Source organism: Sorex araneus, chromosome 6 (genome assembly GCF_027595985.1).
Source record: "Sorex araneus isolate mSorAra2 chromosome 6, mSorAra2.pri, whole genome shotgun sequence".
NCBI lineage: Eukaryota > Metazoa > Chordata > Mammalia > Eulipotyphla > Soricidae > Sorex > Sorex araneus.
The window spans coordinates 160,423,416-160,495,504 of NC_073307.1; the positions used below are offsets into that span (position 1 = coordinate 160,423,416).

The window sequence follows — 72,089 nt, forward strand, 5'->3', positions numbered from 1 at the left end:
TTCTCAGGGGTTACTCCTGGTGCTACACTCAGGAATTTCTCCTGGTGATGCTTAGAGGATCAATGGGATGTCAAGAATTGAACCTGGGTAGGACCTGTGAGAGGTAAACACCCTACCTGTTGTACTATATTCGTACTATCTTTCAGACTCCTGTGTTTGACCTTTAAAAAAGATTTCTGTAAGCGAAAGATCCACTACCTCAACAGCACAAATGACCAACAAGTGAAATAATCACTGAAATCCATGAAAAGATTCAAATAAAGGGGCCAAGGATGTGAGGTGACAGTAAAGTATGCGCCTGATATGTGTAATCTCTCTGTTCAATACTGGGAACAGCCCAAACAAAATCTACTTTCAATTCACACTGAACACAGTAAAAGAACAATAAGCAAAGACCTTAGACTGTCGCCTTGGAAGGGGCAATTATGCATGTGTTCTACTCTCATAGGCCATAAGAAGAGAGGCATCAGATGAGGGTCTTGGAGTTGTTAAACAACTACACAGAGTGCCATTGTCATGAGAGACCAATCTTAAGAGATGAGAGACTAATACAAAACACATGCCATGGGCTGTGTATGAGATAGTATCAACACGAATGAGAAGTTTTATAGTCTTAGGGTTGAGGTTAGGTCAAGAGTGCCCGAAATATGGAAACAACCCAAATGTCCAAGAACAAATGACTATATAAGGAAACTAGAGTACAAAGAGCACACAGAATGAAAAACTACTCAGCGATTAGGAAAGATGAAGAATTGTAATTTGCTGGTACATTGGGGCTATCTGAATAGTATCATGATAAGTGAAATCAGTCAGAGGTAGAGGGGCAGACTCAGAATTATCTCTCCTATGTGGAATATATAAAGATACAGTAGGAAATATCACATTCCCAAGGGCATTTGAAACAAAGAGTAAGAGAACGAATCTTCAGCCGAAAGCTTGTCACTTGAGTGGCAGGGAGAGCGTGGGGTGATAAGTCAGGGAAGAGAACACTAGGCCAATGGTGGAGGGAAAGCTTACCTGCCACCGGGAGCAGAAGAGAAGCCATGGACATTGATGGAGAGAAGTGGACACTGGTGATGGGTTTGATGTAAGAATGTTCTGTGTCTGAAATTTACTCATAAACTCCAAACAATAATAGTGAGTTTTTTGTTGAAATATTGAATGTAATCAAAGTAAAGAGAAAGTAAAGTGAAATTTATCATCTACAACGGTGGGGTGCGGGTGTTACAGGGGTCAGGGGGTGCGGGGGAGATTTACTGTGGTTCATGGTGGTGGAATATGTGCACTAGTGAAGGGATGACTGTTCAATCATTGTGTAACTGAGACTTAAGCCTGAAAGCTTTGTAACTTTCCACATGGTGATTCAATAAAAATAAATAAAAAAGAAATAAATTAAAAAAAACCTTTGTAACTTCGTACTTCACAGTGATTTTTAAAAAATTCTTTTTACTTTGTAAGTCTGTAACTGTACATCACGGTCATTCACTAATAAAAAAATAATTTTAAGAGAGGAGTGCTTGTAGAGACCAATGACCTTAAGCAAATCCCTGGGGCCTGCACACAGATGTAGCTAGAACTTTGCAAAGAATGTCATGGATCCCAAGGTCAGCAGCATCTACCTCGGTGTGTGTCACAATGTGTTAGTGCCAAAAGGAGCTCAATATTGTTACCCACTCTTTACAGTCACGACTTCCATTTCCCTCTGTGGTTCTGCACTAACCAACAATGGGCCACCACCCCTCTTTGGCCCATCCCCTGCATCAGCGAAGGAAAATTATGTCGCAATGATGAGAACATACATCTCACTGAATTCAGACAGACCTAGTTATGCTTCTAGCCGTGCATCCTATCTCTACAGTGAACTACCATCTTTCCCCAAATACGCCAGTTAACTAGTCAAACTTATCATCACCAATTCATGAGGTTTTTGAATTAATATACCATAAGGGTGTCACCAGGGCCTTGCACTTCATAAATGCTTGTTACCATACATATTGGTGTTTTCTTGTGTGAGAGAATTAAATCAGGACCTCACATGTGAGGCATATGTTCTTCATGAGTCAGGTCTCATGAGGCACATCCACTGCCCTATCTGTGATATTTTTCATTAGGAGGGCCCATGGGTTATGTTCTTATTGCCTCAGTGCTGCAGACATACCCAGAAGTTTCTCAGAGTTCACCCCTGTCAGGCTCAGGGATGCCCTATGGAGGTGCCCCATAAAAAACCCAGGCCATATGAATTCGAAACTAGCGCCCTATACACTGTACTATCACTACTCACCTCCACTGAATAATGACCAAGAGATATTCTCCCAATTAATGACAAGCCTTCCCCCTTGTGTTGGGAATGAAGACTACCAAGTGTAGCAAGTATTGTGCAACCATCACTATGAAAACAATAACCTAATTTCTAGCTTCCTTCTAACCCCCATGCATTCGTGACTTCATCTCATAGGCAAAATGATGGAAAGATTCCTGTCATATACAATCCAAACAACAAATAATATTCTTGGAACCTTAACCATTGGTCATCTTTCCAGATATCTCTTGGATTAGTATTATTTATCTTATGCTGGTCAACATTAGTTTTTTTGCTCCTACCGCCCCATATTGTCTCTCCTTATGCTATGTGGATTTTTCATCAATTAGGTGGTTCTGTCAGTAATTTGATTCCAAGAGACATTATCCCTTATTCATCTTCTTACCTTCCAGTATCACCTGTGCTCAGGTCACACACGGGACTGGTCCTCTGTGCACTCTCTTCCATATCTTCTCCTATTCACTGTCATCAGCTCTCAAAATTAAAGGTGACTCCTACAGATGGCCCTCCCTTCTTTCTTTTTTAATTCTCTCACAAACAGAAGAAAAAGAAGAAAACTAAATGAACAAACCCAGCAAGGGCAACAAAACGTCTATGGTTCTAAAAACAAAAGTGGATACCTGAAGTTAGGGTAGGGGAAGGAGAGAATCAGATCAAGGTGCAGTTGTTCTCAGTCAAGGTTGAGAAGCAGTCTTTAATGTTAATGTATTGGACCAGAGGCAAGTCTTCCTCTTCAGTTCCATCTGCCTGAGACCTGTATGAGGTCATGTCACACACCAAGTTTTCTTCTAGGGCAGAAGATGAATAGGCGAACGCACTCAATATAAGTTTTCCCAACAACCTCTTTGCTCATTTAAGACATCCGCACTGAGACCCCTGGGGGCTGTGTGTGCATGTGTGTGTTTGTGTGTACAGCCATGGCTGCATTTGTCTCAGGATGTGACCCACAATATTGACCTTTGTGGACATGAAAGCATCATGGATATTTGAGTTTAAAAGGTACAAGGATGAGGGGCCGGAGAGATAGCACAGCGGGTAGGGCGTTTGCCTTGCACGCGGCCGACCAGGGTTCGATCCCCAGCATCCCATATGGTCCCCCAAGTACTGCCAGGAGTAATTCCTGAGTGCAGAGCCAGGAGTAACCCCTGAGCATCGCTGGGTGTGACCCAAAAAGCAAGAAAAAAAGGTACAAGGATGAGTTTGACCCTAAACTAGCTAGGGCTGAATTCCTGTTATTCTGATTTCTTTGGTGAAACGTACTCATCGTGTTTTTATGGACATTAATGATGACTGCTTCCTTCTCTCTCTTCTTTAATGTTCTGATATGAAGGACTCTTTTTTAAATAATTTTATTATGAATCACCGTGAGGTACAGTTACAAACTTATGAACTTTCATGTTTGCATTTTGTTTTCATCCCTCCACCAGTGCCCATACTCCTCCACCAATGTTTCCAATATCCCTCCCCCTACCCCCACCTCAACACCACCACCTCACCGTGCCTCTGCCAAAGTAGACTATAGACCAAACATGATGGCCACTCAATAGCTCTATTGCAAGCTACAACATCCAATAGGAGAGAGAACAAAAGGACTCTTAATCTCTCTGGATCCTCTGTCTCTTTATTTCTTTCTATGTCTTTTCTTTCTTTCTTTCTTTCTTTCTTTCTTTCTTTCTTTCTTTCTTTCTTTCTTTCTTTCTTTCTTTCATCTTTCTTTCTTCCTTCCTTTCTTTCTTTCTTTCATTTGTTCTTTCTCTCTCTCTTTCTCAGTTGAGCTAAAAAAACGTGATTTACATGTATATAAATATGTTATGTATCATGTTGATAATCTCCTCATCAGCCACCATCCAAAACTTAGGGCTGCTTCTCTGGAAGGGAGCATAAAATGAGGCCCCCATAACCATGCCATCAGACTCTGAGTCAGGCTGTTTCCAATCGGGGTGTCCCAAAGGGGGTGTGGGTGAGTGCTCTTCCCTGCCCCAAGGGACCCAGCCCCAGCAGCTGACTTCCACAATCCAACTGACACCATGCTCCAGGCCGATTTCTGCACTCTCAGGCCGAGCTTCACATATGAGTGAACCTATTCCTCATCTGCACGGCAGCGACACATCAGAAGACACTCCCTACTCATTTTCCATAATCACCACACCATACTTAAGGGTTGTGATAAGTAATAAGAAAAGTTCTTGGAGATGGCGCCGACTCCGACCAAACCTCTCACACTCTCCCGAACCCGGCTCACCATCTCTCCTTAGACAGCACATGGCTCAACACGCCAGGTAGGGAACTCTGTTGTGAGCCCTGCTGGAAATAGCTGGTTGTTGTGTAAGATATGAACAAAAGCAACCGCTGTTGGAGAGGATGTGGCGAGAAAGGGACCCTTCTACACTGCTGGTGGGAATGCCGACTGGTTCAGCCCTTCTGGAAAACAATATGGACGACTCTCAAAAAATTAGAAATTGAGCTCCCATTTGACCCAGCAATACCACTGCTGGGAATATATCCCAGAGAGGCAAAAAAGTATAATCGAAATGGCATCTGCACATGTATGTTCATCGCAGCACTGTTTACAATAGCCAGAATCTGGAAAAAACCCAAATGCGCTAGAATGGATGACTGGTTGAGGAAACTTTGGTACATCTATACAATGGAATACTATGCAGCTGTTAGAAAAAAGGAGGTCACAAATTTTTTATTTAAGTGGATCGGCATGAAAAGTTTCATGCTAAGTGAAATGAGTCAGAAAGAGAGAGACAGACATAGAAAGATTGCACTCATCTATGACATATAGAATAACAGAGTGGGAGACTAACACCCAAGAATTGTAGAAACAACTACCAGGAGGTTGACTCCATGGCTAGGAGGCTGGCCTCACATTCTGGGGAAAGGGCAACTCAGAGAAGGGATCACCAACTATAATGTAGTCGAAGGCCATGTGGGAGAAGGGAGTTGCGGGCTGAATGAGGGCTAGAGACTGAGCACAGTGGCCACTCAACACCTTTATTGCAAACCACAATAGCTAATTAGAGGGAGAGAACAGAAGGGAATGCCCTGCCACAGTGACAGGGTGGGGTGGGGGGACATGGGATTGGGGAGGATGGGAGGGATGCTGGGTTTACTGGTGGTGGAGTATGGGCACTGGTGAAGGGATGGGTTCCCGAACTTTGTATGGGGGAAGCATAAGCACAGATGTGTATAAATCCGTAACTGTACCCTCATGGTGATTCATTAATTAAAAATAAATAAATTTATTAAAAAAAAGATATGAATGGTGTGGCCTCGGTGGGGCACCGAAGGAATGCGGCCGGGCTGATTCCCAGCGCCGTCGGCCTTGGAGCCAGCAGCGGTGCATGAAGTGGATCATCCACTACAGGATGCTGCCTGCCGGCCATCAGGTGACCTGGGTCATGGCGTGGGTGTTCGACCTGGCAGAGACCCTATGAGACAGGGTCCTGCTCTGCCAGCCTGCCCAACAACCTCCAGGCACATTCCATGAATCTCAAGGAGATCAACCTGAGCCCGCAGATGTCCCAGGTGCTGCCCAGAGATGCAGGAAGGTGCATGTTTATCTAACTAACGCTGGTGCAGATGTATACAACATGCCAGCTGACCAAAAGCTTATGGTTGTAGACTGGGGACACCCGTAAGGATATTAGAGGCTGCCCCAATAGCCTCCGTCCATCTCAAAGCCTGGTAAGCGACCGACGATATCCCGCTTGCACAGCAGAGCCTGGCAAGCTACCCGTGACGTATTCGATTTGCCAAAAGCAGTAACAGTAATAACAATGTGCTCTTCTTGTTCCTGGAGTGAGCTGACGCCATTGGGCTGCACTAGCATGCAACAGGGACGAATGAAGACGTTACTGGTGCCCTCTAGAACAATCCATGAACGACGGGATGACAGTGATACAGTGATACAGGGATCATATATTTATATACATGGATATATGAAATGTTTATACATATATTATAAATAACAGGTGTATAACGTGTATATGTTATCAATGCCTGTTATAGCTATACTTGTTTACATTGAACATAATTTTTCTACTGCCATTGCTGTTTTATTGCCACAATGTGGAATTGAACAGCTATGATAGAATTTATATGATTGGGGAATTCTTATATTTCACTCTCTGGATCTTTATAGGTCATCCAATAGTGACGCTTGCACTACACCAATGGAGCAAATATCTAACAGATGTAAATGTAATGTAAAATTATAATGCAAAAATAAGCATCAAATTTGCTCGTTGCTTACACCAAAGTTTTTGAGAAGAAATATTTCAACACAACCTATTTTCTTCCTGGGTCAGAAGTATCTTTTTTTATCTCCTTGTCTATTCCTTGTCCTCCTGTCTAACCTCGGACTCTTTGATTGGGGTTTCATAAATTTCCTCCAGATCCTCTTATCATTATGGTCCACTCTCCCAAATCCTAACCAAAGCCGTATTGACTGATAAATAAATGTTTGGAAAATAAATGATTTGCCTTGTCACTATTTTTGTTTTTAGGTAACACTGAGAGTTTCTCAGTGCTTATTCTTGTCTCTGCACTCAGGAATCACTGGTAGAGATCATGTGCGTTGGACAATACCATATGCGGTTCCAAATATCAAATCCAAGTTGGCTGTATGATAGGCAAGTGCTCATTGTACTATCTCACCAGCCCCCAGATATTTCACACTTAATTTTCATAAATTTTGTTGCATATAAAGATACACAGGAATGAATTTCAATCCATAAATATATATGTACAATAAATTTAAACTATTGCTTATATATTTTCATATTAAAAATCTTTATTGCCACAGAGTTTGGAAACTTAACTGTAGCCAGTTAGATATTTCTAACATCTTTCCTTTGTGTTATATCTAAGTTATAGAGGAGGTTAGGGAGAACACATATAATTCAATATGGTGGGAGGAATTCTTTTATATTTGCAAGATCATCTGTCCATGTATGCACCTGAGGAAATGCCCTATGATATCATATGAGTCTACATAACTGCTCTATAGATAATGCTAGGTTGATGCTCTTTGCTCTCATCTTCATGGCTTCTTCAAGGTGAACCATCTTTCCCTGCTACTTCTCTTTTACTTTTTTACTCACAAAAATCATTTATATATTGGGGCTGAAGCGATAACATAGCGGGTAGGGCATTTGCCTTGCACGCGGTCGACCCGGGTTCAAATCCCAGCCTCCCATATGGTCTCCTGAGCACCACCAGGAGTAATTCCTGATTGTAGAGCCAGGAGGAACCCCTATGCATCGCCGGGTGTGACCCCAAAACAAACAAACAAAAAAATCATTCAGATATCCTTGTATCACAACAAAATATAGTAAAGTTCTGTAGATTGTAAGCCAGAGCCCCCTTTTCTGTAGTCACACAGAAGAGCCTTTCGTTAGTTTTATTGTCTCCAAAAGGCTTTATTTTTAAAAGTGGGCCACAAAATCCCTATGTCTTGAAAATCGAAAACATCTATGACTTTTTTTTTCTGGTCATCTCTTTGGAATATTTGACATCTATAACCTCACTGCTCTTCATGTTTTCTTAGTTTTCTGTTCCTGGGAAATATTTTTCTGTTCTAACTTGGAATGGATGACTAATCGTTGCTTTTTCTTTTGCTTTTTTTAAAATTATTTTTATTTCATTCTTTAATTAGTGAATCACCATGTGGGTACAGATACAGATTCACACATGTTAGAACTTTTTTTCCTTCATACAATGTTCACAAACACATCCCTCCACCAGTGCGCATTCTCCATCACCAATACACCCAGTATCCCTCTCCCCCTTCCCATCTCCCCCCACCTCACCCTGCCTCTGTGGCAGGGTACTCCCTTTTGAAATCTCTCTCTCCAATTGGGTGTTGTGGTTTGCAATAGGGGTACTGAGTGGACATTGTGTTCAGTCTCTAGTCTACTTTCAGCGCACATCTCCCTTACCAGGCTGGATCTCCAACCACATTTTACTTGGTGTTCCCTTCTCTATCTGAGGAGCCTTTCCCCCCCGCATGTGAGAGCAGTTTCCAAGCCATGCAGCCAAACTACTGGTACTTATTTCGACTATTCTTGGATATTAGTCTCCTGAGTGCAATCTTTTATGTCTCTCTCTCTGACTCATTTCATTTAGCATGATACTTTCCATGTTGATCCACTTATATGCAAAGTTCATGATTTCATTTTTTCTAACGGCTGCATAGTATTCCATTCTATAGATGTACCAGAGTTTCTTTAACCAGTCATCTGTTCTCAGGCACTTGGTTTTTTTCCAGATTCTGGCTATTGTAAACAGTGTTGCGATGAACATATAAGTGCAATTGTCATTTCGACTATACTTTTTTGCTTCTTTGAGGTATATTCCCAGAAGTGGTATTGCTGGGTCAAATGGGAGCTCAATTTCCAATTTTCTGAGAAGCGTAACTGTTTATGCTTTATAGAGCGATATATATACATATATATATTATATAACAACTACTAGATCCACTCATTTGTCATTGGATACTTGGTATGTTTTCATATCCTGTTATACTAAATGCTGAAATGTACATAGCTTGGCTCTGTCATATCTTTTTCAAATTAGTGATTTTTGTGTTTAAGAGGGAAATGCCAACAAGTTGAATATCTCAGTCTGATAGGAGCTCCATTCCTACGTTTTTCAAAGAACTCTCAACAATGTTTCCACAGAGCATGAATCAGACAACAACCCCACCAAGAGCGGATTCAGGTTCCTTTCTCACCACAACACTGCCAATATTGGCTGTTTCCAAACGATCTGATAATGTGTTATTCTCGCTGACATAAAACTTCATTATCGGGGCTGGAGAGATAGCACAGCGGGTAGGGCGTTTCCCTTGTTACGAGGCCAAGCTGGGTTCGATTCCCAGAATCCCATATGGTTCCCTGAGCATTGCCAGGAGTAATTCCTGAGTGCAAAGCCAGGATACACCCCCGTGCATCGCCAGGGGCGCCCAAAAAGAAAAAGAAAACTCCATTATCATTTTGATTGAAGAGAATCGGACAATAAGTAAGTAACATGGAACACTTGATCATGTACTTATTTGCCATCCTTATGTCCTCTTCATGGAAGTAACTCCTCATGTTCTCTACCAAAGTTTGATTTAAAAAGAATTTTCCCTCCCGCGCCCCGCTTCCCGCCGCCTGGACTCCCCGAGACCCTCCAGCCGCCCCAGCCCGTGTCCTCTGCGCCCCGGCTCCTCCCCGGGCCCCCTAACTGCGGCCCGCCCTCGCAGGTACCTTCCCGGACCCTCGGCCACGCCCTCCCGCGCCCCGCTTCCCGCCGCCTGGACTCCCGGAGACCTTCCAGCCGCCCCAGCCCGCAGGAAGACACTGGGGGCGTGTCCTGTATGTTAGTGGGCGTGGCCTCCTCTCAGAGCGGCCAACGCTAACGCGGCCGCAGTTATTCTTTGTTACCTCGGCTCAATCAGTACTTGTATGTTTTTGAAAATTCACTTTTGCGATCTCTAACACACAAAATAGCCATTAACTTAGTCTGACACTATAAAAGCTCTCAGTTAATAAGGGAAGTTTAGCACGATCAGAAAACCTTCTTTCCACAAGAAGGAAAAAGGAACAAATAACTACAGAGCTCCAACTCTATACTTCCGTAACAATATGAAGAAGCAGCGAAAATCCCCTCCACCAAGAGAGGGAGAAGAAAAATTTCCAGAAACATCAATGGGGGCTACTCACATCTATGACCTCTCAGATAAACAATTTAGAGAGGAGATCTGGAGGAGAGTCGACCTACTCCAAGCAACCATGGAACAGACATCCAATAAACTAAGGGAGGAGATGAATGAAGCGCTGGAACGGTCTACCACGAAAATTCAGGAAGAAATGAGAGCAGAAATGAGAGCAGAAATGAGAGCAGAAATTTCAAATCTTCGAACGGAAATCTCACAAATAAAGGAATCGGTAGATGAAATAAAAATCTCACTAGATGCCCTCAACAGTAGAATGACTACAGCTGAAGAAAGAATCAGCGACCTCGAAGATGAGCTGCAGAAAGCTTATAGACAACAACAAATCATGGCCAAAGACCTCAAAATGGCTATAGAGTGAATCAGAGCCCTGGGGGATGACTTCAAGAGAAACAACATAAGAATCATTGGAGTACCAGAACCACAGGGAAGTAACCCCAATGAAAAAACCACAGTCAAAGACATCATTGCTAAGAAATTCCCAGAGCTGGAGAAGGCAGGCATCCAGATACAAGGAGTCCGAAGAGTACCAGCAAAAAGAGACCCGAATAAAAAGACTCCAAGGCATATCATAGTCAGAATGGCGGATGCTGTAGATAGAGACACAATTCTACAAGCAGCAAGGTCAAAGAGGGAAATTACGTACAAAGGAGCACCCCTCAGATTTACAGCAGACCTGTCAGAGGAAAACCTCCGAGCCCGAAGACAATGGTGGGACATAGTGAAAAGACTCAATGAAATGAATGCCTCACCAAGAATACTTTATCCGGCTAAACTCTCACTCAAACTCGAAGGAACCATACACTACTTCTCAGATAAACAACAGCTCAGGTCCTTCATAGACTCAAAACCAAACTTGAAAGAAGGTCTAAAGGGGCTACTGTAAGACAAGGTGGAGCCACATAAAAACAACAAATACCACAGAAATATGACACAAAATCCTATCACAATAATCTCTCTCAACGTCAACGGCCTAAATGCACCCATCAAGAGACACAGAGTGACAAAATGGATCCAGAAATTAAACCCATCATTCTGCTGCCTGCAAGAAACACACCTGAACAAACAGAGTAAACATAGACTCAAAGTCAAAGGATGGAAAACAATCCTGCAAGCAAACAACCCCCGTAAAAAAGCTGGAGTGGCCATCCTAATATCCGACAACATAGATTTCAGGTTGAAAAAGATTAAAAGGGACAGCGAAGGTCATTTTCTGTTTATCAAGGGATATGTTCAACAGGAAGAAATCACACTCTTAAACATATATGCACCTAATGAGCGACCAGCTAAATATTTAAAACAACTCCTAGCAGACTTCAAAGAGGACATCACTAACAGCACAATAGTAGTCGGAGACTTCAATATGGCCTTATCGCCTCTAGATAGATCGACAAGAACAAAACTCAACAAGGAAACACTGACTCTGAAAGAAGAAATTGAAGAGAGAGGCCTAATAGACCTATACAGGGCCTTACACCCCCAAAAGAAAGAATACACATTCTTTTCCAGTGCACACGGAACATTTTCTAAAATAGACCATGTACTGGGCCCCAGAACATACCTCAATAGAATCAGAAAAATAGAAATTGTATCAACCATCTTTTCAGACCACGATGCGCTGAAGATAGAAGCTAACCACTCACTGACACGGAGAATCAAGTCAAACACTTGGAAATTAAACAATTCAATGTTGAACAATGAGTGGGTCAGGAAGGAAATCAAAGAAGAAATCAAAAAATACTTAGAAACAAATGAGAATGAAGACACGAGCTGGTGGAGAGAAGTGGACACTGCTGATGAGATCGTTGTCAAATGTTGTGTGTCTGAAATTCACTCATAAATACCTTTGTAACTTTTTAATTCACAGTTATTTAAATTTTTTTAACTTTATAAGTCTGTAACTGTACCTCACGGTGACTCAATAATAAAAACATTTTAATAGAGGAGTGGTTGTAGAGACCAATGACCTTAAACAAATCCCGGGGGCCTGCACACAGGGCTTTGCTATAACTTCGGAAAGAATGTCATAGGTCTCAAGGAAACCAGAATATACCTCGGTGTGTGTCATAATCTGTTACTGCCAAAAGGAGCTCAATATTGTTACCCACTCTTTACAGTCACGACTTCCTTTTCCCTCTCTGGTTCTGCACTAACCAACAATGGGCCTCCACCTTTCTTTGGCCCATCCTCTGCACCAGCAAATAAAGATTCTGTCGCAATGATGAGAACATACATCTCACTGAATTCAGACAGATCTAGTTATGCTTCTAGCCTGCATCCTATCTCTATAGTAAACTACCTTCATTCCCCATAACTCCAGTGAATTAGTTTAACTTATCATCAATTCATGAGGTTTTGAATGAATATATCACAAGAGTGTCACCAGGGCCTTGCATTTCATAAATCCTTGATACCATACATATTTGTGTTTTCTTGTGTGAGATAATTAAATCAGGACCTCACACATGTGAGGCATATGTTCTTCATGAGTCATATCTCATGAGATACATCCACTGCCCTGTTAGTGACTTTTTTCTATTAGGAGGGCCCATGGGATAGGTTCTAATTGCTTCAGTGTTGGGACTGGAGCGATAGCACAGCGGGTAGGGCATTTGCCTTGCACGCGGCCGACCCGGGTTCTAATCTCAGCATCCCATATGGTCCCCTGAGCACCGCCAGGGGTAATTCCTGAGTGAAGAGCCAGGAGTAACCCCTGTGCATTGCTGGGTGTGACCCAAAAAACCAAAAAAAATAAAAATAAAAAAATTGCTTCAGTGTTGCAGCCATACCCAGACGTTCCTCAGAGCTCACTCCTGGCAGGCTCAGGGGTGCCCTATGCAGGTGTCCCATAACTAACTCAGGCCGTATTAATTCAGAACTAGCGACCTACTCATGGTACTATCACTATTCACCTCCATTGAATGTTGACCAAGAGATATTCTCCCACTTAATGACAAGCCTTCCCCCTTGCCTTGGGAATGAAGACTACCAAGTGTAGCAAGTATCGTGCAACCATCACTATGAAAACAATGTTCTAATTTCTAGCTTCCTTCTAACCCCCATGCATTCGTGACTTCATCTCATAGGCAAAATGATGGAAAGAATCCTGTCATATAAAATCCAAACAACAAATAATATTTTTGGAATCTTAACTGTTGGTCATCTTTCCGGATCTTTCCTGGATTAGTATTATTTATCTTATGCTGGTCAACATTAGTGTTTTTCTTCATACCACCCTGTATTGTCTCTCCTTAAGGTGTGTGGCTCTTTCATCAATTAGGTGGTCCTGTCACTCACTTGATTCCAAGAGACATTATCCCTTATTTATCTTCTTACCTTCCAGTATCCCCTGTGCTCAGGTCACACACGGGACAGGATCTCTTGCACTCTCTTCCATATCTTCTCCTATTCACTGTCATTAGCTGTCGAAATTAAAGGTCACTCCTTCAGATGGCCCTCACTTCTTTCTTTTTTAATTCTCTCACAAACAGAAGAAAAAGAAGAAAACAAAATGAACAAACCCAGCAAGGGAAACAAAACGTCTATGGTTCTAAAAACAAAAGTGGATACCTGCAGTTATCAGGTAGGGGGAGGAGAGAATCAGATCAAGGTGACATTGTTGTCAGTCAAGGTTTAGAAGCTGACTTTAGTGTAAATGTATTGGACAAGAGGCAAGTCTTCCTCTTCGGTTCTATCTGCCTGAGACCTCTTTGATTTCATGTTAGACACCAAGGTTTCTTCTAAGGCAGAAGGTGAATAGAAGGCTAATTGACTCAATATAAGTTTTCCCAACAACCTCTTTGCTTATCTAAGACCACCGCTCTGATATCCCTGGGGGCTATGTGTGTATGCGTGTGTGTATGTGTGTGTGTGTGTTTGTGTGTGTGTACAGTCATGGCTGCATTTGTCTATGTTACCCACGATATTCAGCATTGTTGACATGATAGCATCATGGATATTTTTAGTTTAAAAATTAAAATGAGTATGACCCGAAACTAGCTAGGGCTGAATTTATGTTATCCTGATTTCTTTGGTGAAATGTACTCATCGTGTTTTTACAAACTATAATGATTACTGCTTCCACCTCTTTCTTCTATGAATGTTCTGATATGAAGGACTCTTTAAAAAAATTTATTAGTGAATCATCATGAGGTACAGTTATAAACTTATAAACTTTCATGTTTGCATTTCGTTTACATCCCTCCACCAGTGCCCATTCTCTTTCACCAATGATCCCAGTATCCCTCCATCTAACCCCACCCCAATCCCCACCACAGCACCCTGCCTCTGCCTTACGTAAACTATAGACCAAACATGATGGCGAATCAATAGCTCTATTGCAAACTACAACATTCAACAGGTGAGAGAACAAAAGGACTCAATCTCTCCGGATCTTCTCTCTCGCTCCCTCTCTCTCTCTCTCTCTCTCTCTTTCTTTCTTTCTTTCTTTCTTTCTTTCTTTCTTTCTTTCTTTCTTTCTTTCTCCCTCATTCTTTCTCGATTGATCTCAAAAACAACATGACTTATATGTATATGCATACATTATATATCATGTTAATAATCTCATCGGCCACCGTCCACAACTCACGGCTGTATCTCGGGAAGGGAGCATAGAATGAGGCCCCCATAACCATGCCATCGGGCTCCAAGCCAGGCAGTTTCCACTCGGGGTGTCCCAAACGGGGGTGGCTGAGTGCCGTTTCCCGCCTCAAGGGACCCAGCACCAGCAGCTGACTTGCACAACCCAACTCACACCATGCTACAGCCCGCTTTCCACACTCTTGGGCCGAGCTTCACATATGGGTGAACCTATTCCTGAACCGCACGGCTGCGACACATCAGAAGACACTCCCTACTCATTTTCCGTAATCACCACACCATACTTCAGGGTTGTGATAAGTAATAAGAAAAGTTCTTGCAGATGGCGCCAACGCCAAACAAAACCCTTGGACTCTCCCGAACACAGCTCACCAATTCGCCTTAGACAGCGCATGGCTCAACACACCAGGGAGGAAACTCTGTTGTGAGCCCTACTGGACATCGCTGGTTGTATTGTAGGATACAGATGGTGTAGAATTGGTGGGGCACGGAGGGTCTGCGGCCAGGCAGACTCCCAGCGCCTTCGGGCATGAAGCCAGTGGCAGAGCACGACTATTAGAGGCCGCCCCAAAAGCCACTGTCCATCTTGGAGAGCCTGGTAAGCGACCGAGGATATCCCACTTGCAGCAGAGCCTGGCAAGCTACCCGTGATGTATTCGATTTGCCAAAAGCAGTAACAGTAATAACAATGTGCCCTTCTTGTTCCTAGAGTGAGCAGACGCCATTGGGCTACACTAGCATGCAACAGGGACGAATGAAGACGTTCCTGGTGCCCTCTCGAACAATCCATGAACAATGGAAAGACGGTGATACAGTGATACAGTGATACAGTGATCATATATGTATATACATGGGTATATTATATGTTTATACATATATAATAAATAACAGGTGTATATCATGTATATTTTATCACATGCATATTGTAGATATTCTTATTTATATAGAACATAAGTGTTTATATTTTATAGAGAGATATTTATATATATAAAACAACTACTTGATCCACTCATTTGCCATTGGATATTTTGGATGTTTCTATATCATGTTATACTAAGTGCTGAAATGTACATAGCTCGGTTATGTACATGTCTTTTCAAATTAGTGTCTTTGTGTTTAAGAAGGAAATGCCAACAAGTGGAATATCTGGGTTTGATAGGAGCTCCATTCCTACATTTTTCAAAGAACTCTCAACACTGTCTCAACAGAGCATGAATCAGACAACAACCCCACCAAGAGTGGATTCGGGTTCCTGACCCACCACAACACTGCCAAAAAATAAATAAATAAAAATAAAAACAATTTTTAAGGACTTATTTATTTATTTTGCTCTTTCGGTCACACTCAGTGATGTTCAGCGGTTATTCCTGGCGCAACACTCAGATATTACTATTTCCAGTGCTCAGGTGACCATATGGGATGCTGGGGACAAAATCCGGGTAAGCCACATCCGAGGCAAATACCCTACTCGCTGTAGTATCACTCAGGCCCTCTGGCCCTCTACCAATGTTTTGATGGGATTATTGATATTAGTTGTTGAGCTCTGTGAGGGCTTTAGATGGCATGAATAATAGTCTTTATCTGATGAACTTACCATGACTCTTTTTTTTAATTGAATCACCATGTGGAAAGTTACAAACTTCCAGGCTTAAGTCTCAGGTACATAATGCCTGAACACCTATACCTTCACCAGTGCACATAATCCACCACCAAGAACTATGGTAAACCTCCACCCCCTCGTCCCCCAGACCCCCACCCCGCCTATGTAGCTGATAAATTTCACTTTACTTTCTCTTTACTTTGATTACATACAAACAAAAAAACTCACAATTATTATTTGGAGTTTCCTCTCTCACCGACTCTTTTTTTTATTTATGAGTCACACCCAGCAGCACTCAGTGTTTGCTCCTGGTTCTGGTCTTAGGAATTTCTCATGGTGGTGCTCAGGAGACCATGTGGGATGCACAGCCTCGACTCCAGGTGTACCGCATGCGAAGCAAGTGCCCGACCTTTTGTACTCTCACTCCAGCCCAACTCTTTCTTAATCCTGCCCCCAGTACTTTTGTTGTTCTCTAGCGTTACTGTCAGACATCACTCTTTCCATTATAGGATTGTTGCTTACCATTAAAATTTAGATCAACTCTGCAGGACAAACATCCTCCTCTAACTTATTTCTGCAATTAAAATGGTACATCCTCCTCTAACTTATTTCTGCAATTAAAATGGTAAAACAAGGTACAGAGACCAGTCACAGGAGACCATTTTGCTTCTTTTGGAGAATAAGTCAATAAGTACTGGAAGATAGGTCAATGGATAGATGAATGAAGGTTGGGTGGATGAATGGATGAATCACTCGACTAATGTTGATGGATCAATGAATCTATAAACAGGTAAGTGGATGGAAACATGGATGAGAATAGAAGGAGAAATATTCAGATATACTTCCCACTCACTCACTCACTCAATTGTACAGTTTCTCAAGCAAATTTCGCGTCCATAATGCTCACAAAACAAAGCATGTTCATATATATAAACATCTGCTCGAAGACATGTCATGACTATATGTTACAGGCCGTATTGAATCCACCAGCTCACAAAACACAATTCGAACACCAACTCACTATTGCGAAGGACTGCACTAGCAATTTCAGATACTGACTTCTATAAATCACCTGAATACATAGGGGAGGAAAAGACAAAACACTGAAAACAAAATTCATAGAATTTTTTTTTTGCTTTTTGGGTCACACCCAGCTATGCTCAGGGGTTACTCCTGGCTTTGCACTCAGGAATTACTCCTGGCAGTGCTTGGGGGACCTAATGGGATGCCGGGGATAGAACCCGGGTCGGCCGCGTGCAAGGCAAACGCCCTACCCGCTGTGCTATCGCTCCAGCCCCTAAAATTCATAGAAATTTAAACACAGGATTCTGAAAGCAAGTGAAATAAGGGTAGATACCTTGGTGACTACATTAATGTAGCACCAGATTGTGAAAAAGCAAGTGAACTAAATGATATATGATTCTAGTAAATTTCGCGGAGGATGAGTCATTGCAATAGGTTCCACATTAAGGCTCCTCACTACAAATAATTAAAGAAAATGAATCATCACTCAGGGGTCTCCCTAGGAAAAAATGTGAAATTTCACTGGGTCTAGCATTGAATAAATGCGGAGAGTCCTACCAAAGATAGGCATTGGCTGATTCTTTGAAGGAGAGAAGGGAAGCTGAAACTTAGGAGTAAATAAGCATATTTGATAAAAATAATAAGGAGAGGTCGGAGTGAGAGTTAGAGTGTACAGTGTTAGCCTTGCAAATAGATGCCCTGGGTTCAATCACCCGCATACCAAATGGTCCCCCAATCACTGTCAGGAAGAGTTTCTGTGTATAGAGCCAGGCATAACCTCTGATCATTGCCTGGTGTAATACAAAGAGCCAAGAAAGCCAGAGAGTTAGAGAGAGAGACAGAGAGAGAGAGAGAATGAAGCGAATGAAAACCAAAGTCATTGCACTGATCATTGAGAATCAGATAACATTTAGCATTTTTAATTCAAGGATGCACCAGTTCAGTCCTTTCCAAATGATTTTAGGGCAGAAGGTTCGGGCTCAGGTTTTTCCAAGCAAGCAGAGGCTGGCCAGGTTCTTCTTCAATGCCACATCCTGCCTGGTCTTAAGCCAAGTTGATTCTATGACTCACCCTTGCTTAAAGGCAGGGTTAAGGAGCTGACTTGGAGAATAAAAGGGGGAGATCTGGGAGCTCTCCTCCAAAGTGAGTCCATCTGCTCTACACATTGGACCTCAGAGCCAACCACTACCACACCACCATGAAGCTGCTGACAGTCCTCATGCTCGCGGCCCTCCCCCTTTTCTGCTATGCAGGTGAGTCCTGACAGTGAAGGTACATTCTTTGGGTCAGGTTCTCTTTGGAGCCAGGGAAGAGCTTTACAAGCTCTCAAAATAAGGATAGGGCAGCCCTAACAGAGCAAACCAAGTGGGGGTGACAAAGAATTCACTATTGAGAGAAAATATGAAAAGACATTACCTCCTGGACTTGATCCACAACTGGATCCACAACAAGAGGCTCTCTTGTTGGAGGGACAAAATCACATATCACAGATGCCTAAAAAGTGGGTTCGGAGCTGGTCTGAATATTCAAACGCTCCATCTTGTCATTTTTATTCAAGAGCTAAGAATAGATAGGTCTCAGGTGGGAATCTTTAAGGAAGGTTATGTCAGAGGGCTTCTTCAAATCCAACTCAGGTCACCTCACAAACAAGCATTTCTTAAATTCATTTTTGACGACGGAAAAACAAATTAGCAATGTTGAAGTAGCTACAGCACTATATCCGAAATCTAAGGCAGCAACAATCCTGGGAATGCTGCCTGATGTTTAGAAAGAATAAAGGGAATATCATGTGACCCTAGAGAATGATCTGCATATGCTCAATTAGTTGCCCAAAGTTCATAGTACTTCTTTTCAAAAAAGACAGTTGAAAATAAAATGAATTCAAAGGAGGGAGAGGAGCATAAGGATGTTTACAACCTTCAAGGAAATACAGATGCTTGAGTGTCCTTTCCAAAGATTCAGAATTCACACCACCCACTAAGAGCTTTCTGAAAGGGTCCCACCACTAAGGTGTCAGTAGAGGAAAACCTTCACCAGAGGCCTATTTGCAGGATGAGTTCTCTGGATTGGAGCCCTGTTTCCCATGCATTGTCCTCAGGTACTGGATGCAAACTCGTCAAGGAGGTGATTGACTGGACAATTGATGGTTCCTTGAGCCCAGAAGCCTACGTAGAGCACCTTGCACCATACGTGGCAGACGACAATGGCGCCACTGCCCAGGCTCTAATGACCATGAAGAAATGTTTTAATAATCAGACAGCAGAAACCCAGGCCAACATTGCTGTCATGATGGTAAACTCACTTACTTCTCCTGCCTTTAGAACCACTGAGAAGGTCAAGCGGGTTGGACATTGTCACTCTCTCAGAAACAGCAGGTGCAGATAAGGACCGAGGGCATAGTTCAATGCACACACAATGCACATAAGCATACACACCACTCAACGACAACAACAGCTAAGTTCAGTAGTGAGTGATTCTCTCTCTTTTAAACCAACAGCCTGAGTTAGAATTAACATTTACATAGGCCATTTACAACAGTCCATGGTAGATGGGAAATGTTGTGAAAAGCCTACAGATGAATTTAAGCAGATCGACCTCCAAGTACAACATGGATTCTCCTTGATCAAAGTGATACTAAATGAAATCACACATCCACAAAGAGATAAAGAGCTCAAAACTCTCTTCGACCTGCATTCAAAGCAATTAAGTGTCTGAGCCAAAAGAGATAGAAAGGTTATTTTCCCCTGTCAGGTGAGGAGACGAACGAGAGCTAATTAACGCTGACGGAGTTTCATTTTTGCCCTTTTTGAAATGGGTCTATACACTACATCCTCTGGTCCTATGACCAAAAGTTCATCTATGACCAAAAGTTCACTTTACGTTTATGACCTAAAGCCCATAACCAAAGCGTTCTATGTCATGTTCTCCTTGTTCTCATTTTAAGGCATCAAGCTAAAACCCATGACCAGTTGGTGATTATGGGCGTTACACTGAAACCTAGCTTGGGTCATAAATGGCTTCCATAGTGCGAAGTACCAATCTTTTGGTACATCCAAGGCCGTGGGAAAGCATAAGACACTTTTTCCTGTTTTTATAGCCAAGTGAATAAACGAAAGTAAGAAGTCTTGTGTGGTCTGAGGGAATTTATCGAAGTGAGTTGAAAGTTTAAGTGATGTTTGTTTTTCTTTTCAGGACACAATATATACCAGTCCACAGTGTAAATTTTTCAAATGAAAAGGACGGCAGAGAATGCTTAGGCAACAACAGTCCAATGAGGCACACCCCAAATCTTACTTCTTTCCTAGCTTTCGATCTGCAAACTGCAAGACACCTGTTGAAACCTCAGATGCATTTTCTTTTCAATAAAATATCAGCAAACTAAACAAAAGTCTAAATCATTTTATTGCTACTTAGAAAAAGATGCTGGAGGGAGCTTATTTCTACCCTTGATGTACTCACACACACACACACACACACACACACACACACACACGCGCGCGCGAAAAATTTGCCTGAGAGAACTCAGGAGTGAGAAACTGAAAATCCTAAAGAGCATTCGTTCCTGATCATCTGTTCCCAGGAAGGTCCCATCTCGGGAAAAGGGCCCCAGCTGCCTGGCGTCCTTGTTTTCACAGCACTGACACTTCTGGCCTCTGTCTCCGATTCTGGTGGGTGGGTCTGCTCAGTTCCCTACTCCTGCACAGCTCCGCCTGCACCCTGGACCCTGCCTGCCTGCTCAGCTCCCTCTATCCTCCAGCCTGTTGTCAGGGATGGGATGTAGAAGAGAAAGTAGTTGGGAAATAATTTCCCAGAGCATTTCCCTGCTTAGCCGTCTATTATAATAGAATCCATATTACTCAGACACAAGAAGTGTCTGAGTAAAAGTGTCTGAGTAAAGCTGCACAAGAAGTGCGAAAGGGGCAATGTTCAAAGACAAGACCGTGGTCTCAAACACTCATAGTTTCCACAAGCTGATGGCACTCAATTGCCTCCTCTCCATCTCACTCAATATTAAGGACCTGAGAACGCCATCAGAAAACACAGAGTGGCAAGCTAGATCTGAGAACATGTAACAAATTTCTGCTGCCTACACGAGACATGAATCAATAGTCCGGTTAAAGACAGGATTGAGGTCCAAATCTGGGAAACGTTCTGACAGGCAAACAGTTGCCTTATTAAACAATTGTGGCCATTATTTCATCAGACAATGTCGACTTCAAATTGTCAAAGGTCATCATGTTTGGTCCTTCGTGTACTTTCAGCACACATGTCCTACCCCCAGCGATCCCTCCAACCAATATTGACCTAGTGATACCTTCGCCATTCCAAATGCCTTCTCTCCCAGCCCATGTGGCAGTCTTCCAAAGCACTGAGATATCCTCCTGGCCATTGTCCGTACAGTCCTTATGTCTTAGTCTCATATTATGTTATTTTATATTCCACCGAGAAGGTCACCCAAAGAACTCCACATTGGGCCCCTTGGCCTAGAATGAAACAAACAGGGTGAGAGACTGTCCCTGTTTGTCATCATGTCGACCAAGACCATCCATGGTAACTCAGAGTTCCAGAAGGTCGATTCTAAACGGTGGACATGGGAGTCTCCCGGTGAACATTTCTACAATAAGATTGACCACCACATCATATTCAATCGAAGGTTTTGCCAGACTGATGTCTCTGCGTCCCAAAATTCCAAAAGGGATTGGAACACCGTCCCTTTTGTGCAATATTGTACATGACAGATCGGGGAGAAAGGACTGCAAAGTTTAAATTTAAGAAGAGAACTCCTAGAATGACCCCCAACTGGGTCCTCTTTGGCACTATTGCTGCCATGTGGGAAAATGCCGTCGGAGACAACATCAACGAGGAATATGATCGACTGGTTCAGCACCTTAAATGATTTCGCGAGAAATGCCGATAGTGGGAAAGCCACAAACAGACGCCTGTCTTTGGAAACGCTTGAGCTCATTCACCAACAGAGTTTGCACGAGCTTCGGGCAAACACAAGCTAACGTCTGAGCTCAAAATCTATGCAGAGAAACAGTAAAACTTCGAAGACCTCGATGAGAGAAGAGCAGCAGTGTTGGACGATGTGGCAGAAACTGGGAAAAGTATTCACAATGCTCACCTGTCTAAAATACCATGAGGAATGCCCTCTGACGTCCTGATGATCTATCATATCTTCCAGAAGGGCAAGTGAGAGGATTATTCATGACTTTTACATGGATCTCTTCGACAGCCAAGTCCACCTGCCTACATACCAAAGTCCACAGGATGCCTATGTCGTTCCCAAGGTCCTCCCTTCTGAAATGCGACACCCCATTTCAGAACACTAGTCGAAGGACAACCACACAAGCAAGCCAAGTTCTGGCAAGGATTCAGCATGATCGACCATACCCACACAGTGAACAAACTCATTGAAGTTTTGCATGAGTTCAAGATGCCACTCTGTCTAACATTCATCCATTTAAAGAAAGCCTTCGGATCTGTTGAGACTGAAGCGGTCATCGAACCCAAGCCCAACTAGACTTTCAAACTCAATACACCAAGATCTGCCACGAGCTGTATTGTGGATTCATCACCAGGATCTCACCATTCGGCCTGGAATGATCATTGACATCAATAGAGGGCTTCGTCAGGGTGATACCATTTTACCAAAACACTTCAGTGCCACCCTTGAGAACATTGTGCGATGCCTGGAATGGGAAGAAATGGGAGTGAAGATAGATGGTCGGCAACTATACCACCTCCGCTTCGCTTTGCTGATGACATCGTTCTCATAATGCCAAACATTAGCCAAGAGGCACAAATGCTGGCCGATTTCAACTGCAAGTGTGGAAAGGTAGGTCTGCAACTGAATCTCAGCAAAACCGTGTTCATAAAAAACAAACTAGTTCCTGAGATTCCATTTGCTCTCAATGGAATGCAGCAGCTATGTGTACCTGGGTCAAGAACACAACACGAGAAACAACTTGGCACCAGCAATGCACAGGAGGAAGAAAGCAGCATGAAACGCCTTTGAGAGCGTCTAAGAAGTGGTTAAGAGAATGAAGATCCTGAGGCTCCGGACACTTCTTTATGACTCCACCGTTTTTCCTGCACTAAAACCTCAGAGACATGGGCCCTACAAAGACAGGATGAGAACGCTAATCGGGTATCCCAAAGGGAATAGAAAGAGCTATGCTTGGAGTATCACGTTTCACTCAAGTGAGAGAACGAATCTGGAGTTCTGACATCTGTCGACAGTCAAGAATCAGGGAAACTGTCAAAAAATCAGATGGGGGGGACACCTGGGCAGGCTCGGGCCGGGGCCGGAGCTCGGGCTCTAGCCAAGATTCGACCCAGGTGGCCATTCCTCTGCACAGCCGCGGGAATGCCGAACAAGAAGGAACCAGAGGCAGCTATAAGACTTGGGATTCCAGCGAGTGCTTGCAACCATGTATCCAGACTGTGAACTAAGCTTTTGCCCCACGCCGGCAAACGGAGGAAATATCCTTCTCCCTTGGTCTCTCCTGAAGGCGTGGTGTCTGACATTTTATGGGTCCTTTGAGCAGGTATGAACTTTGTGGCGCGGAAAAAAAAATGTGTGCTTTAAACTTGAAACGGAGACACCTGGGCAGGCTTGGGCCGGGCCGGAGCTCGGGCTCCGGCTGAGATTCGACCCGGGTGGCCATGCCTTTGCACAGCTGAGGAAATGCCGAACGAGCAGGAACCAGAGGCAGCTATAAGACTTGGGGTTCCAGAGAGTGCTTGCAACCATGTATCCAGACTGTGAACTAAGCTTTTGCTCCATGCTGCTCCAGGAAGGGAAATGATTCAATTTCCAACTTTAATCTCCCTGGATTTAATTACTAAAATACAGAAATTGTAAACCGCGCGGCCGGTTTTTATCTTTTTATCTCTTCATTCTCCTCAGTTGAAAACTCAATATCAAATATTTCCTTGTCAATAGGTCTGTATACTTGGGGGATAAATTCCAACAAAAATAGTGAGTCTGTGTTGAAACACCAACAACAATAGTGAGTTTTGTGTTGAAATATGGAATGTAATCAAGGTAAAGAGAAGAGTGAAATTTATCAGTTACCCAGGCGGGGGTGGGGGTGGGGGTGGGAGGCATACTGAGGTTTTGGGTGGTGGAATATGGGCACTGGTGAAGGGACAGGTTTTTGAACATTGTATAACTGAGACATAAGCCTCAGAACTTTGTAACTTTTCACATGGTGATTCAATAAAATAAATTTTAAAAAAATAAGATGGGCCAGACACTGAGAAGGTCAAGCGGGTTGGACGTTGTCACTCTCTCAGAAACAGCAGATGCAGATAAGGACCGAGAGCATAGTTCAACACACAAACAATGCACACACGCATACACACACGCCAAAGACAACAACAGCTAACTTGAGTAGTGAGTGATTCTCTCTCTTTTAAACCAACAGCATGAGTTAGAATTAACATTCTACATAGCCCATTTACAACAGACCATGGTAGATGGGAAATGTGAAAAGCAAACAGATGAATTTAAGCAGATCCTCCTACAAGTACAACATGGATTGTCCTTGATCAAAGTGATACTAATTGAAATCAGGCATCCAGAAAGATAAACAGCTCAAAACTACTTTTCTACCTGCACTCAAAGCAACTAAGTGTCTGAGCCAAAATAGATAGAGAGGTTATTTTCCCCTGTCAAGTAAGGGGACAAATGGGAGCTACAAACACTGATGGAGTTTTCATCTATGTGCTTTTATGAAAAGGATATATACGCTACATACACTGGTCTTATGACCAAAAGTTCATTTATGACCAAAAGTTCACTTTACGTTTATGACCTGAAGCCCATAACCAAAGCGTTCTACGTCATGTTCTACTTGTTATCATTTTAAGGCATCAAGCTAGAACCCATGACCAGTTGATGATTATGGGCGTTACACTGAAACCTAGCTTGGATCAAAACTGGCTTCCATAGTGCTCAATATCAATCTTTCGGTACAACTAAGGCTGTGGGAAAGCATCAGACCGTTTTTCTTGTTCTGAAAGCCAAGTGAATAAACCAAAGGAAGAAATCTTGTGTGGTCTGAGGAAATTTGTCAAAGTGAGTTGAAAGTCTAAGTGAAGTCTGTTTTTCTTTTCAGGACAAAATATATACCAGTCCTCAGTGTAAATTTTTCAAGTAAAAAGGCTCGCAGAGAATGCTCAGGCAACAACAGTCAAATGGGGAACCCCCAAACTCTTCTTTCTTTCCTGGCTTTGATCTGCAAACTGCAAGACAAGTGATGAAACCTCAGATACATATTTTTTTCAATAAAATATCAGCATACTAGAGAAAAGTCTAAGTCATTTCATTGCTACTTAGAAAAAGAGGCTGGTGGGAGCTTATCTCTCAACCTTGATATACTCACACACTCACACAAACAAAAAAAAAACACGCAAAATATCCCTGAGAGAACTCAGGAGTGAGAGACAGAAAACGCTGAAGAGCATTTGTTCCTGATCATCTGTTCCCAGCAAGTTCCCCTCTCGGAAAAGGGCCCCTGCTCCCTAGCCTCCCTGTTTTCTCAGCACTGACCCTACTGGCCTCTGTCTCCCATTCTGGTGGGTGGGTCTGCTAACCTCTCTACTCCTGCACTCCCACCTGTACCTTGAACCATGCCTACCTGATCAGCTCCCTCTGTTCCCCAGCAATTGTCAGTGATGGGATGCAGAAGAGAATGTGGTTGGGAAATAATTCCCCAGAGCACTTCCCTGCTTAGCCGTGTATTTTAAATAGAATCCGGATTACTCAGACACAAGATATACGAAGCTTCGAAAGAAGTACTAAAGGGGCGACTTTCAAAGAGAAGACCGTGGTCTCAAACACTCAAAGTTTCCACAAGCTGATGGCACTCAATTGCCTCCTCTCCATCTCACTCAATATTTAGGACCTGAAACCACCATCAGGAAACACAGAGTGGCAAGCTAGATCTGAGGACATGTAACAAATTTCTGCTGCCTACACGAGACATGAATCAATAGTCCGGTTAAAGACAGGATTGAGATCCAAGTCTGGCAAACATTCTGACAGGCACACAGTTGCCTTACTAAGCAATTGTGGCCATTCTTACATCAGACAATGTCGACTTCAAATTGTCAAAGGGAAAGGGATCATTGTTAATAAGTGGTTAGTGGATCTATAGCTCATCAGGAATAGACACTCCTATGCAACGATACACTGAATGTTGGACCATCAAAATATTAAAGCAACTACTGATAGACCCGAACAAAGATAATGAGCTGAGGGAGAAAGGTTACTAAACTGAAGACGCTTTGAAACAAAAACAATGCCTGTTGGAATTCCAGAACAAATGAGTGTAAAGAGGAACACTATCTGGACTCTTACATATTTCATTTGACTTTCAGTGCACATGAACTCTTTCTATGAGAACAAGCAGGTTTCATGAATTTGTAGTGAGAATTAGAGCAGCTCTTCTGAAATGTTATGTGCAATGGGATAACCAATCATTTGAAATCATTCGGTTGCCAAACCAAATCTTCCATAATAGTTCATGTGCTATCTACCTACCCAGGGGAAAAGTGCTGTTGGCAATCCAGAAAGATTCCAGAACACCTGTATGTAAACTTTGGGAATCAACGTGTCCTTAAAAAGCTGACTGAGTATTCTGTATGCACACCGAGAACTTATCAAGAAATAAGGAGCAATAAAGCAAAGAATGTGACCCCAGTTTAGAGGATCTCCTCATGGGCCGAGGGTGAGACTCAGGATGGACCATGCACGTTTGGTTCAACCAGGCCTTGAATGTGGTTTTTAATGCCTCAAGGACCCCTACTGCCTGTTGGTCTACCCATGGTGGTCCGAACAGTCCATTTTTGATGTTGGAACTTCTGAGCTCTGCATGGAATTATCCAAGCCAATTATTATGTCTTCAAAAAAGAGAATATTGAGGCAAAAATCAAACATTTTTGACACTTGAGATAATCGGAATGAAAATGAATTTGACACTTGAGATAATTGGAATGAAAATCTCTCAAAGATTCCTGCATGAAATGATTAAAAGTTGATTAGAAATGTCTGAATTTCCATATTCCTCTCGATACTCTCCAAGTCTATAAATTCCATATCGTATCACTGATATATGGTATATAGAAAATCAGGTAGCATCGTTACCTGATAGAGAATTAGGGTAAAGAGAATTAGGTGGTGTGAAAGACATATTGAAATAGACCTGCATGTGTTTTTTCTCCCATGGCAGATTAATTTGTGACAAGTGACTCAGCTTGAAAAGGGAATTTGTAGGAATAAATGCATGCCTATATATTCTCCTATAAAGAAGACAGCCATCTCCAATTATTCTACCTCTTTTCTGCCACTAGCTTTAGAATTTTGGTGGAATATATCCAGATTTGGTCTCGATTCTGAAGTTAGCCATAGGGTTTTCCCAGATTAGTCATGAATTGAACTAATACTCCCTGAGTTTAAGTTCAGGGCTGGAACTCTATATTTCATCATTGTTTTATTGAATCCTCGTGAACTACCGTTAAAATGTTTTCATGATTGAATACCTGTCCAACAATGATTGACTACCCAACCCTCCACAGGGCACATTTTCCAGCACCTATATTCCAAGCATCCCTTTCGCTACCTCCACCCCTCCAAGCCCCTGCCTCTTTGGCAGGCACCTTCCTCCTTACTCTCTCTCTACTTTGGAGCATTATGTTTTGCTATACAGATACTGAGAGGCCATCATGTTTGGTCCTTAGTGTATTTTCGGCACATATGTCCCATACCCAGTGATCCCTCCAACCTATGTTGATCTAGTGGTCCCTTAGCTATTCCAAATGCCTTCTCTCCCAGTTCATGAGGCAGGCTTCCAAAGCAGGGAGATATCCTCCTGGCAATTGTCTGTACAGTCCTTACGTGTTAGTCTCATATTATTTTATTTTATATTTCACAGAGAAGGTCGCTCGAAGAACTTCACATTGGGTCCAAAGGCCTAGAATGAAACAAACAGGGTGAGAGACTATGTGATTTCATCATGTAGACCAAGACCATCTATGGTAACTCACAGTTCCAGAAGGCTGAATGTAAATATTGGATATGGGAGTCTCCCGGGGATAATACCACAATGAAATTGACCACATCCTCTTAAATCAAAGGTTTTGCCTAACTGATATCTCTGTGTCCCAAAATTCCAAACGGGATCGGACCATCGTCTCATTCGTGCAATATTGTACTTGACAGAGTGGGGAGAAAGGACTCCAAAGTTTTATTTTAAGAAGAGAACTCCCACAGTGACCCCCAACTGGGAGCTCTTTGTCACTAATTTGGCCATGTGGGAGGATGCCGTCGGAGACAACATCAACGAGGAATATGATCAGCACCTTACATGATTGCTCCAGAAATGCCGAGAGTAGAAAAGCCAAAAACAGACGCCTGTCTTCGGAAACGATTGAGCTCAATAACCACCTGCTTTTGCGAGACCTCCAGGAAACCACAAGGTAATGTCCGAACTTGCAAAGCTGTGCAGAGAAGCAATAAAGAAAGACATCAAAGACGGAAGGGCAGCAGTGTTAACTGATGCAGCAGAAGCCGGGAATAGTATTCGCAATGCTCAACTGTCTACAAGACCAAGAGGACTGCCCTCAGACGTTCTGATGAATCTATCCCACCTTTCGAAGGGCAATAGAGAGGATTATTCATGAATTCTACTTGGATCTCTTCAACAGTCATGTCCACCAGCCCACATACCAAATTCAAACGTCGTCCCTTCTGAAATCTGACACTCCATATCAGTACACTAGAAGAAGGACAACCATGAGAGTAAGCTGGTTCTGGAAAGGATTCAGCATAATCGACCATATCCACACAGTTACCAAACTCACTAAAGTTTTGCGAGAGTTCAAGATGCAGTTCTGTCTAACATTCATCGATTTAAAGAAGGCCTTTGGATCTCTTGTGTCTGAAGCAGTCATCGAAGCCGAAGCCCAAAAGGACCTTCAAACTCATAACATCAAGATCCGCCACGCGCTGTATTATGTATTCACCACCAGGGTCTCACCATTCTACCAGGAAGTGATCATTGACATAAATAGAGAGCTTCGGAAGGGTAATACCACTTCACCAAACCTCTTCAATGCTACCCTTTGAGAACATGGTGCGATGACTGGAATGAGAAGGAATGGGAGTGAAGATAGATGGTCCTAAAATATACCACCTCACTTCAATTTGCTGATGACATTGTTCTCATAACGCCAAACATAAGCCAAGTGGCACAATTACTGGCCGAATTCAACTGCAGCTGAATCTCAGCAAAAAGATGTTCATGAAAAATGAACAAGTCCCTGAGGTTGTGTTTGCTCTCAATAGGAACAAATATCTTGGAATGCAGCAGCTATGTGTTCCTGGGTTGAGACCTCAACACGAGGAACGACTTGGTGCCAGAACTGCACAAGAGGAAGAGAGCAGCGTGGAACGCCTTCGAGAGCGTCAAAGAAGTGGTTAAGAGGACGAAGAACCTGCGGCTCCAGGCACATCTTTTCGAGTCCAACGTTCTTCCTACACTAACACCTCAGAGCTCGGACCCTACAAAAACAGGGTGAGATCGCTATTCGGGTATACCCAAGGGAATCGAAAGAGTATGCTTGGAATAACACGTTTCATGCAAGTCAGAGAAGGGAACCGGAATTCCGACATCCTTCGACGGTCAAGAATCAAGGACACTGTCTCGTTTGCCAAGGTGTCAAAAATCAGATGGGCCAGACACGTAATGCCATTCAGAGATGACCGCTGGACTTGAACTGTTACCCACTGGATTCCACGAACTTCAAAAGACCGCGTAGCCACCCACCAACAAGGTCAGACTTTGTTGTCAAAATCCTGAATGAACGATTTAATGCTCATCCTGTTCCTAGAGCAAGCAGGTATCATTGATGGCTACATTATCACGTAGCATGCACAAAATGGAGACGTTACTGGCGCCCTCTCGAGCAAATTGAAGGCCAATAGAATGACAAGTGATACAAGTGATATGTTCCACAAATTGAGTGCACTCATTCTGTGTCAGTCCCTCCTTTTCCGACTCCTTTTCACTTAGTATGTCCATCATTTACAAGCAACTCTCATGACTTCAACTTCCTAACAGCTTCATAGGATTCCAATGCATAGATATACCAAGGTTTCTTGAATCAGGGAACTGTTCAGGGCACTTGAGTTGTTTCCAGATTCTGACTATTGTGAACATTGTGAAGAGTGCTGCAATAAACATACAAATGCAGATGTCATTTCTACTGTACTTTTTTGCATCCCCAGGATATTTTACCTGAGGTGGTATTGCCGGGTCATACGGAAGCTCGATATCTAGTTTTTGGAGGAATGTCCATATTGTTTTCCAAAAAGGCTGGACCTTCGCCATTCCCACAAACAATGAATGAGATTCCTTTAATCCCTGCATCTATGCCAACACCGGTTGTTTGTATTCGTTCTGATATGTGCCACTTTCTGTGGTGTAAGATGATATTACATTGTTGTTTTGATTTGAATCTCCCTGATGATTAGGGGTGCAGAGCATTTTTTTCATAAATCTATTGACCGTATGTATTTCTTGTTTGAGAAAGTTTCTGTTCATTTCCTCTTCCCGTTTTTCAATATGGTTGGAGGGATTCTTCCTTGTAAAGATCAACCAGTGTCTTGTATATACTGCATGCTAAGCCCCCATTTGATGACTATTGGGTAAGTAATATTTCTCATTCCGTGGGTTCTCTATATCTTGGTCACTGGACTTTTGCTTGTTTGTTTGTTTACGTGCAGGAGCTTCTTAGTTTAATGTGGTCCTACTAGTTTATCTTTGTTTCCAAGTGGTGTTTCATCCTTGAAGATGCCATGAGTTTCAATACCGTGGTGGGTTCTGCCAACATTCTCCTCCCTGTAACTTGTGTATTCAGGTCTGATACTGAGGTCTTTGATCCACCTTGATCTTACTTTTGTGCTTGTCGTTAGATAGAATTCTGAGTTCATTGCTTTGCATGGAGCTGTCCAGTTTCCCAGCACCACTTGTTAAATAGGTTTCCTTGGTCCCCTTCAGATTCCTTCCTCCTTTATCAAAGATTAAGACTTTCTTGCTCACTCTCACCATTCCTAAACAATCTCATACTAGAAGTAATTGGCATGGCGCTTAGGCAAGAAGAAGATATCAAGGGATTTTAGATAGGAAAGGAAGAAGTCAAGCTATCCCTATTTGAGATGACATGATACTATATTGAATGAGAGTGGTGACAGCAATTCATGCGGCCCCCAGAGAACTGCCAAGGGTAAATCCTGAGTGCAGCAATGGGACTAAACCCTGTGCATTGCCAGGTCTCTCTCTCTCTCTCTATCTCACACACACACACAAACAACACAAACGCAAAACCTCAAGCGGTGAAGAACTTATCCAAAGGAGACTACAAAACACTACTTCAAGAAATGAAAGAAGAAACTAGGAAATGATGGAGACACATCTCCTGAGCCTGGATCAGGAGGATTAACATTGTCAAAATGACAATACTCCCTAAAGCATTATACAGATTCAATAAATTCTCTACAAGGATACCCTTGATATTTTCCAAAGAAACAGGCAAAACACACCTGTAAATTACATAGAGCAATAAAGCCCCTTGAATAGCTAAAGAGATTTTGTGAAAAAGAAGATGGGTTGCATCACCTTCCCCAACTTCAAACTGTACTATAAAGCAGTAGTCATTCAAACAACATGGTATTGGAATAAAAACAGATCCGAAACCAAGGAAAAGAGTTGAATATTCTGACACAGACTCACAAGAATATGATCCTTTAATCTTGATAAAGTGCTGGCACTCTAGAGCTGTGAAACTTCAGTAGATGCTCGCCCTCAGTTTCCACATGAATAGTGGTTAATACCGGATGGTAAATTTTGATGACAGCGCCGAACTTCAAAGGAAATTTGCTAGGATCACTGAATGAAAACTGGAAAATTGAGAGTTGGTGACATGGAAGAGGGTTTCAAGTGCATACATCCCCAGGAGCCCAGGAATGGCCTCTGCTGCCATATAAGCTCAGGAATGGCCATGGACGTGAGAGTCCCAAATAAACCTCAGAAGAGAGCAACAAGCTGTATGGATTCCTGAACACCTGACACCAACCGAGTTCATCCTGGGAAACTCTGAACAGGGCAGGTAAACCCACCACACACTCTAAAAGAGCCCCGGCAGCCAAAAACCTCCAGAACCCAATCAATGCCTTGCTCATGGCTGATATCCACAGTCTCTGAACACGCCCCTCACACATGAGAATGGGGATGTGGAAAAAGCCAAATATGCAGGTTTTTTAACTGAAATCTCCAGGCTTAGTGGAGTCATAATGGGGGGTCAACTTCCACACCATGTTCGTCCTAAAGCATGACAGTCATTTGCAAGAGCTGCCAGCTGCCTCTGGTACCATAGAAGCTCATTGAAAGCCACGATCTAGAGACTCACAAATCAAAGCACCCAATCATTTGCACAAATAAGAAAAGAATTTACAAAGCTGATTTATTCGGTAGAAACTGATAAAACGTTAGCTGAAAGAAGAAAATACCTAAGAGAGAAAAAAGAAAAGATTCCAATAGAGAAGAAATTAGGATGGCAGTCTAGACTTTATGTTTTGAAATTTATTTTCATGGGCTCACAAGAGCAGAATGTTGACGTCTTTTAGAGGTTCAATATTGTTGCATAGTATTCATCACCAAATTGACACGTCCGTCCACCTAACCCCACTGGACCCTTTCACACAGCTCTCTATTCCCCGTGGTCTCCTCCCTTCTTTGTCAGTCTCAACGTTTGTTTCTATTGGACATTGTTCTCTTGTTTCCATAGTTGATATTTCTCAAATGAGTGACAGATCTGCTATTTGCCCTTCTTCTGGCATATTCTGTTCAGCATAATCCTAATAAGATCTGTAACAAAAACAGTACTATTTTTCCAAGTTGGATAGTATTCCATGGTGGACGTGCATGTCTTCTCTATCCAATCATTTCCATTGCAGTCTTGGGTTCTTTGTCGTTCGGGGCTCTTGTAAATAGAAGACTATGAATGGAAGCACAAATTTAAGTGCCTGAGTTATTGTTCTTTGTCATGCTTAATAGATACCTAAGATAGAATTGTTAGACAGAAGGGTGGCGTTTTTTGTGTGGTGGATCTCTACATAGTTTTACACATAGGGTAAAGCAGATTATGTAGTCCCACCAATATGAGTAAAAATCCCTCGGGTTTCCCTGTTCTTAATTTCTGCTCTAAGTTTTGTTATTTCTTTCCTTCTGCGTCGTTTGGGCTCCTTGGTTGGTCCCTTTCTAAGATCGTGAGCTGTGAAGCCTAGGTATATATGTGGACCCTTTGCTCCTTCCTGAGGAATGCTTGGAGAGCTATAAATTTTCCCCTTAAACAAAGCTTTAGCTACGTCCCATAGTTTCTGGTAACTCGTATCTAAGTTTTCACTTGTTTCCAGGTATCATCTAAGTTTCCCCTTGATTTTCATCGTGACTCACTCATTGTTCAACATTTTGTTGCTCAATTTCCGGGTGTTTGGTTTGTTTCTCCATATCTTGCTTGGTAAAAGTCTCTCTTCAGTGCATTATGGTCTGAAAAAAGTCTTGGTACAATTTCTATCTCTCTGATTCTATTGAGGTGTGTTTTATTGTTCTTTGTCAATTCTTTGTCAATCTAATTACATACCTAGGAATAAAGTTGGTGGATAGAGGGGTAGCTTTATTTGAAGGGATTGGGCAAAGGGAGAGAATCTCTACATAGTTTACCACAAAGGGTGAAGCAGATTATAGAGTCTCACCATATGAATAAAAATTCCTTTACTCCACATCACCTGGGTGCTTGGTATTTTTGTACTTTTTGAAATAGGCATTTATGCTTAAGTAACATGTTTGTTTTGTTCTGATTTTAAATTATCAGAGTATCAGTGCTGATGAGTTTTTCCATGTCCTTAGTTGGTCATCTTATATGTTTTCATTGGATAAGTGTCTATTCATCTCTACTCACTTCTCCATTTTTGAGTGATTTAATTCCTTCCGCTTCAGTTTTGTAATTTCATTATATATTTAGATATTCCCTCTTACCTTGTCAGAATTAAGCTGTGTGACTATTTTCTCTCATTCAGTAGGATGCTCTTTTGTTTTGATGGTAGTTTAGTTCAAGTGCAGGCTATTTTTTTGCTTGCTGTCATCGGCATGATTTACTTTGGTGTTTGCACCTGCCAGTCCAGATGAGTCATCAAAAACAACGTGAAGCCTGTATCATGAAGGATTTACCCTCGGCAGTATATCCTGTGTTCTGGTAAAACATCAAAATCCTTCATGTATTTTGAATGGATGTTTATGCATGATGTGAGAGACTTAACCACGTTCTCTTCTGTGTGATAATGCAGTTGTCCGAGAACTAGTTGAACAGAGTTTCCTTGATGCCATATATATCCCTGCTCCTTTCATTTTACTTACCTGCCTACATAACTGAGGGCTTATTTTCATCCTCTTCTTCGGACTCTATAGACGTGAGTATATGCTTACTTAGTCTACTATCACACTGTTTGCATTACTACACTTTTAGAGTGCAGTTACAGTTAGCGATGTGATACCTCCTTCATAGATTCAAACATCCCCCGCATCAGAACAACTGAGTAGATTTGAAAATCTTTGAAATTGCATACAAATTTTAGTAATGACACTTTCAGATTCAGCCATTTCTTACTTTTCTGGAGGAGGCCTTTGTACTATCAATTGGGGAAGCCTTAGTGAACAATGAATTAATTTAGAGCTTATGCCTGAGCTGTCCAAGCCTTCTAATTTATCAGAGAGAATCACTATGACCCTGAACCAACCAGAATGTTTGGGATATTTAATTGGATTTTGAAGCACAGCTTGGATGAGAATCTGCTTGAGTTCTGGCTGACTTGAGTTCTAAACCCCGGTTTTACATAACTTGGCATTCCCAGAATGAGATGTTTCCAACTTAATCCCATTCAGATATGGTATTTCTTATGGGTCACTTATTATCTGCAACACAAGCTTCCTTGTTCAAATGAAGCTTTGTCCTGCCCTTTGATGCCCCTTTTGTTTGCTGACCGTTGCCTTCACACAGCTGTGGAATCTTCCTTCGTTGGGCAATAGGAGATGCATGCGGAGAGCTGTTGCAGAGTAAGTTCGATGCAGGAGGAGTGAGGCCCTACTTAGCTTAATGTTTTGTCTCTCACCCCGCACCACTCTGGATATCTCACTGTCCAAAGATGATCTGGTGGTTTCTATTGTGTGGTGGCAATGCTACTTGATGTGAGGACAGGGAAAGCCAGAGTGCCGCTCATACCCTGTCATGGTCTTTCCATGCTCCCATAAAATGAGTTTTTTCCTGCAATCTGATAGAAGCTTCTGTTGGGGATGTGTGTGCCACTGAAACATCGACCAGCATTACTTTGTGACAGAGGTGTCTCTGACTCAGTCAGAGGTGTCTCTGACTCAGGGAAACTTGTGGAGCCCAGGTCACACAGATCCTGGCAGGAGAATGGCCCTCTGCATGATCTCCGTGCTGAGTTCATTGCCATCCATCAGTTTGCTCAATTGCCTCCTCAGCTTCAGAGCCTACCTTCCACCTTCCTGTCATCTTTGACCTCTATGCACAGAAACCACCTTAGACATCATGTCCCAGAAATACTCCGTGCTAGGAAACACACATCTCAATAGGGCTCTGTCCTTCACTAAATTTCAACAGCCCTAGTTCTTCGGTGACAGAAAATTTTCTCACTGATAAACCTCCCTTCTCTCTCCATTCTCAGTAACCTGTCTTGTCATTGTTATCAGGACACCTTTCTTTTGCCCAAAAGAAACTTTAATTTTTACAGGAGAGCATATTTAGTGCGTGTGAATATGAGTCGAGTAGATATTTGCATCACTTGTTGTTGCTCTGCTGTTATTTGACTCTGTGACTACCCTGGCCCCCTTTTATGACCTGCTGTTCCACTCATTTCTGTTGTTGTTGTCTCATATGGCATTACAATTTGCAATATCCATATCAGTGTGGTATGTCTTCATGAGAAAAAATAGTAATAAGGACATTCATGACCAATGTACTACATTTGCGCCACTTTTAATCCTAGGTCAAGTCTCATCCCACTGGTTGCTTCTGCCATTGTGTCCTCTATTGGAATGTCAAATTATACAGATTTTGGTATACATATTCCAATGAATTCTTCCGTTATCTTTATTCAGCTACTCTCTTTTGGGTACAGTCTGTTCATTTCCACTGTAAAAACCGAAGAAAATCATTCATTTTTTTCATTGAATATTCTGTCCCTTAAAGAGAGAGGACAAGCCAGGGGTCTACTCCAGGCAGAACTCAGCCTGGTCCTGTCAGGAGCTCAGAAAACCCAAATTCAAACCTGGGTTGCTCTGGACCCACCAGGGTTACACCTACAGGTGATGTAGGGACCCTGAAACATTGGGAACCATAGTCAAGGCCTCTGGAATCTTTCAAAACTGCAGATATCTCCGAGACCCGTGAAGACACAGAGCCTCATCACGTCAGGTGCCATATCATTTGCTGTAATGAGGCTTAATCCTAAGATACGTTCGAATTGACAGCAAATACAAGCCGCGTGTGCAGCGCGTTCGAATCAGCTCCTTCCAGGGACTCATTCCTTCAAAAGGTTCTCCAGGCCAATGACCTTTCTCTGTCCCCCATCAGGAAGTCTCCACAGAGAAAATCGATTGCACACAAGCATGGTGATCTATATGTCTGTGTTCTTTTATCTACACATGCATGGCTGAAAGTAATTCCCTTCCATCTTGACTGTACTACACAGTCAATGGACTAAGTAGCCTCTGAACAATCAGACACATACTTGTAATTTTGGCACTTGAAATGAGATAGGCTAATGGCAATTCATAGGCTCTGTCTTTCCAAAAAAAACTATGATCCTTGCTCAAAGTAGAGGCCCATAACTCAGCAGAACCTTTTCTAGAATCTTTGGCCAAGACTTTGCAGCCTGGGACGCAGGGACATGACTTCAGTCGAGGAAGTGAGAGAGGGATGGAAGCCAAACCTTGTGACCTACACGTGTCGCTGTGGGCAGGACCAGGAAGGCTCTCTCAGTACAAATGACCCTGCGCTGCCCAGGCTCCTGAGTCCAGCTGCTGACTGCTCATCCCTTGCGCAAGCTCACAGCTCCCAGCCACAAACACCATGAAGCTGTCCCTGTGTGCCCTGCTGGTCGCCCTGGCCATTTGCTGCTACCAGGGTGAGTACATTTCCCCCAGCAGATTAGCATCAGACCTGAACTCAGAAAATGACTTAGAGATGCCTGAACACATGCTAGTTCAAAATGTTTCCTCTGTGAACTGTTCCCATAAAAGCATATTGCGGTTTCACTGGAGTCCTATCACTTCTCATTAATCACCAACTTCCAGTTTACGTGACGGGTTCAGTCTGATCCTTTTCCAAATGGTAGGAGGAAGAGAGAACTAGGAGATTCAGGTGTGAGGGCTCGAAGTTATTGCATGGCTTAAGGTCTTGCTTCGCAAGTGTCCATTTAATCCTGAGCACCATAAATGTTCCCATCAAGGACCGTCGGGTGTGGTCCCTGAGAATTTTGTGGGTGCTGGTCCAAAAACTTTAAAGAAAAGTCAAGAAAGGAAATGATGCACATGTGAAATCTCGTATAATTTCTCACCAGATCCTTGACTGGAGCCCAAAGTTCCATGCCTCCACATCGCCTGTTCCTAGTCAGGTTCACAGCAGTCAGCAGTACGAGTATAACAATGGGATGAGAAAGATAACACAAATGAGTTCCATATATCAGGAAGAGATCACCGTATCATGTCCTCTAATAACACACACGACAGTTTCTGACTCAAAAATCTTCTTTCCCGTCTAGATCCTCTAAGGGGTCTGGGTCACCTCCATCTCGTGTTGTCCTCCTCAAGCTGTGGACAAGGGATGAGATATGCACAACTGTTTGATGAGAGACAACTTTGCTCTTGTATTGTATTTTCTTTCCCTCCATTTTAGCTGACGCAGCCATAATTTGCCCAGCCCTTGCGGGAGAATTGACTGCATTTGTTGCCGGCACAGCAGATGTCTATAGACTATACATTGCTCAATTTAATGCCCCTGAGGCTGTTGTGGAGGACAAGATGCGTCCGAAGGTCTGCCTCGATGAATCCGTGCCCGCTGAAGGGAGAGCACTAATTGGAAAATTTTTGGTAATTTCTTTTTCTTTCTACTTAGATCTTTGAGCTGGGTTGCAGAGACATGAAAGAGAATTGGGGATGATCTTGGCAGGGGGGCGGAGAATTAATGCTTTTACTCTTTTAATAAGTGGAGCCATGCCCATATGGCAGATGGGGACTTTCCGCCTACCTACAAGAGTAGCTGTACTGAGGTAAAAAGCATCCTGGCAGGTCACCCCCGTACCCGCAGCTAGACCACCCTCTGAGGGGACATACAGACACCACGGATCATGTGGAAGGGCCAACAAACTCTTTCCCCCTCCCTGCGTGCCGTGATGCTAACATATGCACAGGGAATGTCGTGCAGATGGGAGAGAGCTGATCGGACACTGGAAGCTGGGATGCAGGCAGTACAGGCTTGTCCTTGGGGTCTGCAGCTATCTGCAAGCCTGTACCACTCTGGGCACCTCATGCCCTCACCCACCACTCTCCTTCCCATGTGAAGTGGCATGGACCCCAGCTGCACTTCTCCTGCTTCCTGTTGCCTTCATGGCTTCATGCAGAAAGGAGATGAGGGAAGATGTAAGATGTTCCACCAGAACTGCTGACTCCCAGGCAGGCCAAGAGTCATTTGCAAATATTCACGGGATCTGAACAGTCCTGCTGACAGGCACCTCACGATCCTTTTCAGAACTATCAGGCCAGGAGTCTCTGAAAGGCCCATTCCATCTTTCCATTCCTGTCACTACTTTAGAGTCCCCAGAACCCTAAGGATGTCAAAGAGAAGGTTTTGACCGGAGACTCAAGGGAATATTTGTGGGCTTCTCTGTCTGAGACAGGAACCAGCTGTGTGTCAAGGACCCCACGTGTTGGGCTGCTGTGAGGGATCCTGTTTTCTGTGTTGACTGAAATATCATTGACATACTCAGGGGTAAGCTGTGTGAACCTGTCAGCTCTCTTGCAGCATAACTGACCACCAGTTTTTTCTTTTTTAACCATTAAAGGGGAAAATTGTTGCGGCCTGCACAAAGGAATTATAACAAGTCTTCTGTCATCTATGACTTGCAGTGATCTAATGAATTTCAAGAAAATGTCAAGGTTTCAACCTCGCTTCTAATAAATTACTTGCTCGGCACACGTCTGCTCTCTATTTTTTATGCACTGGTGTATGGCTCTGAGTTTGTAGAGAGTTTTATGAAGGGGCCCTTTCTAGTTATCAATAGTCAGATGCAGAAAAGGAGCGTGTTATTACTCTTGGCATCATGGCTGCAGGGATCCCAAGAATAAGACTGCTCTAGAGTCTTTCTGGATCTCGATACAGATTCCAGCCTTGGGCAATAATTGAAAATGATACCTTAGATTTGAAACGCAGAAATGCAAGCTTTCCTGTCACTCTTCTTTGAAACAAAAGTTTATAGCCTACTTAGTGTCAAATCTGCAACTCTCCACATGGAACTATAACAGTACATCCTCATCAGAGCCATCACCATCCTGTGTGTCTCTTCTCCAAACCATTTTTCCACTAATGTCCATGTATACGTCGTGGTTCCTAGTCTACCCACACATTTTTGGATAAGGGAAAGGCTCAGTCATTCACCGCTCTTGTTAGAACTCTGCACACTCACATAGACCATGTGACTGTGAACCCTAACACACTCCAGGGCTCATGGTCCATCACAGCCACTCAAAAGCTCTGGAGACCATTGTGGTGATTCTGTCACCTCCATTCTGTTGACCTACATTGATTTAACTGAAACAGTCTTAAACTCTCAGTATAGCCTCAAAACAACAACAGGAGACCTCAGTCTTCTTCCCGATTCACTCCAATCTCTAGTCCCCACCTCAGCTCGTGGACCCACTCAAATAAAGGGACTCAGAGAACTGATCCTGGGAAACTCTTTTTTGATTCTTTAATGTAGGAGTACTACTATTTGTCCTGCCATTGATATAGCTGATTGAATTAAGCAGAAACTCCACATGACTCTTTTTAATTTTTTGTTAATTTTTAATCAGTATCTGTGAGATAGACCATTCAAAACCGCTCATAGTTCGGTTTCAGTTATACAATCATCCAGCATCCAACTCTACAGCAGTGTATATTTCCCATCACCAATATCTTTTGTGTTCCTTCCACAGCACCAACACCCCACCCCCCACTCTCAGCATTCCTTACTGGAGGACTTTCCTTTTTTTTCTAGCTCTGCTTTTCCTTTTTTGCATCATGGTTTGCAATACAGGTGCTAAGATGTCATGGTGTTTGTTCGAGGCATTCAGTACTTTTTATTGGGTTGCTCCTGATACTAATGCGATTCCATTAGGCAATAATAAGCCTGTATTGCTTTTCTCTTTCCTTTCTGTATTTGCATAGTTTATTTAGCAATGCACTTTTTGAATAGACACGGGAAGACAGTTGAGGCTATGGCATGTAACATGACTAGACTCTGGGAGGAGATGCTGAAGACTAGACGCTGAGGACCAGTTGTTGAAGATCAGGAATTCGATGACGAAACATTGAAGATGAGCAGGAGAACTGGGATTTTGGGAATTGGGACTATGAAGAAAGCTACGACTATGATTGCACCGTACCAGATGACTTTGGGGAGGAGAGAGAGGGAAACCGACTGCAGACCAGCCCTGGGGTCTGGTTCCTGGGTCTCCTACTCTACCGATTGTTCGCTTGCCATCTAGCCTGGGGAGCCAGCTCTCGACCACCGAAAGCTAACGTCAGCCTGCGCAGGACTATCACACCCCTCTTTTCTCTGTATTTGAAAACTGGTATGGCACCAGCCCAACGCTCCCCTCCACCCCTTTGCACTTTATAAACCCTTTGCATTCTAGTAACTGAACTTCTGTACTTAGGGGTAGATCCCAATCTCCCACGGGGGGAGGGAGTTTGTGAAGGGGACAATGTAACACAATTTTGATATAGTCCCACGTGTTGTCTTTTGCTTACCTTTGCTTTCCCAAGGAGATCAAATCATGAGTATTCTCAATATAGTTTGTGGCTTTGGTCAAATGCTGAAGTCTTTCGCATTGGAAGTGATCTTGGTACCTAGTGGGATGCAGGAATATAGTTACATTATTTGCACATCATTCTCCAGTTTTCCCAAAATCAGTTGCTGGAACCTTTTTTATTCATGAGGATGGTGTCGTTCGGCCCCAAGGGTGGCTCAGATGAAGTAGAGAGGAGAAAGACGGTCACTTTCTCCCAACCGCCACTGCCGCACGGGACCCAGGGTTACTGGGTTCTCGTCTCACCTCGCAGAAAGAAATTTCAGGATTAAACAGGCAGTGACATTGTAGGTTTCATTTGGAGGTTATGAAGGGAGACAGAGGGAGAAAGTGGGAGAGTGTGGACAGTAACATGCGCAAGTAACATGCTCAAGTAACATGCTTCGCCGGCTTCTCCAACGACGAAGGGAGCCCCTACACATTTCCAGCATTAGACGTGAAAGTTACACATCTCAAGACGGGAGATGAGGGCGACACGTGCTCAGGCAACATATATGCTCGGCCACATGCGCACAAGAAGCACAAGAGCTCGAGCAGCATATGTGTGCCTTAATAACCATTTTCCAACATCCAACTATGATAAAGAAGAAATTGAGAAGTTCTACATGAAGCTGGAGAAGTTCTATAAAGAAGACCACACCTTCTACAAGATCATTGTTGGTGATTTTTATGCCCAAATAGGACCGAGAAGGTCACCCAAAGAACTCCACATTGGGTCCCATGGCCTAGAATGGAATGAACAGGGTGAGAGACAGTCTGAGTTCATCATGTCGACCAAGACCGTCCATGGTAACTCACAATTCCAGATTCCAAAACTAAACGTTGGACATGGGAGTCTCCTGGTGACAGTTTCACAATGAAATTTACCACATCACATTCAATCGAAGGTTTTGCCTGGCTGATGTCGCTGTTGTCCCAAAATTCCAAACGCCTCAAACCACCATCTCCTTCGTGCAAAATTCTACTTCACTGAGCAGGGAGAAAGGACTGCAAAGTTGAAGTTTCAGAAGAAAACTCCCACAATGACCACCAACTGGGAGCTCTTAAGCACTATTGCGGCCATGTGGGAAGATGTCGTCGTTGACAACATCGGCGAGGAATAAGATCAACCGGTTAGCACCTCCATGATTGTGCAGAAAATGCCAAGAGTGGGAAAGCCACAAACAGACGCCTGTCTTCAGAAACGCTCGAGCTCATTCAACAACGTGGTTTGACACTAGCCTCAGGCAACCACAAGCTAACATCCGAGCTCACAAAGCTGTGCAGAGAAGCGATCAAGAAAGACCTCAAAGAGAGAAGAGCAGCAGTGTTGACTGATTCAGCAAAAGCTGGGAAAAGTATTCGCAACTCTCGCCTGTCCTTCGCCAATTACAAGACCAAGATGACTGCCCTCCGATGTCCTGATGTATCTGTCGCGTCTTCCAGAAGGGCAATGGAGAGGATTCTTCACACTTCTACTCGAATGTCTTCAACAGCCACGCTTACTGGCCCACATACCAAATTCCGCACGATGAATATGTCAATCCCAATGTCCCTTCCACAATCGGACATGCCATTTCATCGGTGAAGACGCGTACAGCACCCAGTCCAGACAAGGTCAGACCCGAACATCTGAATACTCTCCCGCAGTAATCATCAATGCACTGGCTCCGCTCTTCACGCTTCACATGCTACCTGTTTGAATGCAAGGTTACGACCCAATGGAAGACCAGCAAGACCGTTCGGTTGTACAAGAAGGGAGACATCCACAACATCAGCAACTATCACCCAATCTGCCTGTTTTCCGTCGTCTACATGTTGTTCACTCCAGTCATCCTGTGTAGAATAGACAGAACACCAGATGAAGGTCAATCATGCGAGAAAGCCGGGATCAGGAAAGGATGGAGCATGATCGACCGTATCCACATAGTGACCAAGCTCATTGAAGTTTTGCGAGAGTTCAAGATGCCGCTCTGTCTAACATTCATCGATTTAGAGAAGGCCATTGATTCTCTTGAGACTGGAGTGGTCATCGAACCCCTAGCCAAACAGGGTGTTCAAACCCAGTACATCAAGCTGTGTTATGGATTCACCACCAGGATCTCACCATTAAACCAGGAAGTGATCATTGTTGTCAAGAGAGGAGTCAGGGTGATACCATTTCACAAACACTTTTCAGTGCCACCCTCGAGAACATCATGGGATTTCTGGAATGGGAAGGAATGGGACTGAAGATAGACCGTCGGCAAATACACCACCTCCGCTTCGCTGATGACATCGGTCTCATAACGCCAAACATTAGCCAAGCAGCACGAATGCTGGCTGACTTCGACCGCAAGTGTGGAAAGGTCGGACTGCAGCTGAATCTCAGGAAAACAATGTTCATGAAAAACCAACTAGTTCCTGACGTTCCATTTTATCTCAATGGAATGAACATCTCTTAATGCAGCTGCTATGTGCACCTCGGTCAGGACCTCAATGTGAGGAACAATTTGGCACCAGAACTGTGCAGGAGGAAAAGGGCAGCATGGAATACCTTCAGGAACGTCGATGGAGTGGTTAAGAAGACAAAGAAACTCCGGCTCCAGGCACATCTTTTCGACTTCACCATACTTCCTGCAATGCCATACACGTCAGAGACCTGGGCCTTAAGCAAACAGGATGAGAACGCCATTCGGGTATCCCAAAGAGGAATCTAAAGAGATATGCTAGGAGTATCACGTTTCACTCAAGTGAGAGAAGGAATCCGAGTTCCGACCTTCATTGACAGTCAACAATCAGAGACGCTGTCTCGTTTGCCGAGGTGTCAAAAATTAGATGGGACAGACACTGAATGCAGTTCAGAAGTGACCGCTAGTCTAGATTTTTTGTTACTGACTGGATTCCACGGGACGTCAATAGGTCTCGTGCACACCCACCAACAACATGGTCAGGATTCTTCGTCGAAACACTTAACAAACTGTTTGAGGCTCTCTTGTTCCTAGAGCGAGTAGATATTATTGGAATACACTAGCATGCAACAGGGACAAATGGAGATGTACTGGAGCCCGCTCAAACAAATCGAAGATCATCGAGATGACAAGTGATACAAGTGATTGCATATATCTGTAGAATGTGGTCAAGAAGCTCATTTTGGGAATGTCACCAGTTATTTGTTTGCTTGTTTGTTTCAAGGTTACACCCAGGGATGCTCAGGGATTACTCCTGCCTCTGCACTCACAGATCACTCCTAGCATGGGGGTGGGGAGGTGGAAGGAGATCGGAATGTGGAATGATTGGCTTGGCCGCCTTCAAAACAAATGCCCGAAACCATACTATCGCTCCAATCCCTCATTTTGACACTATTGATTCTTCCACTATGTCTTTCCATTTCCTGGTGTCTTCTTCTATTTTTGGTATTGCAGTGATTCATAGTTTTTACGAAGTGTGCCTTTCACCTCACTTAATAAGTTGATGTCTAAGTTGATTTTTTAATAGGGGCACTATTTTGAAAGGGATAGTTGTTTTCATTTCTTTTTCTTTTATTCATCATTTTTGTGTAGGAATGCCAGAAGTTTGGTGTATAAAGTTTGCAACCTGCCTTACTCTATGGGTTTATTATTTCTAATAGTTTTGGGTGGAATCTTCGGGTGTTTCAACGTGTAGTATCATGTTGCTGAAACAGGATGGAAAATAACTTGAACTTCCATTCCAATCTGGCTGTTTTAGCATCTTTTTCCTATCTGATTGCTGTGTTGAGGTCGTTTTAAACTATATTGAATGAGAGTGGTGACAGAGGACATCTTTGCCTTGTGCCTGGTCTGTAGGAAAGGACTTTGAATTTTTTACCATTGATTATGATATTGGCTATGAGTTTGTTGTACAGGAGGTATTTTCTATCTGGAGGTATGTTCCATCGATCCTTGATTGGAGGAGGGGTAGTTATCATAATGGGTGAATGTTTGATTTTGTGAAAAGCCTTCACCATAACAATTGATAAACAACATAAACTTATCATTTGTTTATATACAATATTAAGCGTATTGACTTGTGTATATTGAACTGCCCTTGCATCCCTGGCGTGAATCTCACGTTAATTGGTATAAGTCCTTCGGATATATTGAGTTCACTAAGTTCATTTGGAATTACATTTGACCTTTTCTTCTTACCATCTGGGTCACACGTGGAGATTCTCAGGGGTTACTCCTGGTGCTACACTCAGGAATTTCTCCTGGTGATGCTTAGAGGATCAATGGGATGTCAAGAATTGAACCTGGGTAGGACCTGTGAGAGGTAAACACCCTACCTGTTGTACTATATTCGTACTATCTTTCAGACTCCTGTGTTTGACCTTTAAAAAAGATTTCTGTAAGCGAAAGATCCACTACCTCAACAGCACAAATGACCAACAAGTGAAATAATCACTGAAATCCATGAAAAGATTCAAATAAAGGGGCCAAGGATGTGAGGTGACAGTAAAGTATGCGCCTGATATGTGTAATCTCTCTGTTCAATACTGGGAACAGCCCAAACAAAATCTACTTTCAATTCACACTGAACACAGTAAAAGAACAATAAGCAAAGACCTTAGACTGTCGCCTTGGAAGGGGCAATTATGCATGTGTTCTACTCTCATAGGCCATAAGAAGAGAGGCATCAGATGAGGGTCTTGGAGTTGTTAAACAACTACACAGAGTGCCATTGTCATGAGAGACCAATCTTAAGAGATGAGAGACTAATACAAAACACATGCCATGGGCTGTGTATGAGATAGTATCAACACGAATGAGAAGTTTTATAGTCTTAGGGTTGAGGTTAGGTCAAGAGTGCCCGAAATATGGAAACAACCCAAATGTCCAAGAACAAATGACTATATAAGGAAACTAGAGTACAAAGAACACACAGAATGAAAAACTACTCAGCGATTAGGAAAGATGAAGAATTGTAATTTGCTGGTACATTGGGGCTATCTGAATAGTATCATGATAAGTGAAATCAGTCAGAGGTAGAGGGGCAGACTCAGAATTATCTCTCCTATGTGGAATATATAAAGATACAGTAGGAAATATCACATTCCCAAGGGCATTTGAAACAAAGAGTAAGAGAACGAATCTTCAGCCGAAAGCTTGTCACTTGAGTGGCAGGGAGAGCGTGGGGTGATAAGTCAGGGAAGAGAACACTAGGCCAATGGTGGAGGGAAAGCTTACCTGCCACCGGGAGCAGAAGAGAAGCCATGGACATTGATGGAGAGAAGTGGACACTGGTGATGGGTTTGATGTAAGAATGTTCTGTGTCTGAAATTTACTCATAAACTCCAAACAATAATAGTGAGTTTTTTGTTGAAATATTGAATGTAATCAAAGTAAAGAGAAAGTAAAGTGAAATTTATCATCTACAACGGTGGGGTGCGGGTGTTACAGGGGTCAGGGGTTGCGGGGGAGATTTACTGTGGTTCATGGTGGTGGAATATGTGCACTAGTGAAGGGATGACTGTTCAATCATTGTGTAACTGAGACTTAAGCCTGAAAGCTTTGTAACTTTCCACATGGTGATTCAATAAAAATAAATAAAAAAGAAATAAATTTAAAAAACCCTTTGTAACTTCGTACTTCACAGTGATTTTTAAAAAATTCTTTTTACTTTGTAAGTCTGTAACTGTACATCACGGTCATTCACTAATAAAAAAATAATTTTAAGAGAGGAGTGCTTGTAGAGACCAATGACCTTAAGCAAATCCCTGGGGCCTGCACACAGATGTAGCTAGAACTTTGCAAAGAATGTCATGGATCCCAAGGTCAGCAGCATCTACCTCGGTGTGTGTCACAATGTGTTAGTGCCAAAAGGAGCTCAATATTGTTACCCACTCTTTACAGTCACGACTTCCATTTCCCTCTGTGGTTCTGCACTAACCAACAATGGGCCACCACCCCTCTTTGGCCCATCCCCTGCATCAGCGAAGGAAAATTATGTCGCAATGATGAGAACATACATCTCACTGAATTCAGACAGACCTAGTTATGCTTCTAGCCGTGCATCCTATCTCTACAGTGAACTACCATCTTTCCCCAAATACGCCAGTTAACTAGTCAAACTTATCATCACCAATTCATGAGGTTTTTGAATTAATATACCATAAGGGTGTCACCAGGGCCTTGCACTTCATAAATGCTTGTTACCATACATATTGGTGTTTTCTTGTGTGAGGGAATTAAATCAGGACCTCACATGTGAGGCATATGTTCTTCATGAGTCAGGTCTCATGAGGCACATCCACTGCCCTATCTGTGATATTTTTCATTAGGAGGGCCCATGGGTTATGTTCTTATTGCCTCAGTGCTGCAGTCATACCCAGAAGTTTCTCAGAGTTCACCCCTGTCAGGCTCAGGGATGCCCTATGGAGGTGCCCCATAAAAAACCCAGGCCATATGAATTCGAAACTAGCGCCCTATACACTGTACTATCACTACTCACCTCCACTGAATAATGACCAAGAGATATTCTCCCAATTAATGACAAGCCTTCCCCCTTGTGTTGGGAATGAAGACTACCAAGTGTAGCAAGTATTGTGCAACCATCACTATGAAAACAATATTCTAATTTCTAGCTTCCTTCTAACCCCCATGCATTCGTGACTTCATCTCATAGGCAAAATGATGGAAAGATTCCTGTCATATACAATCCAAACAACAAATAATATTCTTGGAACCTTAACCATTCATTGGTCATCTTTCCAGATATCTCTTGGATTAGTATTATTTATCTTATGCTGGTCAACATTAGTTTTTTTGCTCCTACCGCCCCATATTGTCTCTCCTTATGCTATGTGGATTTTTCATGAATTAGGTGGTTCTGTCAGTAATTTGATTCCAAGAGACATTATCCCTTATTCATCTTCTTACCTTCCAGTATCACCTGTGCTCAGGTCACACACGGGACTGGTCCTCTGTGCACTCTCTTCCATATCTTCTCCTATTCACTGTCATCAGCTCTCAAAATTAAAGGTGACTCCTACAGATGGCCCTCCCTTCTTTCTTTTTTAATTCTCTCACAAACAGAAGAAAAAGAAGAAAACTAAATGAACAAACCCAGCAAGGGCAACAAAACGTCTATGGTTCTAAAAACAAAAGTGGATACCTGAAGTTAGGGTAGGGGAAGGAGAGAATCAGATCAAGGTGCCGTTGTTCTCAGTCAAGGTTGAGAAGCAGTCTTTAATGTTAATGTATTGGACCAGAGGCAAGTCTTCCTCTTCAGTTCCATCTGCCTGAGACCTGTATGAGGTCATGTCACACACCAAGTTTTCTTCTAGGGCAGAAGATGAATAGGCGAACGCACTCAATATAAGTTTTCCCAACAACCTCTTTGCTCATTTAAGACATCCGCACTGAGACCCCTGGGGGCTGTGTGTGCATGTGTGTGTTTGTGTGTACAGCCATGGCTGCATTTGTCTCAGGATGTGACCCACAATATTGACCTTTGTGGACATGAAAGCATCATGGATATTTGAGTTTAAAAGGTACAAGGATGAGGGGCCGGAGAGATAGCACAGCGGGTAGGGCATTTGCCTTGCACGCGGCCGACCAGAGTTCGATCCCCAGCATCCCATATGGTCCCCCAAGTACTGCCAGGAGTAATTCCTGAGTGCAGAGCCAGGAGTAACCCCTGAGCATCGCTGGGTGTGACCCAAAAAGCAAGAAAAAAAGGTACAAGGATGAGTTTGACCCTAAACTAGCTAGGGCTGAATTCCTGTTATTCTGATTTCTTTGGTGAAACGTACTCATCGTGTTTTTATGGACATTAATGATGACTGCTTCCTTCTCTCTCTTCTTTAATGTTCTGATATGAAGGACTCTTTTTTAAATAATTTTATTATGAATCACCGTGAGGTACAGTTACAAACTTATGAACTTTCATGTTTGCATTTTGTTTTCATCCCTCCACCAGTGCCCATACTCCTCCACCAATGTTTCCAATATCCCTCCCCCTACCCCCACCTCAACACCACCACCTCACCGTGCCTCTGCCAAAGTAGACTATAGACCAAACATGATGGCCACTCAATAGCTCTATTGCAAGCTACAACATCCAATAGGAGAGAGAACAAAAGGACTCTTAATCTCTCTGGATCCTCTGTCTCTTTATTTCTATGTCTTTTCTTTCTTTCTTTCTTTCTTTCTTTCTTTCTTTCTTTCTTTCTTTCTTTCTTTCTTTCTTTCTTTCTTTCATCTTTCTTTCTTCCTTCCTTCCTTTCTTTCTTTCTTTCTTTCATTTGTTCTTTCTCTCTCTCTTTCTCAGTTGAGCTAAAAAAAACGTGATTTACATGTATATAAATATGTTATGTATCATGTTGATAATCTCCTCATCAGCCACCATCCAAAACTTAGGGCTCCTTCTCTGGAAGGGAGCATAAAATGAGGCCCCCATAACCATGCCATCAGACTCTGAGTCAGGCTGTTTCCAATCGGGGTGTCCCAAAGGGGGTGTGGGTGAGTGCTCTTCCCTGCCCCAAGGGACCCAGCCCCAGCAGCTGACTTCCACAATCCAACTGACACCATGCTCCAGGCCGATTTCTGCACTCTCAGGCCGAGCTTCACATATGAGTGAACCTATTCCTCATCTGCACGGCAGCGACACATCAGAAGACACTCCCTACTCATTTTCCATAATCACCACACCATACTTAAGGGTTGTGATAAGTAATAAGAAAAGTTCTTGGAGATGGCGCCGACTCCGACCAAACCTCTCACACTCTCCCGAACCCGGCTCACCATCTCTCCTTAGACAGCACATGGCTCAACACGCCAGGTAGGGAACTCTGTTGTGAGCCCTGCTGGAAATAGCTGGTTGTTGTGTAAGATATGAACAAAAGCAACCGCTGTTGGAGAGGATGTGGCGAGAAAGGGACCCTTCTACACTGCTGGTGGGAATGCCGACTGGTTCAGCCCTTCTGGAAAACAATATGGACGATTCTCAAAAAATTAGAAATTGAGCTCCCATTTGACCCAGCAATACCACTGCTGGGAATATATCCCAGAGAGGCAAAAAAGTATAATCGAAATGGCATATGCACATGTATGTTCATCGCAGCACTGTTTACAATAGCCAGAATCTGGAAAAAACCCAAATGCGCTAGAATGGATGACTGGTTGAGGAAACTTTGGTACATCTATACAATGGAATACTATGCAGCTGTTAGAAAAAAGGAGGTCACAAATTTTTTATTTAAGTGGATCGGCATGAAAAGTTTCATGCTAAGTGAAATGAGTCAGAAAGAGAGAGACAGACATAGAAAGATTGCACTCATCTATGACATATAGAATAACAGAGTGGGAGACTAACACCCAAGAATTGTAGAAACAACTACCAGGAGGTTGACTCCATGGCTAGGAGGCTGGCCTCACATTCTGGGGAAAGGGCAACTCAGAGAAGGGATCACCAACTATAATGTAGTCGAAGGCCATGTGGGAGAAGGGAGTTGCGGGCTGAATGAGGGCTAGAGACTGAGCACAGTGGCCACTCAAACACCTTTATTGCAAACCACAATAGCTAATTAGAGGGAGAGAACAGAAGGGAATGCCCTGCCACAGTGACAGGGTGGGGTGGGGGGAGATGGGATTGGGGAGGATGGGAGGGATGCTGGGTTTACTGATGGTGGAGAATGGGCACTGGTGAAGGGATGGGTTCCCGAACTTTGTATGGGGGAAGCATAAGCACAGATGTGTATAAATCCGTAACTGTACCCTCATGGTGATTCATTAATTAAAAATAAATAAATTTATTTAAAAAAAAGATATGAATGGTGTGGCATCGGTGGGGCACCGAAGGAATGTGGCCGGGCTGATTCCCAGCGCCGTCGGCCTTGGAGCCAGCAGTGGTGCATGAAGTGGATCATCCACTACAGGATGCTGCCTGCCGGCCATCAGGTGACCTGGGTCATGGCGTGGGTGTTCGACCTGGCAGAGACCCTATGAGACAGGGTCCTGCTCTGCCAGCCTGCCCAACAACCTCCAGGCACATTCCATCAATTTTAAGGAGATCAACCTGAGGCCGCAGATGTCCCAGGTGCTGCCCAGAGATGCAGGAAGGTGCATGTTTATCTAACTAACGCTGGTGCAGATGTATACAACATGCCAGCTGACCAAAAGCTTATGGTTGTAGACTGGGGACACCCGTAAGGATATTAGAGGCTGCCCCAATAGCCTCCGTCCATCTCAAAGCCTGGTAAGCGACCGACGATATCCCGCTTGCACAGCAGAGCCTGGCAAGCTACCCGTGACGTATTCGATTTGCCAAAAGCAGTAACAGTAATAACAATGTGCTCTTCTTGTTCCTGGAGTGAGCTGACGCCATTGGGCTGCACTAGCATGCAACAGGGACGAATGAAGACGTTACTGGTGCCCTCTGGAACAATCCATGAACGACGGGATGACAATGATACAGTGATACAGGGATCATATATTTATATACATGGATATATGAAATGTTTATACATATATTATAAATAACAGGTGTATAACGTGTATATGTTATCAATGCCTGTTATAGCTATACTTGTTTACATTGAACATAATTTTTCTACTGTCATTGCTGTTTTATTGCCACAATGTGGAATTGAACAGCTATGATAGAATTTTTATGATTGGGGAATTCTTATATTTCACTCTCTGGATCTTTATAGGTCATCCAATACTGACGCTTGCACTACACCAATGGAGCAAATATCTAACAGATGTAAATGTAATGTAAAATTATAATGCAAAAATAAGCATCAAATTTGCTCGTTGCTTACACCAAAGTTTTTGAGAAGAAATATTTCAACACAACCTATTTTCTTCCTGGGTCAGAAGTATCTTTTTTTATCTCCTTGTCTATTCCTTGTCCTCCTATCTAACCTCGGACTCTTTGATTGGGGTTTCATAAATTTCCTCCAGATCCTCTTATCATTATGGTCCACTCTCCCAAATCCTAACCAAAGCCGTATTGACTGATAAATAAATGTTTGGAAAATAAATGATTTGCCTTGTCACTATTTTTGTTTTTAGGTAACACTGAGAGTTTCTCAGTGCTTATTCTTGTCTCTGCACTCAGGAATCACTGGTAGAGATCATGTGCGTTGGACAATACCATATGCGGTTCCAAATATCAAATCCAAGTTGGCTGTATGATAGGCAAGTGCTCATTGTACTATCTCACCAGCCCCCAGATATTTCACACTTAATTTTCATAAATTTTGTTGCATATAAAGATACACAGGAATGAATTTCAATCCATAAATATATATGTACAATAAATTTAAACTATTGCTTATATATTTTCATATTAAAAATCTTTATTGCCACAGAGTTTGGAAACTTAACTGTAGCCAGTTAGATATTTCTAACATCTTTCCTTTGTGTTATATCTAAGTTATAGAGGAGGTTAGGGAGAACACATATAATTCAATATGGTGGGAGGAATTCTTTTATATTTGCAAGATCATCTGTCCATGTATGCACCTGAGGAAATGCCCTATGATATCATATGAGTCTACATAACTGCTCTATAGATAATGCTAGGTTGATGCTCTTTGCTCTCATCTTCATGGCTTCTTCAAGGTGAACCATCTTTCCCTGCTACTTCTCTTTTACTTTTTTACTCACAAAAATCATTTATATATTGGGGCTGAAGCGATAACATAGCGGGTAGGGCATTTGCCTTGCACGCGGTCGACCCGGGTTCAAATCCCAGCCTCCCATATGGTCTCCTGAGCACCGCCAGGAGTAATTCCTGATTGTAGAGCCAGGAGGAACCCCTATGCATCGCCGGGTGTGACCCCAAAACAAACAAACAAAAAAATCATTCAGATATCCTTGTATCATAACAAAATATAGTAAAGTTCTGTAGATTGTAAGCCAGAGCCCCCTTTTCTGTAGTCACACAGAAGAGCCTTTCGTTAGTTTTATTGTCTCCAAAAGGCTTTATTTTTAAAAGTGGGCCACAAAATCCCTATGTCTTGAAAATCGAAAACATCTATGACTTTTTTTTTCTGGTCATCTCTTTGGAATATTTGACATCTATAACCTCACTGCTCTTCATGTTTTCTTAGTTTTCTGTTCCTGGGAAATATTTTTCTGTTCTAATTTGGAATGGATGACTAATCGTTGCTTTTTCTTTTGCTTTTTTTAAAATTATTTTTATTTCATTCTTTAATTAGTGAATCACCATGTGGGTACAGATACAGATTCACACATGTTAGAACTTTTTTTCCTTCATACAATGTTCACAAACACATCCCTCCACCAGTGCGCATTCTCCATCACCAATACACCCAGTATCCCTCTCCCCCATCCCATCTCCCCCCCACCTCACCCTGCCTCTGTGGCAGGGTACTCCCTTTTGAAATCTCTCTCTCCAATTGGGTGTTGTGGTTTGCAATAGGGGTACTGAGTGGACATTGTGTTCAGTCTCTAGTCTACTTTCAGCGCACATCTCCCTTACCAGGCTGGATCTCCAACCACATTTTACTTGGTGTTCCCTTCTCTATCTGAGGAGCCTTTTCCCCCCGCATGTGAGAGCAGCTTCCAAGCCATGCAGCCAACCTACTGGTACTTATTTAGACTATTCTTGGATATTAGTCTCCTGAGTGCAATCTTTTATGTCTCTCTCTCTGACTCATTTCATTTAGCATGATACTTTCCATGTTGATCCACTTATATGCAAAGTTCATGATTTCATTTTTTCTAACGGCTGCATAGTATTCCATTCTATAGATGTACCAGAGTTTCTTTAACCAGTCATCTGTTCTCAGGCACTTGGTTTTTTTCCAGATTCTGGCTATTGTAAACAGTGCTGCGATGAACATATAAGTGCAGATGTCATTTCGACTATACTTTTTTGCTTCTTTGAGGTATATTCCCAGAAGTGGTATTGCTGGGTCAAATGGGAGCTCAATTTCCAATTTTCTGAGAAGCGTAACTGTTTATGCTTTATAGAGCGATATATATATATATATATATAACAACTACTAGATCCACTCATTTGTCATTGGATACTTGGTATGTTTTCATATCCTGTTATACTAAATGCTGAAATGTACATAGCTTGGCTCTGTCATATCTTTTTCAAATTAGTGATTTTTGTGTTTAAGAGGGAAATGCCAACAAGTTGAATATCTCAGTCTGATAGGAGCTCCATTCCTACGTTTTTCAAAGAACTCTCAACAATGTTTCCACAGAGCATGAATCAGACAACAACCCCACCAAGAGCGGATTCAGGTTCCTTTCTCACCACAACACTGCCAATATTGGCTGTTTCCAAACGATCTGATAATGTGTTATTCTCGCTGACATAAAACTTCATTATCGGGGCTGGAGAGATAGCACAGCGGGTAGGGCGTTTCCCTTGTTACGAGGCCAAGCTGGGTTCGATTCCCAGAATCCCATATGGTCCCCTGAGCATTGCCAGGAGTAATTCCTGAGTGCAAAGCCAGGATACACCCCCGTGCATCGCCAGGGGCGCCCAAAAAGAAAAAGAAAACTCCATTATCATTTTGATTGAAGAGAATCGGACAATAAGTAAGTAACATGGAACACTTGATCATGTACTTATTTGCCATCCTTATGTCCTCTTCATGGAAGTAACTCCTCATGTTCTCTACCAATGTTTGATTTAAAAAGAATTTTTAAGTAAACTTATTTATGTTGCTCTTAGTGTCGCACTTAGCGATGTTCCGGGGTTATTCCTGGCTCAGCACTCAGATATTGCTCTTTGCAGTGCTCAGAGAACCATATGGGATGCAGAGGATCAAATCCTGGTCAGGCACATCCAAGGCAAATACCCTATCTGCTGTACTATCGCTCCGGTCCCCTGGCCCTCTATCAATGTTTTGATGACATTATTGGTATTAGTTGTTGATCTTTGTGAGGGATTTACATAGCCTCAATAATAGTCTTTATCTGATGAACTTTCCAATGACTCTTTTTTCCTTTTTTATTTTTTTGCTTCTTGGGTCACACCTAGCGACACTCAGTGGTTGCTCCTGGTTCTCCACTCAGGAATTTCTTCTTGTGGTGCTCAGGAGACCACGTGGGATGCACGGTATCGAATCCGGGTCTACCGCATGTAAAGCAAGTGCCCGACCCGTTATACTCTCACTCCAGCTCAACTCTTACTTAATCTGCCCCCAGTCCTTTTTTGTTGTTTTCTAGCGTCACTTTCAGACATCACTCTTTCCATTATAGGCTTGTTGGTTACCATTAAATTTTTAGATCAACTTTGCAGGACTAACATTCTCCTCTAACTAATTTCTGAAATTAAAATGGTAAAAAAGGTATAGAGACCAGTCACAGGTGAATATTTTGCTTCTTTTGGAGAATGAATCAGTAAGTACTGGAAGATAGGTCAACAGATAGATGGGTGAAGGATGGGTGGATGAATGGAAGAATCGATCAACTAATCAATTGATGGATCAATGAATCTATAGACAGGTGAGTGGATGAAAACATGGCTGGAGAATAGAAGGAGAAATGTTCAGATATACTTGCACTCACTCAATAGTACAGTTTCTCTAACAAATAGTACAGTTTCTCTAACAAATAGTACAGTTTCTCTAATAAATTTCGAGTCCATAATCCTGACAAAACAAAGCATGTTTATATATATAAACATCTGCTCAAAGACATCTCATGACCATATGTTACATCCAGTATTGAATCCACCAGCCAATGAAACCAAGTCCACACACCATCTCATTATTGCGAAGGACAGCACTAGCAATTTGGAATCTGCCTCCTATAAATTTCCTGAATGGATAAGGGAGGAAAAGACACTGAAACATAATTCCTAGAAATTTAAACACAGGATTCTGAAAAGCAAGTTAACTAAGAGAGATATCTTGGTAACTACATTTAAAGAAGCACCAGATTGTGAAAAAGCAAGTGAACTAAAGGATATATTTTTCTAGTAAATTTCGCTGAGGATGAGTCATTGCAATATGTTCCACATTAATGCTCCTCACTAAAAATAAATAAATAAAATGAATCACCACTTCAGTTGGTCTCCCTAGGAAAAACTGTGAAATTTCACTGGTCTAGCATTAAATGAATGCGGAGAGTCCTAACAAGGATAGGCACTGGCTGATTCTTCAGAAGGAGAGAAAGGAAGCCTAACTTAGGAAGAAATAAGCATATTTGATAAAAAAAAAATAATGAGAGGGCCAGAGTGAGAGTTAAAGTGTATGGTGTTAGCCTTGCAAATAGATGCCCAGGGTTAGGCTAACTGCATCCCAAATGGTCCCCCAAGAACTGCCAGGAGGAATTTCTGTGTATAGAGCCAGGCATAACCTCTGAGCATTGCCTGGTGTAACCAAAAGATCCAAGAAAGACAGAGAGAGAGAGAAAGAGAAAAAGAGAAAAATAATGAGAGAAAAGTGAAGAGAATGAAAACCAAAGTCATTGCACTGGTCATTGAGAATCAGATAATATTTAGCATTTTAAATTCAAGGATGCATCAATTCAGTCCTTCCCAAATGATTTTAAGGCAGAAGGTTCTGGCTCAGGTTTTTCCAAGCAAAGCAGAGGCTGGCCAGGTTCTTCTTCAATTGCCACATCCTTCTTGGTCTTAAGCCAAGTAGATTCGATGACTCACCTTTGCTTAAGGGCAGGGTTAAGGAGCGAACTTGGAAAATAAAAGGGTGATATCTGGGAGCTCTCCTCCAAAGTCAGTCCATCTGCTCTACATATTGGACCCCAGGGCCAACTACGACCACCTCCACCATGAAGCTGCTGACAGTACTCATGCTCACAGCCCTCCCTCTTTTCTGCTATGCAGGTGAGTCCTCACAGTGAAGTTATATTCTTAGGGTCAGGTTCTCTATGGGTACAGGGAAGAGATTTACAAGCTCTCAATATAAGGATAGGGCAGCCCTAATGCAGCAGACTAAGTGGGGGAGACAAAGAATTCATTATTGAGAGAAAATATGAAAAGATGTTACCTCCTGGCCTTGATCCATAACTGGAGCTTCAAAGAGTCTCTCTTGTTGGCGGGACACAATCACACATCACAAAGGCCTAGAAAGTTGCTTGGGTGCTGGACAGAATTTTAGAATGCTCGATCTCGTCATTTTTATTCAAGAGATATGGACAGATAGGTCTCACGTGGGAATCATTCAGGAACTTTATATCAGAGGGTTTGTTCAAAAGCAACTCAGGTCACCTCACAAACAGGCATTTCTTACATTTATTTTTGACTACAGAAAAAACATTTGCAGTGTTGAAGTTGCTACAGCACGATATCCTAAAACTAATGCAGCAACAATCCAGGGAATGCTGCCTGATATTTAGGAAGAATAGAGGGAATATTGTGACCCTAGAGAATCACCCACATATGCTCAATCAGTTGCCCAAAGTTCAGAGTACTTCTTTGCTAAAAAGACCGTGAAACAGCAAAAAGAATTCAAAGGGAGAGGGCCAGAAGCATGTTTACAACCTTCACGGAAATCCAGATTCTTGAGTGTCCATTCAAAGGATTCAGAATTCACACCACCCACTAAGAGCTTTCTGAAAGAATCCCACCACTAAGGAGTCAGTGGATGAAAACCTTCACCAGAGGCCGAATTGCAGGATCAATCCTCTGGATTGGAGCCCTGTTTCCCATGCATTGTCCTCAGGTACTGGATGCCAACTCGTCAAGGACGTGATTGACTGGACAATCGACGGTTCCTTGAGCCCAGAAGCCTACATAGAGCACCTTGCACCATACGTGGCAGACGACAATGGCACCACTGCCCAGGCTCTAATGACCATGAAAGAATGTTTTAATAATCAGACAGCAGAAACCCAGGCCAACGTTGCTGTCATGATGGTAAACTCACTTACTTCTCCTGCCTTTAGAACCATTGAGAAAATCAGCGGGTTGGATGTTGTCACTCTCTCAGAAACAGCAGGTGCAGATAAGGACCGAGGGCATAGTTCAACACACACACAATGCACACATGCATACACACACACCCCAAAGACAACAACAGCTAACTTGAGTAGTGAGCGATTCTCTCTATTTTAAACCAACAGCATGAGTTAGAATTAACATTCTACATAGCCCATTTATAAAAGTCTTGGTAGATGGGAAATGTGAAAAGCCTACAGATGGAAGTAAGCAGATCCTCCTACAAGTACAACATAGATCGTCCTTGATCAAAGTGATACTAAATGAAATCAAGCATCTAAAAGAGATAAACAGCTCAAAACTACTTTTCTACCTGCATTCAAAGCAACTACGTGTCTGAGCCAAAATAGATAGAGAGGTTTTTTTCCCGTGTCAAGTGAGGAGACAAGGGGAGATACTAAACACTAATGGAGTTTCATTTATGCCCTTTTTTGAAAAGGATATATACACTGGTCTTATGACCAAAAGTTCACTTTACGTTTATGACCTAAAGCCCATTGCCAAAGCGTTCTACATCATGTTCTCCTTGTTATCATTTTAAGGCATCAAGCTAGAACCCATGACCATTTGATGATAATGGGCTTTACACTGAAACCTAGCTTGGATCAAAACTGGCTTCCATAGTGTGCGGTACCAATCTTTCGGTACAACCAAGGCTGTGGGAAAGCATCAGACCGTTTTTCTTCTTCTGAAAGCCAAGTGAATAAACCAAAAGAAGAAATCTTGTGTGTTCTAAGGGAATTTGTCAAAGTGTGTTGAAAGTCTAAGTGATGTCTGTTTTTCTTTTCAGGACACAATATATACCAGTCCTCAGTGTAAATTTTTCAAGTAAAAAGGCAGGCAGAGAATGCTCAGGCAACAACAGTCAAATGGGGCACATCCAAACTCTTCTTTCTTTCCTGCCTTTTGACCTGCAAACTGCAAGACACCTGTTGAAACCTCATTTACATAATTTTTTCAATAAAATATCAGCATACTAAAGAAAAGTCTGAGTCATTTCATTGCTAATTACAAAAGGAGGCTTGGGAGAGCTTATCTCTCAACCTTGATATACTCACACACACACACACACACAAACACACATACAAAAAAATACCCCTGAGAGAACTCAAGAGTGAGAGACAGAAAAATCTGAAGAACATTTCTTCCTGATAATCTGTTCCCAGCAAGATCCCCTCTCGGGAAAAATGCCCCTGCTCCCTAGCCTCCCTGTTTTCTCAGCACTGACCCTACTGGCCTCTGTCTCCTATTCTGGTGGGTGGGTCTGCTAACCTCTCTACTCCTGCGCTCCCACATGTACCTTGAACCATGCCTACCTGATCAGCTCCCTCTGTCCCCCAGCCTATTGTCAGCGATGGGATGCAGAAGAGAAAGTGGTTGGGAAATAATTCCCTAGAGCACTTCCCTGCTTAGCCGTGTATTTTAAATAGAATCCATATTACTCAGACACAAGGTATATGAATCTTTTCAAGAATTACTAAAGGGGCGACTTTCAAAGACAAGACCGTGGTCTCAAACACTCATAGTTTCCACAAGCTGATGGCACTCAATTGCCTTTTCTCCATCTCACTCACTATTAAGGACCTGAAGCCGCCATCAGGAAACACAGAGTGACAAGCTAGATCTGAGAACATGTAACAAATTTCTGCTGCCTACACGAGACAAGTCTCAAGAGTCAGGCTAAAGACAGGATTGAGGTCCAAGTCTGGCAACCATTCTGACAGGCACACAGTTGACTTACTAAGCAATTGTGGCCACATGTACACCAGAAAATGTCAACTTGAAATTGTCAAAGGGAAAGGGACCATTGTTAATTGTGGTTAGTGGATCTAGAGCTCATGAGGAATTGACACTCCTAAGCAATGATACACTGAATGTTGGACCATCAAAATCTTAAAAAAACTACTGATAGACCCGAACAAAGATAATGAGCTGAGGGAGAAAGGTCACTAATCTGAAGACCCTTCGAAACAAAACCAATGCCTTTTGGAAATCCAGAACAAATGAGTGTAAGGAGGAACACTATCTGGACTCTTACAAGTTTCAGTCAACTTCCAGTGCACACAAACTCTTTCTATGGGAACAAGCAGGTTTCATGAATTTGTAGTGAGAAACAGAGGAGCTCTTCTGAAATGTTATATGCAATGGGATAACCAATCATTTGGAATCATTCGGTTGCCAAACCAAACCTTCCATGATAGTTCATGTGCTATCTCCCTACCCAGGGGAAAAGTGCTGTTTCCAATCCAGAAAGATCCCAGAACACCTGTATGTAAACTTTGGGAATCAACGTGTCCTTAAAAAGCTGACTTGAGTGTTCTGTATGCACAGCAAGAACTTATCAAGAAATAAGGAGCAATAAAGCAAAGAATGTGACCCCAGTTTAGAGGATCTCCTCATGGGCCGAGAGTGAGGCTCAGGATGGACCATGCGCATTTAGGGTCAACCAGGCCTTGAATGTGGTTTTAATGCCTCAAGGACCCCTACAACCTGTCGGTATAGCCATGGTGGTCCCGAACTGTCCATTTTTGATGTTGGAACTTCTGGGCTCTGCCTATAATAGTCCAAGCCAATTATTAGCTCCTCAAAGTATAGAATATTCAGGCAAAAATCAAACTTTTTTTGACACTTTAGAAAATTGAAATGAAAATGAATTTGACACTTGAGATAATTGGAATGAAAATTGCTCACAGAGGTCTGCAAGAAATGATTAAAAGTTGATTAGAAATGTCTGGATTTACAGATTCCTCTCGATACTCTCCAAGTCTATAAACTCCACTTTCTATCACTAATAGATGGTATATGGATAATCAGAGAGCATCGCGAAGAGAATTAGGTGGTGTGAAAGACATATTGAAATAGACTTGCATATGTTTTGTCTTACATGGCAGATAAATTTGTGACTAGTGACTAGCTTGAAAAGGGAATTTATATGAATAAATGCATGCCTATATTTTCTCCTATAAAGAAGACAGCCATCTCCAATTATTCTACCTCTTCTCTGCTACTACCTTCAGAATTTTTGTGGAATATGTCCAGATTTGGTCTCGATTCTGAAGTTAGCCAAAGGATTTTCCCAGTTTAGTCATGAATTGAACTAGTATTTTCTGTCTTAAAATTCGGGGTTGGAACTCTTTATTTCATCAATGTTTTATTGAATCCTCATGAACTACCATTACAAAGCTTTCATGATTGAATATCTGTCCAACAATAATGGAGCACCAAACCCTCCACAGGGCGCATTTTCCACCACCTACATTCCTGACATCCCTTTCACTACCTCCACCCCTTCCAACCCCCTGTCTCTTTGGCAGGCACCTTCCTCCTTACTCTCTCTCTACTTTGGAGCATTATGTTTTGCTATACAGATACTGAGAGGCCATCATGTTTGGTTTTAGTGTATTTTCAGCACATATGTCCCATACCCAGCGATCCCTCCAACCAATATTGACCTATTGGTCCCTAGCCATTCCAAATGCCTTCTCTCCCAGCCCACGAGGCAGGCTTCCAAAGCAAGGAGATATCCTCCTGGCCATTGTCTGTACGGTCCTTAGGTCTTAGTCTCATATTATGTTATTTTATATTTCACTGAAAAGGTCTCCCGAAGAACTCCTCATTGGGTCCAAAGACCTAGAATGAAACGAACAGGGTGAGAGACTATGTGATTTCATCATGTCGACCAAGAACATCCATGGTAACTCACAGTTCCAGAAGGCCGAATATAAACATTGGACATGGGAGTCTCCCGGTGGACAATTCCACAATGAAATTGTCCACATCCTCATCAATCAAAAATTTTGCCTGACTGATGTCTCTGTGTCCCAAAATTCCAAACGGGATCGGACCATCGTCTCCTTCGTGCAATATTGTACTTGACAGAGCGGGGAGAAAGGACTGCAAAGTTTAAGTTTAAGAAGAGAACTCCCACAGTGACCCCCAACTGGGAGCTCTTTGGCACTCTTGGGGCCATGTGGGAAGATGCCGTCGGAGACAACATCAACGAGGAACATGATCGACTGGTTCAGCACCTTACATAATTGAGCGAGGAATGCCAAGAGTAGGAGAGCCAAAAACAGGCGCCTGTCTTCGGAAACGCTCGAGCTCATTTACCACGTGCTTTGGCACTAACACCAGGCAACCACAAGGTAACGTCTGAACTCGCAAAGCTGTGCAGAGAAGCCATAAAGAAAGACCTCAAAGAGGGAAGCGCAGCAGGGTAAACTAATGCAGCAGAAGTCAGGAAAAGTATTCGCAATGCTCACCTGTCTACAAGACCAAGAGGACTGCTCTCCGAGTACTGATGAATCAATCACAGCTTTCAGAAGGGCAATGGAGAGGATTATTCACGACTTCTACACGGATCTCTTCAACAGCCATGTCCACCAGCCTTGTGGGTGGACAACGTCCTCCCTTCTGAAATCTGACACTCCATACCAGAACACTAGAAGAAAGACAACCATGAGAGCAAGCCGGTTCTGAAAAGGATTCAGCATGATCAACCATATCCACACAGTTACCACTCACTGAAGTTTTGCGAGAGTTCAAGATGTAGCTCTGTCTAACATTCATCCATTTCAAGAAGTCCTTTGGATCTCTTGTGTCTGAAGCAGTCATCGAAGCCGAAGCCCAAAAGGACCTTCAAACTCATAACATCAAGATCCGCCACGAAGTGTACTAAGCGTTCACCACCAGGGTCTCACCATTCCACCAGGAAGTGATCATGGACGTAAACAGAGGGCTTCGGAAGAGTGATAACACTTCACCAAAACTCTTCAATGCCAACCTTTGAGAACATCGTGCGATGACTGGAATGAGAAGGAATGGGAGTGAAGATAGATGGTCCGAAACTATACCACCTCCACTTCGATTTTCTGATGACATCGTTCTCATAATGCCAAACATTAGCCAAGTGGCACAATTGCTGGCCGAATTCAACTGCAGCTGAATCTCAACAAAAAGTTGTTCATGAAAAACGAACTAGTCCCTGAGATTCCATTTGCTCTTAATTAGAACAAACATCTTGGAATGCAGCAGCTATGTGTACCTGTGTTGAGACCTCAACACGAGGAATGACTTGGTGCCAGAACTGCACAAGAGGAAGAGAGCAGCGAGGAACGCCTTCGAGAGCATAGAAGAAGTGGTTAAGAGGACGAAGAACCTGCGGCTCCAGGCACATCTTTTCGAGTCCAACGTTCTTCCTGCACTAACACCTCAGAGCTCGGACCCTACAAAAACAGGGTGAGAACGCTATTCGGGTATCCCAAAGAGAATCGAAAGCGCTATGCTTGGAATAACACGTTTCATGCAAGTGAGAGAAGGGATCCAGAATTCCGACATCCTTCGACAGTCAAGAATCAGGGACACTGTCTTGTTTGCCAAGGCGTCAAAAACCAGATGGGCCAGACACGTAATGCGATTCAGAGATGACCGCTGGACTTGAGCGGTTACCCACTGGATTCCACGGAACTTCAAAAGACCGCGTGGCCTCCCACCAACAAGAAGGTCAGACTTTGTTGTCAAAATCCTGAATGAACGATTTAAGGCTCTTCCTGTTCCTAGAGCAAGCAGGTATCATTGATGGCTACATTATCACGTAGCATGCACAAAATGGAGACGTTACTGGCGCCCTCTCGAGCAAATTGAAGGTCAATAGGAGAACAAGTGATACAAGTGATAGGTTCCACAAATTGAGTGCACTCATTCTATGTCAGTCCCTCCTTTTCCGACTCCTTTTCACTTTATGTCCATCATTTACAAGCAACTCTCATGACTTCAACTTCCTAACAGCTTCATAGGGTTCCAATGCATAGATATACCAAGGTTTCTTGAATCAGGGAACTGTTCAGGGCACTTGAGTTGTTTCCAGATTCTGGCTATTGTGAACATTGTGAATAGTGCTGCAATAAACATACAAATGCAGATGTCATTTCTACTGTACTTTTTTGCATCCCCAGGATATTTTACCTGAAGTGGTATTGCCGGGTCATACGGAAGCTCGATATCTAGTTTTTGGAGGAATGTCCATATTGTTTTCCAAAAAAGGCTGGACTTTCGCCATTCTCACCAACAATGAATGAGAGTACTATTTTCTCTGCATCTATGCCAACACGGGTTGTTCTTATTCGTTCTGATATGTGCCACTTTCTGGGTGTAAGATGATATTACATTGTTGTTTTGATTTGAATCTCGGTGATGCTTAAGGGTGCAGAGCATTTTTTCATAAATCTATTGACCATATGTATTTCTTGTTTGAGAAAGTTTCTGTTCATTTCCTCTTCCTGTCTTTCAACATGGTAGGAGGGTTTCTTCCTTGTAAAGATCAACCAGTGTCTTGTATATACTGCATGCTAAGCCCCCATCTGATGACTACTGGGTAAGTAATATTTCTCATTCCGTGGGCTCTCTGTATCTTGGTCACTGGACTTTTGTTTGTTTGTTTGTTTATGTGCAGGAGCTTCTTAGTTTAATGTGGTCCTACTAGTTTATCTTTGTTTCCAAGTGGTGTTTCATCCTTGAAGATGCCTTGAGTTTCAATGGAGTGGTGGGTTCTGCCAACGTTCTCCTCCCTGTAACTTGTTTGTTCAGGTCTGATACTGAGGTCTTCAATCCACTTTAATCTGACTTTTGTGCTTGTCGTTAGATAGAATTCTGAGTTCATTGTTTTGCATGGAGCTGTCCAGTTTTCCCAGCGCCACTTGTTAAATAGGTTTCCTTGGTCCCCTTCAGATTCTTGCTCCTTTATCAAAGATTAAGACTTTCTTGCTCACTCTCACCATTTCTAAACAATCTCGTACTAGAAGTACTTGGCATGGCGCTTAGGCAAGAAGAAGATATCAAGGGAATCCAGATAGGAACAGAGGAAGTCAAGCTATCACTATTTGCAGATGACATGATACTATACTGAATGATAGTGGTGACAGCAATCCATGTGGCCCCTGGAGAACTGCCATGATAAAAACCTGATCAAAGCACTGGTACTAACCCCTGTGCAAGGCCATGTGTCTCTCTCTCTCACACACACACACACATACACAAACAACACACACGCAAAACCTCAAGTGGTGAAGAACTTATCCAAAGGAGACTACAAAACACTACTTCAAGAAATGACAGAGGACACTAGGAAATGATGGAGACACATCTCCTGAGCCTGGATCGGGAGGATTAACATTGTCACAATGACAATACCCCCGAAGCATTATACAGATTCAATGCATTCCCGGGGCTGGAGCAATAGCACAGCGAGTAGGGTGTTTGCCTTGCACGCGGCCTACACGGGTTCGATTCCCAGCATCCCATATGGTCCCCTGAGCACTGTCAGGAGTAACTCCTGAGTGCAAAGCCAGGAGGTGACCCAAAAATAAAAAAAAGATTCAATGCATTCCCTAGAAAGATACCCTTGACATTTTCCAAAGAAACAGACAAAACACACCTGAAAATTATATGGAGCAATAAAGCCACTGGAATAGCTAAAGAGATTTTGTGAAAAAGAAGATGAGTTGCATTACCTACCCAAACTTCAAACTGTACTACAAAGCAATAGTCATTCAAACAGCAGGGTATTGGAATAAAAACAGACCCACAGACCAAGGAAAACAGTTGAATATTCTGACACAGACTTACAAGAGTATGATCACTTAATCTTGATAAAGTGCTGGCACTCTGAGTAGTGAAACTTCAGTAGGTCCTCACCCTCATTTTCCACATGAATAGTGGTTAATACTGGATGTTTAGTTTTGATGACAGCGCCTCCCCTCAGAGGAGATTTGCTGGGAACACTGATTTAAAACTGGGAAATTGAGGGTTGGAGACATGGAAGAGGTTTTCAAGTGCATACCTCTCCAGGAGCCTGGCAGTCACGCCCAGGAATTGCCTCTGCTGACATATAAGCTTAGGAATGGTCATGGACGAGAGACTCCCAAATAAACCTCAGAAGAGAGCAACAAGCTGTAAGGATTCCTCCACACCTGACACCGGCCGATTTCATCCTGGGAAACTCTGAACAGGGCTGTGAACCCACCACACACTCTAAAAGAGCCCAGGCAGCCAAAAAATCCAGAACCCAATCAATTCCTTGCTCATGGCTGATTTCCACAGGCTCTGAACACGCCCCTCACACATGAGAATGGATATGTGGAAAAAGCCAAGGATGCAGGTTTTGTAACTGAAATCTCCAGACTCTGGTTGAGTCCAAAATGGGCGGTCACTTTCCACTCCATGTTCATCTGAAAGCATGACAGTGATTTCCAAGAGCTGCCAGCTGCCTCTGATACCATAGAAGCTTATTAAAGGCCACAATCCAGAGACTCACAAATAAACCTTGGAAGAGAGCAACAAGCTGTAGAGATGCCTCCGGTCACCAAAGTCACCATCCAGTTAAAAATTTAACTACAGGGGACCAGAGCGATAGTATAGCGGGTGGGGCGTTTTGCCCTGCACGTGGTCGACATGGGTTCTATCCCCAGGATCCCATAAGGTTCCCCAAGAACTACCAGAGTTAATTCCTGAGTGAAAAGCCAGAAGTGACCCTTGAGAATTACTGGGTGTGACTCAATAGCAAAGAAAAATAAATAAACTGCAGCTCTCGCACCCTATGTAAAATTTCAGAATTTGTGGAACATGACATTCTCCAAGCCATTGTTCTATCAGGGGTGGCACACCACATTTGCTGGACTAGAAAGTAGAAGGCAACATATCTCAATTTAAAATATATGTGTAAATATACAGATACATATGCACAAGACTCACCTTCTAACAACATTAGTCATCTCTGATTCACGGGTTTACTGACACCAAGGTTAGACACAACAATTTTCACACAATTTCCACTCAGGAAAACTTTTGGGATCATTTTTAGCCGATTCTTCATAACAAGCAATACAAAATGAATTTTTAGGATGTGTCTTCTAGTCATTCTAGGGTGGTGGAGTGGAAGTTTGAAATGATGGAATTGGTGGTGAAATATTTAATCAAATCAAGTATTGTGAACAACTTTATAAAAATTAAATGTTTTAAAGGAAGCGCATACTCGCATGCTGCCGATTTAGTGTGATCCCTGTACCCCGTCATCTCCAGAACATTGCCAAAGCATGATGTGAAGTACTTCCCTCACCTGAGCACAGCCCGGTGTAGCCCTGGAGGCCCCATCGCTCTGCTGGGTTGACTCCGGAAATGCATCCCTGATCCTGTAACTTTCCTGCTGCGCTTCATCCTGGGGTCCTCACATTAGATTAGTAGCCTACTGGGCAGAGAATTATAGGGTGCTTTTGAGGAGGCCGTCCTCAAAACAGTGAATAAAACCCCAAACCAAATTGCTGTCCCCTACAACTGTAAAATATGCTCTTCACAGAGTCTTGTAATAAATCAGTGCCAAGGATGACTTTTCCTTAACAAAATAAAAACTTCAAAGCCAATCAACATAATCTCTCTAATTTCTAAGTCAAACATCACCCTGATGTCACCAACAGTTCCAGTGAAGCATGTTTATTTTCCTGATTGTGAACAGAATGTGCTTCTGATTTGGGTCTGACTTGAGATGACCCTGGTAGGTAGAGATCATTCACTTCCTATGACGTATTTTTATCATTTTTTTAATTTTTTTTAATTTTTTTTTGCTGTGCTATCATTTTTATTTATTTATTTATTTATTTTTAATTTTTTATTGAGTCACCATGTGGAAAGTTACAAAGTTTTCAGGTTTAAATCTCAGTTATACAATGCTCGAATACCCATCCCTTCACCAGTGCTCATATTCCACCACCAAGAATCCCAGTATAGCTCCACCCGCCCCCTCACACCCCAAACCCCCCCACTCCCCTAGCCCCCCCACCCTAAGCCCCCCCCGCCTGTGTAACTAATAAATTTCACTTACTTTCACTTTGATTGCATACAATATTTCAACAAAACTCACTATTATTGTTTGAAGAGTCTCTCCCCTAAAGTCAGACCTGCTGAAAAGGAAGCATTAGATAATTTGTTTTCCATTGCTGAGGATGAAGAGGTATGAGGTCGAGTGACCACACTTAGCGGCCTCTCAGTTTTGGGTTTCTGTAATTTAGTATTTTAGTAACTAAGTCCAGAGAGATATCTGCCAGAAGTTGCATCGTTGCCAACTTGTGATCACAGTTGTTCTATTTTTCTTGGGGAAACTGAATGTGCGTAGAATGGGTCTATGAGGCTGTGGATGCTGCTGTATTTTCCCTAGACGTGCAAAGAAGCTCTGGACTCTTCCACAGGACAACTAAAGGCAGTGGTCCATTTGATTTTTCTGCTATTCTGCTGAGCATAGATCTCATCACAGGTTCCCTTTTGACATTTGGACTTTCACACTTTAACGGGATGCATCCTGGGTTCTCTCTGTTCTGGAGCACAGAATTTCCCTCTTTCGCACAAACTTTAAGCCATCTCTCTCTTTTTCTCCCTTTTATCCCCACAATAGACATGTTATAGTTTAGAAAAACGGATGATACTTTGTCAGAAACAATGGAAGACATCTTTCTGAACCATTTTTCCGTTAATCTCTTTGCCCATGAATGAGTATATGCATATTGATGCTCTGGTATTTGGAAGAATAGCAGTCCTTTCCTTATCCCATTCACTCTTGTTTCCCTAGAAGACAGAAAGCACAGGTGTTTTCCATCAGACAGACAGAACCTTCAGGACATGGTCCATTTTGTCCATATACTGGACAAAACAGCACATAGTCCTTTATTGAGTCCCCATTTTTTACTCCAGAAATGATTTCGACTCGTTGAACAAATCAAAGCACCCAATCATTTGCACAAATAAAAAAATTTACAAAGCTGATTTATTCGGTAGAAACCGATAAAAAAGTTAGCTGAAAGAAGAAAATACCTAAGAGAGAAAAAAATTCCAATAGAGAAGAAATTAGGATGGCAGTCTAGACTTTATGTTTTGAAATTTATTTTCATGGGCTCACAAGAGCAGAATGTTGATGTCTTTTAGAGGTTCAATATTACTGCATAGTATTCATCACCAAATTGACACGTCCATCCAGCTGACCCCACCTGACCCTTTCAGTCAGCTCTCTCTGCCCCGTGGTCTCATCGCTTCTATAGTCAGAGTCTCAAAGTTTGTTTCTATTGGACATTGTTCTCTTGTTTCCATACTTGATATTTCTCAAATGAGTGACAGATCTGCTATTTGCCCTTCTTCTTCTGGCATATTCTGTTTAGCATAATCCTATTAATATCTGTAACAAAAAGAGTACTATTTTTCCAAGTTGGACAGTTTTCCATGGTGGACATGCACGTCTTCTCTACCCACTCATTTCCATCGCAGTCTTTGGTTCTTTGTCGTTCGTGGCTCTTGTAAATAGAAGAATAATGAATGGAAGCACAAATTTAACTGCCTGAGTTACTGTTCTTTATCATGCTTAATAGGTACCTAAGATAGAATTGTTAGACAGAAGGGTGGCGTTTTTTGTGTGGTAGATCTCTATATTGTTTAACACATAGGGTAAAGCAGATTATGTAGTCTCACCAATATGAGTAAAAATCCCTCGGGTTTCCATGTTGTTAATTTCTGCTCTAAGTTTTGTTATTTCTTTCCTTCTGCCTGGTTTGGGCTCCATGGTTGGTCCCTTTCTAAGATCTTGAGCTGTGAAGTCTAGTTATATATGTGTAACCTTTGTTCCTTCCTGAGGAATGCTTGGAGAGCTATAAATATTCCCCTTAAGCAAAGCTTTAGATGCGTCCCATAGTTTCTGGTAACTCGTGTCTAAGTTTTCACTTGTTTCCAGGTATCATCTAAGTTTCCCCTTGATTTCCATCGTGACCCACTCATTGTTCAACGTTGTGCTGTTCCATTTCCGGGTGTTTGGTTCGGTTCTCCGTGTATGTGCTTGGTAAACTTCTCTCTTCGGTGCATTATGGTTTGAAAAAAGTCTTGGTACAATTTCTATCTTTCTGATTCTATTGAGGTGTGTCTTACTGTTCTTTGTCAGTTCTTTGTCATTCTTATTACATACTTAGTAAATAGAGTTGGAGGATAGAGGGGTAACTTTACTTGAAGGGATTGACTGACTCACAAGCAGGTCAAGAGTCATTTGCAAATATCCACGGGATCTGAACAGTCCTGCTGACAGGCACTTCACGTTCCATTTCAGAACAATCAGGCAAGGAGTCTCTGAGAGGACCATTCCATCTTTCCATCCCTGTCTCTACTTTAGAGTCCCCAACACCCTAAGGATGTCAAAGAGAAGGTTTTGACACAAGACTCCAGGGAATATTTGTGGGCTTCTCTGTCTGAGACAGGAACCAGCTGTGTGTCAAGGACCCCACGTGTTGGGCTGCTGTGAGGGATCCTCTTTTCTGTGTTGACAGAAATATCATTACTTCCTCAGGGATAAGCTGTGTGAACCTGTCAGCTCTCTTGCAGCATAACTGACCTCCAGTGTTTTCTGTTTTAACCACTACAGTTGACTATTCTTGTTGCCTGCAAGAATGAATAGAAACAAGTCTTCTAACTGTCATCTATGACTTGCAGTGATCTAATGAATTTCAAGAAAATGTCAAGGTTTCAACCTCTCTTCGAATAAATTACTTGCTCCGCACACATCTGCTCTCTATTTTTTTATGCAGTGTTGTATGGCTTTGATTTTGTAGGGAGTTCTATGAAGGGGCCCTTACTGGTTATCAATAGTCGGGTGCAGAAAAGGAGTGTGTTATTACCCTTGACTACATGACTGCCGGGATCCCAAGAGAAATATTGCTCCAGGGTCATTCTGTATCTCAATACATACTCCATCTTTAGGCAATAAGTGAAAATGATACCTTAGATTTGAAACACAGAAATTCAAGCATTCCTGTCACTCTTCTTCGAAACAAAAGTTTATGGCCTACTTGGTGTCTAATCTGCAATTCTCCATATGGAACTGTATCAGTACATCCTCATCAGAGCCATCACCATCTGTGTGTTTCTTCTCCACACCATGTTTCCACTGCTGTGTATTTATAGGTCGTGGTTCCTAGTCTACCCACGAATTTGTGGATAAGGGCAAGGCTCAGTCATTCACCTCTCTCGTTAGAACTCTGCACGCTCACATTGACCATCTGACTGCGAACCCTTACACACACCTGGGCTAATGGTCCATCACACCCACTCAAGAGCTCTGGAGACCAGAGTGGTGATTCTCTTTGTGACCTCCATTATGTTGACCTACAGTTATTTCAAAGAAATAGTCTTAAACTCTCCGTGTCACCTCAAAACAACAACAGAAGACCTCATCTTCCTCCTGACTCACTCCGATCTCTAGTCCCCATCCCAGCTCGTGGACTCACTCAAATGAACGGACTCAGAGAACTGGATCCTGGGAAACTCTTTTTTGTTTCTTTAATGTAGGACTACTATTATTTGTCCCGCCATTGATGTAGCTGATTGAATGAAGCAGGAACTCTACATGACTTTTTAAAAATTTTTTTAATTTTTAATCAAATATCTGTGAGATAGACCATTAAAAAACTGCTCATAATTGGGTTTCAGTTATACAATCATCCAGCATCCATCCCTACAGCAGTGTACATTTCCCAACACCAATGTCTTTTGTGTTTCTACCACCAGCCCAAACACCTCACCCCCTACTCTCAGCTTCCCTCTATAGGAGGACTTTCCCTTTTGTTCTCGCTCTGTTTTCCTTTTGTGTATTATGTTTTGCAGTACAGGTGCTAAGAGGCCATGATGTTTTTTCGCGGCATTCAGAATTTTTTATTG

The 72,089-nt window shown here is 42.6% G+C and overlaps 3 protein-coding genes across 3 annotated transcripts; all 3 read left to right on the top strand.

Moving 5' to 3' along the window:
* The first annotated feature begins 18,387 nt into the window (after positions 1-18,387).
* Positions 18,388-20,656, top strand: LOC129406114 (mammaglobin-A-like). The gene is made up of 3 exons (XM_055144065.1): positions 18,388-18,521; positions 19,367-19,560; positions 20,461-20,656. Exons 1-3 carry the CDS (start codon positions 18,467-18,469, stop codon positions 20,500-20,502), a joined length of 291 nt encoding a protein of 96 aa, XP_055000040.1. The 5' UTR covers positions 18,388-18,466; the 3' UTR covers positions 20,503-20,656.
* Positions 20,657-37,430: 16,774 nt separating this feature from the next.
* Positions 37,431-39,627, top strand: LOC129406120 (secretoglobin family 1D member 1-like). Its single transcript, XM_055144084.1, has 3 exons — positions 37,431-37,540; positions 38,311-38,504; positions 39,476-39,627. Exons 1-3 carry the CDS (start codon positions 37,486-37,488, stop codon positions 39,509-39,511), a joined length of 285 nt encoding a protein of 94 aa, XP_055000059.1. The 5' UTR covers positions 37,431-37,485; the 3' UTR covers positions 39,512-39,627.
* A 17,509-nt stretch (positions 39,628-57,136) lies between these two features.
* LOC129405511 (mammaglobin-A-like) lies at positions 57,137-59,326 on the top strand. Its single transcript, XM_055141038.1, has 3 exons — positions 57,137-57,245; positions 58,084-58,277; positions 59,149-59,326. The coding sequence occupies exons 1-3, from the start codon at positions 57,191-57,193 to the stop codon at positions 59,188-59,190; spliced, it is 291 nt and encodes a 96-aa protein (XP_054997013.1). The 5' UTR covers positions 57,137-57,190; the 3' UTR covers positions 59,191-59,326.
* The last annotated feature ends 12,763 nt before the right edge of the window (positions 59,327-72,089 follow it).

Bases quoted from the DNA above. Each gene is read 5' to 3' on its own strand.
- LOC129405511 (XM_055141038.1), top strand. From the start codon at position 57,191: ATGAAGCTGCTGACAGTACTCATGCTCACAGCCCTCCCTCTTTTCTGC. The intron at 57,246-58,083 runs GTGAGTCCTCAC...CATTGTCCTCAG, and splicing joins CCCTCTTTTCTGCTATGCAG to GTACTGGATGCCAACTCGTC. The intron at 58,278-59,148 runs GTAAACTCACTT...TTTTCTTTTCAG, and splicing joins CCAACGTTGCTGTCATGATG to GACACAATATATACCAGTCC.
- LOC129406120 (XM_055144084.1), top strand. From the start codon at position 37,486: ATGAAGCTGTCCCTGTGTGCCCTGCTGGTCGCCCTGGCCATTTGCTGC. The intron at 37,541-38,310 runs GTGAGTACATTT...CCTCCATTTTAG, and splicing joins GGCCATTTGCTGCTACCAGG to CTGACGCAGCCATAATTTGC. The intron at 38,505-39,475 runs GTAATTTCTTTT...TAACCATTAAAG, and splicing joins CACTAATTGGAAAATTTTTG to GGGAAAATTGTTGCGGCCTG.
- LOC129406114 (XM_055144065.1), top strand. From the start codon at position 18,467: ATGAAGCTGCTGACAGTCCTCATGCTCGCGGCCCTCCCCCTTTTCTGC. The intron at 18,522-19,366 runs GTGAGTCCTGAC...CATTGTCCTCAG, and splicing joins CCCCCTTTTCTGCTATGCAG to GTACTGGATGCAAACTCGTC. The intron at 19,561-20,460 runs GTAAACTCACTT...TTTTCTTTTCAG, and splicing joins CCAACATTGCTGTCATGATG to GACACAATATATACCAGTCC.